The following is a 72,089-nucleotide window of genomic DNA, read 5'->3' as shown; positions in this document are numbered from 1 at the left end:
CAGGCTGATCTGAAAATGGATATTTCTCCTCTTTGAATGGTACAGTGAGCTAAACGTGGTTGTGGACCATCCTGGGTGGAAGCTAACCCATAGAGTAGGTTATTTAGCAGTGCTTGTACTCAGTAGAGGGGCTTCCACACCTTTTGCAGCATACCACAAATCATGCAACTCATTAACAAAGGACTATGCGAAATGGACTATTTTAGGTCAGGCTGCACACGACCCTAAATGGAAACAAGCCAGTTCTGCCATGAACATGTGAGAGATCAGCAAGCAATATGTCAGTTATGGAATGCGAGCGACTGGAATCATCCACACCAATGCCCCCACATGCTTCTAGCTAAAGCAGAATGCAAATAATTCTCATCAACAATGTCTACTAGTGAATAATCAAACAACTACAGACCAGCTACCTCAAATGACACCAGGGCAGGCTTCTATAACCATGCATGCTTTTAGAGAGAACTGAATTTGTAGTGTGCAGTATATGAATGGTCACTATTTTTATACATATGTAGCAACTCTAATCTGGCAAACCCTGAGAGAGTTTTTTTTTTAAATAGCAAAAGCTGAAAACTCTCTCAGTTCTGGAGGCTTCCAAATATGGCCGAAAAGACATAGCAAGATTGAATGATTTGCCCAGGATCACAGGCTTTGGAGAAGTGGTGATACTGGGATTTGGGTTCAGTCTAGGTTTAAGCGATTGATCATATATCTTCAGAGCTATAATTGATATAAATATTTGTTGACATTTGTTTTCAAGAGATTAAATAGTAATTTGTTTAAAAGCAATGCCTGCAAAAGTACAAAAATTACTTAAGCAACTAATTATGAATATATAAACTGTTACAGAAACATGTTGTGCAAAAGGAATACGATCATATGTTTATTTTCCCCATTCTGAATGGACAATTACAGTAGCATACTGCCAACATATCTGAACCTAACAAAAATCTAATTGGGTTTCAAAACTGTACCAGCAGTATATTAAACGTACTTCTGTAGCATCGGGGGCAGAAACCATACTTTCCCCCCAAAGTGAACTATTCAGCCCTCTACTGGGCTTCAGCTGAATTCTTTGCACAACTTTTCAGTATTTGGCCAAATAGTAATGTCACTATTCGGTACACCCCTAGCATGGATGGCTAGTGAGGATCTGCAGGAATGATTGGGGCTATGTTGTTGATAGAAAGGGATGGAATGGATTTGCTACAAAAGCTGTACAATGTCTGAGCTGTCTGATGTGTAATTATTAGTAATCCTGGATGGGGTCATGTTCCGAAAATCAAATAGAATAGTCTCTATTGCTAATCTGCTCTCATTACTGCTAATTTGCTGCCAATCGATCGTTATGTCAACTCTCCTCCCTGCTAATCTGTATTGCTAACCTTATCTGGTCATCATTATTGGTAATACCTACCAATGCCAATATTGCTAAATCCTTGCTTGCTAGTCAATATTGTAAATTCTGCTTGGTGAGCCATATTCCCAATACTGTCTGATAGACATTCTTCCTAATTCTGCCTGGTGTCATTTTAGTTTAGAATGCTAAGTGGTGCTTAAGTCAAGTCTGTGCATGGGCAGTAATATTACACACTGTAATCATACCATAAGAAAACATGTTCATACTGGTTCTGCCAGCATATGCCAGTATCCCCATGTACAAACATTCTCTTGTTGGTTTTGCACTTAACGCCAGTAAAGATCTCCAGCTACAGGAAGAAAATATGATTTTACTGGCTGCGCAAATGTTTGCCCAACTCAGGCACAACCATGTAAGAATACTTTCTATGTTGGCTTTGCCCTTAATGCGAATAAAACATGCAAAGCAAAAGAAAGGAACATGTTCTCGTTTTGGCTGCACAATTGCCTCCATATAGCATGTAAGAACCCACATCATACGGGCCTTGCCCTTACCTGAGCAAGAAAAGCCATAGAAAATGTCCAGACTTCCTGCCCCTAGCGCTATAAACCCCCCACCTCAAATTCTCCTGTTGTAATAACATTCATCAATTTAGCTTTGCCCAAAAATGGCAGTAAAACACGTAAGAAAACGGCCATGTTCCAATATCAATTGCCTGGGCCCCAACCTTGCACGCACACATTCATACCCATTCAACCATCAGTCACTCGCCCAGTGGTGGCTGGTGATTTTTTTTTATGCATGGGGTGTAAACATTTCCCTCAAATGTGCAAGAGTGACCAGGCGTAGTGAGGGAGCCCAAACCAACCAAGATGGTTTTCTGCAGTGTGCCACCAGAGAAACATGTTTGTAGGCTAATACCAATCCAAAATTTAATAGATACAGTCACCAACAGTGCACAGGAGCATTAATGCTTTAATTAATTTGATGATTTGTTATTAAAATGTCATGCTACAATATGAAAACATGCCCCAACTGGCTGCACAATATACGCCAGTCTAGACACATAACACTTATCAGTTTTGCTTTTACCCTTGATGCCCAGGAAAAATGCCACGTCACAGTCAGTCATAGCTCGACTGGCTGCACCAAAATACCAGTATAGCCAGATAATAACAATTATCATTTACTTTATCATAGATGCTCAGAAAAGTATGTCATGCCACAATACGAAAAGACTGGGCTGGCTGAACCCAAATGCCAGTCAAGATATATAATAACACTTATTATGCTTTCTTCAACAGAGATGCTGTAGACAAGGAGCCAAGTACCCCCAACTCAAGCATCGCGCCCATGTGGCCTATATGCTGGGAACCAGATGTGAAACACGTGCATTACCAGTAAATATACCAATTCCAAGGAGAATCCTGGAAACAAGGTTCCCTTTGTGAAAACCATACCTGCATACAGGACAATATGATGGCCATTTGAATGAGCTACCAGAAGGGGTGTGAAAAATGAGCAAAAGAGCAGATTGGTGACATCATATGAAGCAAGATTGACGCATCCAGAAGAGCTGCAGAGACAAGGGAACATAGATATTCCATAGGTGTCAAGAAAGTATCAAAGATGAGCAACATTTCGGGATAGAGATGAAGATGCTTATGCTACAGAAAAGATGAAGACATTAAGTAATTTACACGTGTAAAGATACAAGGAAAAGCAAGCAGACAAAGTATTCTTGACGCTAGCTATGTAGTGAATAGATTGAGGCATGTGCCAACATATACGTATCTATAAGAGTGGGTGAACTATGGACGATTCCACTATGCATTTTAGCAGCGCTGGACCAGAAAAAGGAAGGTGTTTTCCAGTGTGTCGCATTTGAAAAGCAATTGAATTACAGAGGTGAATCAAAGAAGGGGGAGGCTGAATCAGCCCCAAGAAGCCAAGGCCACTCTGGGCTGGAATGATCATGCAGTAGCTACACACATGTGAAAGAACAAACTCCTGTTCAGAAGATGGACACGAAAACAATGAAGACATTAGAGGCTCATTAAATAGTAGTATTTTCAATACACCAGAGCTCAAAATCATGGTCTTCAGTCACGCGGAGGGCTGGAAATGGGCGATCATGATAGACCGCACCTACACCGGGAGACAGAGCATGCTATACTCCCTCGTATTCTCCAGAGCAAAGAACATTTCCAAGGCCAAGTTCAAAGCCTTAATTGACGTGCTGACCACAAGAGGTGATGATTGATGATATGCTAATTGGTGGGAAGCTATGGTCACGACCAACCAACCAGCGCCTGAAGGCCAGCCTGCGTGTTGCTGGCATATGTGGAAAAGTACAGACGGATGTAAGGGTGCCAACCAATTATAGAGGGCCACATAGTCAAGAGCCCTATAGTTTGTGTAGCCAGTGGGACATTGTGTATTCAATGACATTCATAGTGACCTGTTTGAGGGGAGAGCTTAGTTGCCCCACCTGATACTAGAAACCCTATCATCTCTTAGACAAGTATGGAATGCATACCTAAATGTTCCTGTGGACCCATTCACTTTCTCCAATAGGTTTTTGTAGTTTGCCAAGTAGGTTGACGTCAGTAATTATGAGTTTTTACTATATAAGATGCTTTTTTATAAGATTTGCTGAGAGATCATGCTTTGCAACATCCATTGATGCCCGTTGTACTCCCTGTTTTAGACAATTGCAAATAAAACAGTTTTGATTTGCCAACTTCCTGGGTTAGTTTGATTATTGATGATTGAGTATCTTCTGCATCCCCATCCATCTCAAAGTATTGCTACCTCGTCTTAAAGGGCTGGGTGGAAAATCCGGGTTCAGTGCCCAGTAAAAAATGTCAAGCCACATTAAGAAATGGCCAGACTGGATGTATTTACAAGCCAGTTTAGCCACTAATAACACATATCATGTCTGCTTTTATCACGGAGGCCAGTTGAAAATTAGGTATTAGTGCACCCGTCTACCCATTCCATCTCGATCCGAACCATTCCCTCTCCGTCCAATACCTCATTGCCAACCCTCAAAATCAGCTCCTCGCCACAGCATTAAACACAAGCACACTCACATTTGCGCACCATTTACTCTAAACCATTCACTCACACATTCATCTGCACACCCATTCACTGTATATTCGCTCCTAAACACGCTCAGCCAGCCACCCATACATCAGACACTCATTCACACACATTACATAATATGTATACATACCTTTGCCTATAGGCACACATACATACAAACATATATCACGAACAAGCAACACCCTCGCACAAATGTGCAAACATTTGCAAAAAATACATATTTTCATACCGCGGTCTCTGGGACTCCTCTCCAGGCAGGCCTCCACTCTTGTGCTCCATGCAGACAGGAACCGGGAAGAGCATTATGTTCCTGTCATGCACAGGTCAGAGGAGCCAGAGTGCCTCCATCTCACACGAATCTGGAAACGGAAATAATTTCTTCTAAAGTCACTTTGACATTATTTTAGATTTTAATAATTTCTTTCTAATAATTTAGACGGAAATAATAATTTCACAAAGAAATGATTTATTTCAGAACTCCAAAAGCACCTCCCTAGGACATGGGGCGGTGGGCCACCCGAAAGCGAGGGACGCAAGCACCCCACTACACCAATTATTGAAATCAGTGGTACACTGACCTGCAGGGAACTTTGGAGATTTCCCAGTGGGCCGCTGCACAATGGGTCTCTATTGAGTGGGATGAAGTAAAGTATTTCTTACAATCCTTGCAGTATGTTATTCCTCACGCTTAACAATTCTGATATGTCTTTTTTCTTATGTTGTTATGTTTTACTATTTTTTTAATCTTTATATAGGGAAACACTGTGCTTTCAAATTCACCATCTATAGAATTATTTCCCACATTTCCTTGGGGGGAGAAAGTTAACCTGACTTAGAAGGAGTTGGTCTTGCTCTCTGCATTCTGTTGCAGTTTACTATGGGGTCACTTTGAAAAAGAATTTCCAGGGCCACTTGTGGATCTCAGTCCCCCTCGCCCTCCCACCCCCGGTCCCCCACCCCTGCTAGAAGGATTGCAGCAAGCTTCTTCTTTCTGCCACACTTCCAGGATAACAAATGATTCACATTCACTTAGCATAATATGTACAAGAAGTTGTTTGTAGCCATTGACTGACACCAATTAAAAGATTTGTCTTGCCTTGTCCTCATTTAACTTTTCGCTCTTTGCCTCGCTGCATAACTCACCGCCACTTGTCATGTTGCTGGGTTAAAGGTTGGCAGTAAAGTGCAGCCCCGTCTAAAGACAACCACCGCATGTCCGTGCTGGCATTTGCAACATCAAATGCCTTTGAGCTCAGCATGGGCTATTCTTAAAATACCCTCTAGCAGCAGTGAGGCCGGAGTGTGGACGCGTGCTCTGCTTTAATTTCCCTCCTTGCAAACCCATTTCAGGTCATGGTGCCACTGGAATACGTGTTTATTTTTGCAAAGTTTACTTTAGTTTTACATTTCGTGAGGCTGTTCTGACTATATCAGCAACATTCCGCTCATTTAACAAACATCCTCCATTGCATGTAAATTGACACCATTTAGACGTGACTGGCCTAAGGATACATTCCTACTAGCTAATAAGTGACTGCATATGGCATATACCTTCCAACATGGTAGCTTGCTGTTAATAATGTCTTTATAATACATGGCAGCAGACAATACCCGTAAAACAGCCTGTCAATTATTTTCTTATTACAGGCTAGTTGTGACATCAATATTGACCTGCAATAATAATTTGACATCTCGAGTGCACCACTAAACCATGATTATAGTTGGATGAAATGCCTAAATTCCTGCTGCTAGAGCCAGGACAGAGCAGAATTCCAGCTGTCACTGAGGCACTTAATTAAAGCCATAAGTACCTTTCCAGATTCCTTTATTTTAAATAGTTTTCTGTGACACTTTACAGCCACTAATCGATAAGGAGCGGATTATCATCTGGCTTTTTCTGTGCAACTTCTATGAAGGATGACATGGCCTGAGACTTGAATAGAGCCACAGTACACAGCTTGTGAGGAATTTGACCATTGGCACAGTGGGTGTGTTCTTGCCCTGGAATATTTTGCCATGCTCACACTCCGACAAAAGCTACATGATGTCATCTCCAGGAAAGGGGAGGTCCAACCTTCCCCCTGTCATGGTCAGCCTGATTAACTGACAAAGGCTCCATGGATCCGCACTTCTCTTTTGTTAGCCCCTGCAGCTGGTGGCAGCGATTATCCTACCAACATAGAGTATTCCAGGCCCACACAGGGCCTGGCTGCAGAGGATAACAAAGAAGGTAGGAAACCCAACATCCTTTCATGTGCAACTGTCTCAACCTGGAGCCAGCTCATGCCTCTCAGTATTAAGGGTAATGAACTGTCATGTCTGATCTGTTGTTTACAGTAGGCCATCCCGCTAGAGGGACCCCATTTACAAGGTACGAGAATGTGGTTTTCAGAAGCCAGAGAGTATGGTCTTGCTGCAGCTTCAAGGGAGACCTTCCACTTTAATCAGGAACAACCAAGACATCCATTAACCAGAGATACACTTTGATCCACAACACACAGGAATATGGGTGGGACTTAGTGCTTAGTGTCACAAGGGAGTGTGCCCAGAGCTCTTTCTGCTGAGAGAAGGGTTCTGCCATTTTAGTTCTGGGCCACACCTTGTTCCTGTTTTCACCCCTTTACCCTTCTTGTTGCAAATCACTCTGCTTATGACCTCATACATACAATTGGTTCATTGAGGTAGGTTTAGCCAACACCAATCACTGTGGCCAATTTGGCTTTAAAAGACGGCCAATTCCCTCTTTTGGTAGATCAGCTGAAGAGGTCACAAGAAGTGAGAAAGAAGAACTCATCCTTGGACCCTGGCTGAAGATGTAGGGCCTCATCACGAGTCTGGCGGTAACCGTTAAATGCGGCGGTAGCGCTATTACTGCCGCATTTAAGGGTCCGCCAGATCATGGCTTTGGCGGATTTCCCCCAAGCTCTGAGCTGGGGGGAAATCCACGGCCTAATTGCCGATTTTTGGCGCGATTACCGCTGGCGGGAAATCTGCCAGCGGTAATAGCGCAAATTTTCCCCATTGGGCCAAATGGGGAATGAGGAATTCCTGAATGGGCCCAATGGGGAATGGGCAATAACCCTTCCGCCAAACCCGTGATCCGGCGCTAATAGCGCCGGGGGGTTTGGCGGTAGGGCTATTAGCTACCGCCCAACTCGTGATGGGGCCCATAGTCTGCCTTGCATATCCCGATAGTGAAGGAAGGCTGGGACTACCGAAGAGGGAAGCAAGATTTCTCCCCTAAACCTCTACCAGGAAACAGAGGGGGAAAAGAACTCAAAAGACCCTCCAGCTGCTCCATAACTGGTACCCAGCTTGAATACACTGTGCCCTTCTAGGCTCTACAGCAAGCTTCCAGGATAGGAAGTGCCAAAAGGTCTCTGAACCTACAATCAAGGACAAGGCAGCTGCCTGCAACACACTCCCCGGCTTTGGGCCATCCACCTTAAAGGATGGCACAAGCCCACTGAAGAAGCTGAGAGAAGTGCCTTGACGAGCATCTACTGGCGTCCACCTTAAAGACATTTTCGCGCCAGTCAAGTTCCTTGAGCTGTAACCAACTGCAATGCTCACCGTTGTCAAGCCGCAGTCACTTAAAGACAATCGAGATGTCTCGACCCTTGCTCCAGAACTGCCAACAGCATGGAGGCAACGATTCCTATCCCCGAGCCACCATTTTGTTCGTAGCCCATTACCATTTCCATGGTGCCTTGGAGTGCCCCGGCTTTCCCAGTCCCTCCAGACAATAACAGGTGTCTGCAGCTCTGTTCGGTGGCTTCCCCCCAAGTGGGAAACCCAACTCGCCAGTTCGCTGGGTGATCTGCTCAGTATACGACGGCCTTTGTGCTCAGCTCTGCCTCTGCTCCCTGGCAGCACCTGTGGTACGTCTTCTCTCACAAGGGTTTCCAGTCCCGCACAGTCACTTTGGCAAGACTCTCAGGATCTCCATCGGCGTGTCAGCATCTCAGCTTCTCTCTCTTCAGCACAGCAACTCCTCTGTTCGCTTTTCCTTGTGCGACTGCATCCCTCATGTGCTTCTGATTTCCACCTTTTCTAGTTTTCTCTAGCACTAGCAGGATGCAGGTGAAAAGAGCTATACTCAATTGCCTGACAATGCTTGATCCTTGTAGTGTGACATGCCTGATCTTTACTACTGCATGCCTCAGACTACTCTTCATTGTCCCAGTACCAGAGTGGTGTCTATAATAGGAACTCTGCAGTACTCCTAGCTGTTCCTTCTTTTCAGTACTAAAGGGAAAACTACTGTGGAGGATGGAATGAGATTGGCAATATCCCATAAAGGCTAAGGAAGGGGAGGGTAGGCCAATATCAGGAAAGGGGGGGTACAATGTCTCACCTTTAGGCACCCTCTCTCCAATCCCCAGGGACCCTCCACTCAGGTGATCCTCCCTCGCTTGTCCACCCACAGGGTCGGGCTTGTATGAAGGTAGTTAGTTTACTGTTATTTTTAGTGACCTCTGCATTGAATCTTACAAGCATTACATTACATATTGTGTATGTGAATCTATTTGTATGTTTCAAAGATTGTCTGAATTTCAAAATGAGCATAAAATGCCATGATATGCATTTTGGAGATGTGTTTGACATAGAACCACATTACAATTTGGTATAGATAGATACACAAATCGTTCATTAGGGACATGCTATTGTGAAACATGGTTGCAGAGACTTCATGTATGTTTCCAAGTGTATGATATTTCTAAGATTTAATGTATAGGGATGTGTTCTGTCTCTAGTTTTTCTAGTAAGTACATTAAGAATTCCCATGGATCCTCCAGTGTATGTATGATGAATTTAACCATTCTTACAAAGTGGTTCGATTCATGTCTTATTCTTGTGAGACTGTAGATAGTGTCTGGGTTGTTAGTAGCATTTCAGTGAAGGGTCAGGATTTGTAAACATAGCTGTTCAGAGCAATGGAAGTAAATATTGTTCTAAGTGGTTTCAACCCAGCACTCCAACTAAGTCAATGCCTAGCGTGAGATGACCAGCTGGAACCCTTAATTATATATTTTTATGTCTAACATTCTTTTATTTGTGAACAATGTACCCTTATATCACACCCCTCTCTTTGAATGGCCCCCGGTCTCACTGAACCAGAACCAAGAAGTAGGTTGTTTTGCAAATTTAAAAGATTTATTTGAAGGATTGAACAATATATATATCACACATTTATGAATTCTGAACAATATCTGGATATCACACTATTAATATTTATACATAGATCAGCGTTGGGTGGTATTACAATAATCAACAGTCTCTTTAATTAGTAGGAGTGTGGAGGAAAAGAATAATGTAGCATAGACTAAACTTTGTGTGGGTTCAATGAAATGCAATGATATGAGATTAATGCAGCACAAAACTAAAACTTGGTATGAATTCAATCAAATGCAATGTAATCACTCTTTCCCCCTGATGCTACTCAATCCCCCCCTCATATGCAGTATGAAGAGATGGAATGAGGGAACACAGGTTTCAGGAATATACAATCAACAAATGCAGTTTCAATCCCAGTTCCTCCAACAAGCTTAGAGAGACACAGGAATGATTTTAAAACAGGTCAAATGCTTTGAATGTGGTTTTGTAATGAATAGAAAAATACAGAAAAATGATTTTAATTCGCTAAATAGGATTCAGAACTAGTGGGAGCTGCTTAGGATAGCTTCAGGTACACACTAGCAATGATGATAGGATAACTAACCGATAGGAAACCGAATTCAGAAGTTAAATGCAAGAAATAGCTGTTTTATATGGAATGAAATTGAGCCAATTTTCAGAATCGCAGCAAACTTTTCAGTGCATGAAAAATGCGATTGTGGCAGCACTATGCGGAGTTCGAAAGCTGAGGATGTTAGCTTCAATCTGACATTTAAATTTTGTTCCTAGCATGTACGGTTCAAAAGTTACAGAGGTTTTAGTAAAGGTTGATTTATTTAGAAAAGAGTCAAGATTTCAAATGAAAGATGCACTTTTTGAAGATCACAAGGATTGGCTTTACACTAAGAGGCTATGAAGATGTGAGATACCAATGGTACAGCAACCGTTCCAGAGGCGCCTCTGTCTGATCTTGGTCCGCTGCAACACTTGCCTTTCTTCAGCAAATATATATTAGCACAAAGATGATTATCACTACAATTATCACAGGATTATATGGATGAAAGAAGGATTCAGGGCAGACAAAATAGATTCTACAATGTAGTTCTGGATAGGATAAAATGGGTTGGATAGGATTATTTAAGGGTAAAAGATTGGCTATGGACAGTTCTATGCTAAATACTCACAACTATGGTTTCAGAATCGGAATAGGCCCGTCAGGATCTGGTCAAAGGTTTCGGACTGGAATCTGCTCGTCACCGGACAGGATTCAGGTGCTTGGTTCTGCACTCTGGTATCTGCACGGCCTCTGGTTCTGGATCTGACGGGTTGGTTCTGGGTTACAGCTCTGCTCTGCTGGTTTGGATCTCTGGGTTCTAGCAAGGTTCTTGACAAGAAGCAGAAAAACAGCACAGCCCGGCTGTTGAATTGGTTGTGCCCCTTGGAAGTTTGGGGTTAAAATCAGGTTGAAAGATTTTAAAGGCCAGCTGAGAAGGGTCAGCTTTGGATTTGGCCTTCTGCTTTCAGAGTTCTGGAGTCTTGATCTGGGTTCTGGAGTCTTGATCTAGGTTCTTCCTGCAGAGAGCTTTGCCAGTAAATCTGTTGATGAATGTGTGTCTCTAGGTCCTCAACAGTCCCCATTTATGTATTTCTCAAGGGGTGGGTAGGCTGATTATACTATGCCCAACCCTCTAAAAAGCCTATTGGTTAAGGCATTCCCTCTCCCCTGATTTGAGAAGGAAACAGTGTGTCATAATGTGTCATAGTGATGCAGCAATTTACAATCCAGGGAAAAACCTCCCCATTGTTCCTATACACAACATCTGTTTTTCATATAAAACACACTTCCGATATCACCAATTTGCTGATAATGCATATTTACATTACAGATTAAATAAGGCACGTATCCATCAAAGTCTCATCTTCCTAAGAGTTTCGGTTCACAAATGACCGTTTTTCGCGCTTTTTGTTGGTTACCCAGTGTCAGATCTGTACCAATTTTTCCAGATACATGCACATAACATCTGGGCATACTTCTGTGAAGTTTCATATTTTTAACTTTATCACAACTGCTACAAAGTCAACATATTCATGGTTCAGCCTCTGAATATCGCACACATTCCAGAGTGGTTTTAAAACGTGACCAACCTTTTCATTTTAACAACATTATATTTACATATTTTTACCAATTTTGTTCAGTTTTCTAATGAGTCTTTTTTCAAAAAGATATTTTCTGTGCTCTCTGAATAAACAAAACTGTTTGTCTCTGCCCCCAAGATTTTGGGCTGGGCCACATCAGTCCCAGGCTTCTTCCTGTCAGCAGTTGTTTTCTGTCACACCCGAATTACCATTTTCCTTTCAGTCAAGGGAGTCTTTTGTTTCTGGTCAGAGCAACAGGCCAAAGTCCCCTCCCATTTCCTTTCACACCTCCCTGCCAGTTCTTCAGCAGATGGCAGGGGGAAAGATTCCTTTGTTTGGGGAGAAACTGTGGAATATCTTTGAAGCTCAGTGTGGCTGGCTTTAACTTACTTTAGAAACAATGTTTAAAATAGTCTTTCACTAAAATACAATTTACATTTTTACAAATATAGCCAACAATCTCTTACTTCCAGCCTTTTTTAAAACATAAAGATTGAAATGTCACCCTACAAGGCTTTTGATGGGGAGTCTCTTCTTTTCCATACTTTGATTTTAAGTACAAATTTAAATTGACAGGTTAATTAAATGCCGGGTTCTGACACAGGAGAGAGGCGGTACTGCGCCACTTTTTTAACATGTTTTTCCAAGCAAGCATCTTTGAATGTGGATTTTCTTCTGACAAAATATGTTTCTGCTGACATTGTGCTTAGATGAGTTCTTTAAATAAAGTGATGTTTAACACCCAACAAGGATGTTGGATCTTTTGTGAGGTTTGAAAACCACGATTTTTGCACTTTCCACTGTCAAGGAAAAACTGATTTTGAAAGCAGTTTTGGGCTTTCCTTTGCAATGCAGCACTGCTTTTTCAAGTAGTTTCATTTTCCTCTGTGGGCAGCCAAATGATAGGTTTTGGCAGTGGTCTCCTGTGTTACCACTGACATAGGCAAAATGAATTGGCGGCCTATTTTTCAGGTTTTCCTTTAGGTTTTCCTAAAGATACACGTCACGGTGCGTGAGGCCGAGTTGGCCAACTGAGACTATTTGCTTTGCAATAAACCCTAGCTTTGTGAATACAACCTTGTGTCTGGCGTATTTATCGTGTGTGGTGATTTGCCTTGTTTCCACAACGCGAGGGACCCCTAGGGTCCCCTTTCACACTATGATGTGTTCCCCCTGGATAAACGGGCGGTAATTCTTCAATGCCCACACCGTTGCCAGGAGTGCCTACTCACAATCGTTGAATTTTTCCTCCACAGAGGATAAAGTATTACTCGCATAGGAGATTATTTTATTGACCTTGTCATGCTTTTGATATAATACTGCAGTCAAGCATGTGTTAGAGAACCCTGTCTCCAAGAAGAACTCCTTGTTTCTGACAGGGTAAACTGGGCAAGGCGCTTGTGAGAGGCTTCTTTTGAGTTGTCTTACTGCCTTGGCTAGTTCTGGACCCCACTCCCACTTGACCCCCCCTTCAAAAGGTGAATCAGGGGTCTTGTGATCTCTGCGTAGCCCTCAATGAACTTTCTACTGTAATTAGTCAGTCCAAGGAGGTTCCATAGTTCCCGCAGAGTTATGGGGTCTTTCAATTTCTGGAGTGCTTCCACTTTCTTTTCCTGGCGACAGAGACCCTGAGGAGTAATCTCATGCCCCAAGAAATTTACATGGGTTCTACACCACTGGGCCTTTTGAAAGGAAAGTTTTGCTCCGGCGGCCCTCAACTGTGTCAGAACATAACAGATCTCTGCGATGTGTTCCTCCACAGTTGAGCTTTTGATGAGGACATCATCGACATAAACCAGGTTAGCCCTGTCACCCAGGTCGGGCACGGCCTTATGTAGAAAAATGTTGAATTCATTGCCGGAGTTCATGTATCCAAAGGGAGTCCGGGTCCATGTGTACTGCTGCCCCCCAAAGGTAAAGGCCAGCTTGTATTGGTCCTCCCTACTGACAGGTACAGTCCAGTATCCATTGGTCAGGTGTATTTCAGTGAATACCTGTGACCCCTGGATCTGGGCCAGCCCTTGGTCAATGTAGGGAAGAGGCCATCAAGAAGTATGGACCCGTTTGTTGAGCTCCCTAAGGTCGGCGCAGAGTCTCCACTGGCCGTTTGGCTTCAATATCCCCAGCACCAGATTATTGAAGGTGCTGTGGAGTGGACGGATTAATCCACGCGACTCAAGGTTCTAAAATATTTCAGTAAGAGACTTAATGGATGGGAGAGGCAAGCGATATTGCTTCACAAACACTGGAGTCATGCCAGGGTCCGTGGGAATTGTTGTGTGGATATCGGTGCGACCACAGTCATGTGAGTCCACTGCAAAGAGATCTTGAAAATCCAAGAAAACTTGTTTCAATTGTTGCCTTTGCTCCAGAGTCTCACAGCCATCCGCTAGGTTAACTCTCTCTTCAACCATCTGCTTGAAGCCTGGAAAAACTTCTGGTTTCTCTATCTCAGCAGCCTCCTCCAGCTGGGTGGAGAAGTGCCTGGTCAAAGTGCTGATTTGGACTGGTGGCTTAAGGTGGGGAAGGCAGTCCTCGCGGACTTGGAAAATCACCTCATCCCTCCTGAAGTCACAGGTCACATCCTCCGTAACCATAAGGGCAGGAAGTGTACACCAGGAAGTTCCCCCCATGCCGGGTAAAGATCCTGTCTGGTGTTGTGTTGTCATCACTGTCACTGTCAAAACAGTCCTTGGGGATTGGTCCTAACAGTTCATTTCCTAAATCTATGGAAAAATATCAGTCATCAACCGACATTCCAATAATGGTGCCTGCGGCCATAGTGATACTCTGTTATCCACCTCTATTGGAATGGTGTCATGTTCTATATTGACTAGTGGTGTTGGGTTTACCCCCAACCCTTACTGTTGGAGAGAAGCATTTAGATGAATATAGGCATCAGGGTTTTTCAATTTCTGTCCTCTTTTCACTTTCACTTCCAGGGAGAATTGTCGGGTCCTTTCTGGGATGGTGACTTCCTCTCCAATCTGAATTTCAACTGCATAAGGCAGCATTTGAGCTGACCTAAATGCTTTCTCTGGGTCATCAAAGCCCATGAGATTATCCGCTAATCGGGACCATGCTCTGAAGTTTATTAGGTCCAAACTAATGGCAAAGCGATTGAGAATGTCACTGCCTAAGTAAAAGGCGGCAGTAACGTCTCGCACGACCCAACAATTATGGACTATGCTCTTGTTGGCTATGGAGATTTTGAGCATACACCTGCTTGGCAGGAGATGTTTGGAATTAGGCGGTTCCAGATTCATTTGATATTTGTCTATGAGTCTAAATGTGGGAATGGCTGGGTCTTTTGGGAATTGGAGGAACATGGCTTCGCTGATGAAGCGCTTACCGTTGTTCACACACACGCAGGCGAGAACAGAGTCCTTCCTTTCATTTAACTGAACAGGGATGAACAACTGCTCTCCAATTTGCTGAATATCAGCCAGGCTCTGAGCTGATTTCTCATCTTTCTGGACTATAGGAGTGGGAACGTCTGATTGTGGATTGGTAAAGAATTTCAGAGTATTTCCTTCCAGTGTGGAATGCCACCTTAAACTGGAAGGAAGGTCGATTTTCAGAAATAGGGAGGACCCCCCCATCACCAGTTTGTTGCCCTACTGTTATTACTGTCACGTCTGGTATTTGGTTGTTCTGGAATTGAAATTCTACTTGGTCAGATTTTTGCTCCACCATGTGGCAGGTGCCGTTTAAACTAACATGGTTAACACTCTGTTTTAATTTTATTGGTTGGCTAGTCTGGGTCCAGAGGACCTTGTTTGCGCAATCTATTGGGGGTGACAATCTTCGCAGGAGGTCATTCCCTAGTAAACAAGGGGTGCCCTCTGGAGTCACAACTATGACCGGGTGCTTCACCTTGTGTCGCCTAATTTTAATGTCCAAATCCGCAGTCCCTTCGACGGGAATTTCCTTCCCGTCAAAGTTCTGAAGTTGTCCAGGAAGAAGGGTGAGAGGAATTTGGTAATTATCCTCTCTTCCTGAATTCAGTTTATCAAAGGCCTTTTTGGACTGAAGGATAGCTTTGGATCCTGTGTCCACCAGTGGCAAAATAGTACCCTGCCCCTGTATTTGTACCGGGGCATAGAATCTTCCCTCCTTCTCCTCAAGGGGGCAGAGATAATGTACATTTTTGGACAACTGGTGGGTTAGTTTTTTAGTTTTGGACACTGATAGGGAGGTGATTTAGCCAGAATTCTGTGGGGAGTCTTGGGAATCTGCAAAGAAAAGGTGGCAACTAGATATGGGTGAAGATTTGGGTTCCCCTGGTTCTGGTTCTGGGATGGCCCTCCCTTTTTGGAGGCACTCACCAGGATGGGTTTGAACCAGGGGATTTTCATGTTGTTGTTTCTGGGGTGGATGATGGGCAGCGCTAGCTCAGTCCCCACATCCCCCCAGTCTGGATGTGAATCCTTTGTGTACCATTTCTCTTTGGGAGGAGTTCCCCCATCTCTGAAGGAGAAGATACTTTTCCCAGGATCCTCTGAGGATCCCTCTCCTTCAAATTGGAAGACTTGTACCTCCTCCACAAAATGGGTCTGTTTGGGTTCTTTGTTTCTCCTACCCCCCTCTGCTCCTTGGGTGGCAGACTTCCAGGGGCAGGAGATTTTGGTTCCAGTTCCTGGGTTTCCACGGGCTTTTTACAAGAGGGGAAGGAAGCTTCCTCCAAGGCTTTACGCCCCCCTGCCCTTGTGCCTCCTCCCTGGGAACTGGTGGGTTGTCGGGGTTCTTCCCTCGTCATTGCTCTGGATCACCAGGTCCAGAGTTTGGGGCATTCTGCACCGGCATGCTCATCTGAGGGTTCTGTTGAGCCCTCAGCATGCGACCCAGATCCTGTGCCACTTTTTGGACCTGGCGCTCTAGCTGTGACACCCGTTCAGGCTGATAAGGGGTTCTCATTTCTCCCCTAGACTGATGCCGGGACGGGTAGCTATCCCTTCTCTGATAATAACCCGGGTTCGGAAGATTTGGGTACCCCTCCACCCTTGGCCTCCCCTCTCCCTGATTAGGTTGTCTGGGCTCAGGAAAGTGGGGAAAGAAGGATGGATTGTTCTGGGGTTGGAAGTTTTGTGGGTACCTGGGGAAAAAGTTCTGCCCAGGATTTGGGGAATTTCTGCCCTCCTGGGGGAAGTGAGGAGGGAAGTTCCCTGGGTTAGGTGGTTGGTTGGACCCCCCCCCTTGGGCTGAAGGAGTCCACACATAACCCAGGATGGGTCTGTTCCCCTTGTAGCAGGGACTTATGTAGTCAGGGGAGTGAGGGATCCCATTTGTGGGGCTACCTCCTTGGCTCCCTGCCTTTGACTGGCCCGAGGGCCTTCTGGGCTTGGCATTGCTCTGATTTTGTGCAGGTAGGTTTTTAGGCCCCCATCTCAAAATCTAAAATGGGTTCAACCTTCACCTCTGCCACCTTAGCAGCAGCAGCGGTGTTGGTTGGTTTGGGGCTTTTAGCATTATTTTTGTTTTCTATGGGCTTTTGCACCTCATAGATTCGGGTGGCCTGTTTAATGACCCAGTCTAGTGATCTTTTCTCATGAAAATCTCTCACTAGCTGGGTCATGATGTACTTTGGTAGAGCGTGGAAAAAAATATTGACAAATTCTTTGCTGTCCGTGCACACTCTTTTGGTGGTCTCCGCAAGGCACGCTTTAATTCCTGCACACATTCTTGCAGGGCCTGATCCTCCCCACATTGCAAGTTGTAGGCTGCTTTGCGAACCTCCTGGGGATTTCTATGCACAGAAAAATGCTTCAAGATGGCTGCCCTATAGGTGGACCATCTAGAATGATTTTGGTCCTCCAGCTTTGCAAGGAAACTGGAGTATTCTGGTGAGAAGGTCCATTTCACGTATTGAATACAGCTACTGCTGTCCTTCAAATGGAAAGTTTCCATCATCTGCTCAAAGAGCTCTAAGTGCTCCCATACAGAATACTTAGCGTTCTTATGATAGGGCGTGATGACTCTCCTCATCGCCTTGATTTGCTTTAAGGGGTCCTTAAGCAAGGCCCTTTTTTGCCTTATTGACCTTCTTGGTTCGGGTAACCCTGGTCCATTCATCCTTTGACTGAGAGGCACTGCTCCCAGAGGTGCCCGTTTGGTCTTCTAGGTTCTCCCAGATTCTGCGAGCCTGGGAATGGCTGGCAGAATGTGGGGATCTAGTCTCCTGTGTCCTGGGGCGCTCAGAGGAGTCTTCTCATTCCTCCTTGCTCCCAGGATTTGATGGGTACCCCCCCACTGTCCTCGCTGGGCAGAGGTTTTTAGAATGCCCTTAGTGGGCCTACTCTCATGGGGCTCCCAACTAAATTTCACGGTACTTGGGTACCATACCCAGATGCCCGCCCATCCATTCCTGGGAGGTGCTGGTCTATGAGCCCCATACTTCGATTGGATTGAATTCTGCCATCCCCGTGGCCCTGGGCTCATATGCGCCAGTGGACATGGGGGTGGCAGAGTCCAGGGATTGGGAGAGATGAAGGCCCCTGATACTAGGGTTCCTGAGGTTATGCTCAGGTGTTTCCCTTTCCCAGCGAACCTCATCTCTATCAGCCCCTGCTCCCTGTTGCCATGCAAGAACATGAGCTTTCTGTTCTTCAATCAAGGCCTTACTAGTCTCTATCAATCTCTCTTGCATGGCTACCTGCCTATGGAGCCTGTCATTGTTCTCACAGAGAGCCTCATTTTCTCTCTGTGCTTCCTGGGTTGTTTTTGAGTACTGGGCCAGTCTTTTCTGCAGGCATGTTACCTCCTAAGTCCTGTCCATACTGGCCTGGTCCTTCCTTGCTAGAGCATCTTCCACCCTCCTGGTGTGCTCTAACAATCTATCATGCTCTTTTTGAAGTATCCAGAATATGCGATTCCAGGTATAAATGGGGTCAACTTCAATACCTGGTTGAGGGGAAAGGAAATCCTCCTAGTGAAAGAACCTGGGAACCACTTTCTAACCTGAACACCCCTCGATTGCTCCGAAGATATCATCTCATACACCTGAGCAAACCTGGTGGAACAGGTTTTCAGAGGAGGCATGCTGTCATGACCCACAGAACCCACCCCTTCTGGACTTCCTGGTCCTTATCGCGGTGGGGCTTGCATTCATTGTTTCTCCCAACATGGCCGTATCACGTGACACGCCTCACACCAGCCTTCATGGCGGACGTAGTACGTCCCATAAATATGCCACGCCCCCGCGACCCAGCGCATCTCAACGCTATCAACAGGCAGTGACTAGACGTGTACTTCGCAGCTTGCCGAACCCTTCTGTTATCCAAGTTCCTGGACCCTTATTCCCACTCCTTCCACCCTCTCCTTTCCACCCTGTTCCTGGAATCCACATATCCTTGCGACCGCTTCTTCCTTCCTGGACGTCCTGAACCTGCGAGTATCCTGGAACGCTGAACGCACGTTGGAGTCGGAAGAGACTCATGCCAGCCTGTACAAAACCCGATCCGCCCGCAAGAAGAATCTTCCCGCAGATCCCTGCAAGAAGCGATCTCAGGTGAGACGGGGGGAGATTCATGACAGATTATGGGGAGATCTGCTATGGTTTCTGTTTGTATTCAGTGACTTTTTAAAGGTTTTCTTTTTTGAAGTAAAGGGTACATATCCACAGTGGAGTGTACAGTGCACACAGTCTATAGTACTCTAGGATGGGAAAAATGTCAGTGTTGACTTTGTTTGCATCAAAGTTCACCAAGAATATACCAGTGAGTGTACAAAGACCTGAAAGTGCTACGTAACACATACCTTCTTTGATGACTGTGCTGTCAATGGGGGTCATTACGAGTACGGCGGTAGGGGGTTAACTGCACCGGTAAGGATGCTGGTGCCGTTAACCCCCTACCGCCGCATTCCGAGGTCCCCTAGCGGGTCCCACTAGGGCCAGCTGGTTTTACCAGCCGCCCTTAGCAGGACCCGTTAAGGGACCAGGGAGCTAATAACGGGCCCGCAATTTGCAAGCCCGTTATTAGCTCCTTCCCCATTCCCATTGAGCCCTATGGGGGCTCGAATGGGAATGGGGAATGGTTTTTGGAATGGGGACTTACCGGGTCTGCAAGGGTCGGAATGTCCCGGTAAATCCCCATTCCGACACCACGGACCCAGACACGGGTTTGGAGGCAGCCATGGTGCTATCATGGCTGCACCATGGCTACCTCCAAACTCGTAATTACCCCCATCTAGAAGTGCGTGGTTGAGGGTTAGACTTCGTGACTTGTGAATGGTAACAGCATTGTTCTCTGCGTACACGCATGTCTTTAAAAAGAAGGAAATGTGCTGTGCATGGGGATTTCTTTTAGTTTGGTCGTTTGTCAAAATGTGTTGTGGCAAACTTGATATTGTTTGAAAGCCAACAACTGTTCCAATTGCTTCATTGACTAAATCTTATTCTATGCCAAGGTTGCGTTTTATTATCCCTCTGCAGTTCAGGCAGAGAGTTAAAGGGGAAGTGTGCTACAAAATGTTATTGTCCCGACCATTCAGCATGTATTTTGAAGCATACTGTAATCAATCTTAAAACATTTTCCTATGCATCTTACCTCAGTTTTACTCACTTTTATACATGTGAAAAAAACGGTTTGGGCGCCGGCATTTTGTGCTAATCTTATCCGTTGATGCATCACCCTAAGTTCAAGTGCCCTTGCAGCAAGAATACAGATCACCCGCCACTCAAACTGACATTACTAGATGCTTACACCCCTTTTCACAACACCAATGCACGTCTCGTGTCAAGGTTCTCTGGGCGCAAGCTATTGATGTGTCTCCATAGAAATTCCAGGACGGCTCTTTTCTCGACAAGTATAAACAAATTGTTTCTGAGCAGAAAACATTGCAGTTGCTTTTTCATTAGTCTCACTGTATTTAGTTTCGATCGCCTGTGACTTGTTTCTGCTCTGTTCAATTATCTTCCTAGTACAACGCCCGGCAAACAGGTACTTACACTGGATTAATGGATTTAACTCAGTACTTGTTTTATGTACCAATGTCGTCACCAAACCTTATTTCATTTCTACTTTAACATGTGTGAATACAAAATGTCCTAGTTGTGCTGATTGTTCATTTATTTGCTCTATGGGTATTTGTAACATTGCAAAGTATTTTCTTCTCCTTCTTTAACAGTAGTTGCTGCATACAAACAAAAACATTTTCATTTTTCTAACTGTGGATTTTGTACTTATTCATTTTTCAGGAACTATGGCAACAATACAGCCCTACCTGTATGAGCCGGAATCTTCAGAAGAGGAACTAACTGAAAGAGAAAGAGAAAGAAGCAGAAACAATGGGGAATCGGATGAAAGTTGGGACGATAAATCACTGGAGCTTGAGCCCAGTCACATGGAAGATGTTTCAACCTGGTGTACCTGCAATCATTGTGAGGACATGCAAACTGAGGTGGAGAACTGCTGCTGCCAAGAAAACTCTGGATGCTTGGCCTACCTAGCCGAAGAAGACACACCACTGCTATGCATTACTGAGCTGCATGACTTCAGGGCAGCCTGCCTCACAAGGTCATATTGCAGATGATGATGGTGCTCATCCATGAACTTCGCGTAACAGTTTGCCCTCAGAATCCAAGAAACGAGTAAGTATACTCTAGATATGATGTAATCATGATGTAGATCTGATTTAAGTTTGATCACTGTGATGACTAATATTTCATGTTGTTCTACATTGTCGTAACTTAGATCGATCACTGACAAATGAATTTAGTCTGTAAATTGAATACATTTCTCGTACTTGTTGCAACCAGAGTGTTCGTCGCTAGATTTAATTTCCGAAAAAATCAAGTGTCTTTCACGTTCGACTTAAAAACAATATTTCCCAATGGCCCAAACCGTTCTGGCTTGAATGGGTGTTCACATTTGTAATTAGTCGATACTTCAAAGCACAAGTAAATTTTTTATGAAAGCTACTTTGTAAGGGCAAGTACACCATCGATTTTAGGATGCATTTTCAAGTAAACGAGTACACTTATCTGGTACTTTCAAGTAAAATATTTCAGTTTCTCTCTTTTACAGGTGGTGTGATGTATTTTGATCTTGGGAAATAGCACATTGCATCACTGTGCATTGTAATGGAATGGAATGTTTTCTGGTCCATATTTGAAAGCATATTTTCTTTTGGTGCTTGAAAGTTCATTCAAGGGACGAGTAATATGTTACAATTTGGGGTATAACAATCAATTCTGGAAGAAAGTGATTGCTGTGTTAATTTGACTAGGTTACATAGGTTTTCTTTCTTTCTTTAAAACAAACTTTACAGACAAAGCTGTGTAATAGTTGCTTTATTCACATTCATACATTATTATTTGTAATAATTAATTATATTTTGTATACAGATCTTAAAGACTTTTCAAGAATGCTTTCATGTATCGTTTTCCGTTGCCCTTCTGCCATCCATGTCAAAACTCTGTGCACAGGCCTGCATATATTACCAAAGGATAATGATTTAATAAGAAGATGGATTACACATTGTGGTTTTCCAGTGGACGAGATAGAAAGTAGAGCTCAGGCTGTCTTGGGATATGGGAGGGCCAATCGATTCCGCGTCTGCCCCTGCACTTTACCGACAATATGTACGAACAATGAAAGTACACAAAAACATGTTGACACAGAATTCTTCGTAAATTGCTTACAAATGCAATTCCAACTCAATTTTGGCACACGCTGGATCAGTTGAGTAATGGAAGATGAATTTGTTATGTTTGATGGTATGTAGGACAGTGGTCTGTATAAATATGTCGTCTCAGTGATCTCTCAATCAATTAAAATACTGTATTGAAAAGGTAACTTGATGTACGGTTTAGAGTTTTCTGTGTTTATTTTCATCAATTGTGTATTACCCAAGTTGCCCTCGTTACCAGAATTACCAAACTTTTAAAATGTTTCGCTTTAGACTACTTTCTTTATCCCCACTTTCGGGACACTCTAATAAATCAGTGAAATGTGGCCCTTAAAAAGTCACCTAATGTTTTTGGAAATGTGTTGGTTGACATGTCCCTCTTTACGTAGAGCTCACTTACAGAAGCACAGACACTCACCAGTAATAAAATCAATGACATGTCTAGTATCCCAAAGGTGAGCCCAATCGACATGCACAAAGCGCTATTTTAGAGCATTGGACGTGACAACATTTTTTATACTAATGTCCCTTTTCCATTGTACTCTTTACTGACAATGTACTGAAAATGAAGGAGTAAGATTCTTCATCAATGACTTTTCTGAGTCAAAAGCAACCTCACTCATCTATCAAGTAATTTTATTCTACAAGTCCTTTATTTGCGACTGAACATACATGCATGTGTTATGCTTGGAATGTAAACATATTGAAAATGATTATGTATAGTATTAGTTATTTACACAAAATGACATGTATGGGTGTCTCTCAGTATGGACCATCGTCTGCATCTCATGTTTTCAGTTTAATTTTGCTTTTAAATCCGTATTAAAACAAGCACTATGTATTAGGGGATGCTGCAACTTCCACTACAATCACTTCCTCGTTTAACAGGTTTAGAGTTTGAGGTATGCATACTTACAGTTTCCTTGCTACAATCAAAGTAAATCCTTAAAGGATATACTTTGAGACTGAAATGCATATAACCTTGCACTGTTTTAAACTTTTCTGTTTTTGGTACTAACATTACTCTTCCTCCCTAATGCAGAATAGATTCAAAAGGAAACATTACAAAGCAAACTACTTTTGAAGACAACATTATAATCACTATGTTTTGCAGGGTGATCTCAGATCAACTCCATGTGTCATCTCAGAAGGTTATCTGGTGAAATGTATATTATGACCAAATCATGTGCACAGTTTTCAAGGTTATGTTCATAACAGTGTTTTATTTGTGTTGCAAAAACAAACCTTACAGTATACGATTTGCAATCATTTTAAAGTATTTTGTGGTGAAGTGCTCTATGTGGTGAAAGATTTTATATTTCAGTTCGATATACATTTAACTTTTTTCTTGTACTGAAGATGTCGGAATTGAAGAGACACTTGCACCAGAGGTATACATAACATAATATGAAATAGAATTGAGCATCACATCGGATTGTGATGACATTTTTAAAATGTTGTTATGTTTTGAGGTCCGTCAAGTTGGCTCTGTTTGTAGATATGTGCATGTGTTTCTTTCAGTCGAAAAGAAATGTGCTTGAGTTAAACCGTATAAAACAATCTTTTTTCAGATTGGTGTTGTGGTTGGCAAAGCAAAGTTCACGGTTTCAAAGTAAATTAAGAAAAGAAGGGTAAAAACAAACCAGTTTGTTTTGGAGATGTTTATAAGCAGTAGTTTTAGTTATATTATGTTTTTAATTGGAAAATCGTATCTTCTCTATGTGTGCTATACATTGAGCATGTTTTTCTATAAATCTGTTAGAGGCCCAGGAGGAAAAGGAGTATAAAGACTCAGACAACACCTGAAACCAAAGATGTAGCTTGCCAAACAGATTTCACAATGGGGCAACTACTTTTCGAGGCACAGTGTGATTCAGTCAATATTCAGAGTTGTGATGCATGTGTCCAATGGCCAGATAATGAATGGAATCTCACCGACAAACCATATAAAGTTACCACGGACCATTGCAACTGTGTAAAAAGTTGCCCAGATGAAAGTGAAGACACTGAAGATGCATTGAAATTGCTTGCAGACCCATTGACACAATCTACACCCTCTAAAAATGTTCCACCCACCAAACATTCAATGTTACCTGTTTCTACAATTCATGCAGAAATATCACAGCCCTAGCCAATAGCGGCTGAAGCATCAATGCAATTGAAGAGTCTGCTCAAGATCTCAACTTCAGTATGCCTAGTTTGGGGGACTTGTCCACCACCGTCGAGTCACAAAACACAGTACTGCAGGATGATTGGCTATTAAAGGATCAAAAATATATTGCATTTGACAGCTGCCTGTTAGAGATTGTACGAATGATTAAATGTGTTCATAAATTAAGTGGGAGCATATGCAGGGAGCCATTGGTGAATTTCTCTCGTGTATTCCAAGGCACCAACCTGAAAATCCATGCCAGCTGTGTCCACCTCCATAACACATGCCTGCTGGAAATGTACTTTGTTCAGCAGCTTTACTGTTCAGTGGATCAACTTTCAGTAAAATTTCCAGTTTCTGTCAATTTGTGGGACTTGAATTCCTTGCTAAAACCCAGTACTACAAATATCAGAAGGAATTATTGTTCCCCGCTTTTAGTCATGCCTGGAACCTCAAACAGATGTCACTCTCTGGCAAAAGGATCAGGCTATCTGGCGATTGACAGTGTGATGGTCCAGGAATTTCCGCTAAATACTGCACTTACCACTTTCAAGACATGGAAAATAAAAACATTGGGCCTCATTACATGTTAGGAGGTAACCATGCTGCTATTAGCGGCATGGCTACTCCCTTATCGCATACCGGGTCCGGGTAGGCGTTATGGGGACTTACCGGGTCATTCTGACCCTGGAGGACCCGGTAAGTCCCCATTCCAAATACCATTCCCCATTCCCATTTGAGCCCCCATAGGACTCAATGGGAATGGGGAAGGAGCTAATAACGGTACCACAATTTGCGGTACCGTTATTAGCTCTGAAGTCCCTCAGCGGGTCCCATACTTAACGCCTGGTCAGACCAGGCGTTAAGGACAGGACCCGCTGAGGGACCTCGTAGTAGGGTGCTAAGGGATTACCAGCACCAGTGACCTTACCGGTACTGGTAATCCCTTAGTGCCTACCATGTAATGAGGCCCATTGTGAGTTCAGTCATCATGCAGGTGTCTGAATTTACATCGTCTGTGGCCATGGAGAAAAACGGTTTCATTAAATCCATCAAACTTCTGGAATCCAGGGGAATGCAAATAGACCTTATAGCCACTGACAGGAACATTGAAATTGCAAAGGCCATTTGAAAGCAGTTTCCACACATTCAGCATCAATTTGAGGTATGGCATGTTGCAAAATTAATCACTAAAATAATTACAGCTGCTGGTAAAAAATGGGTTCAGAAAAACTTTTCAAGTGGTTTCAGTCTATCAGCAACTATCTTTGGTGAAGCTCCAAAACATGTGATGGATCAGTAGAAATTCTACTTCAAAAATGGCATTCATTGATGCACCATTGTTGCAACATACACTCATGGAGAGAAAACAAATATTTCCATGAATGTGGACATGGAACTTTATTGAGGGAGCAGGACTGTAAGAAGAAGTGGTTGGTGTCATGTTCCCCCCACACATAGCACTTCAGAAGTTTGTGTATGATAAAATGCTATCAAGAGACCTGACTGAAGGGACTCGCCGAATTCTTCCATAATGGAGATTTGGAGGTGTTTCATAATATGTGCCTAAAGTACAGACCCGAAAGGTTGCATTTCGTCATAGACGGTATGAATGCCAGAACAAGACTGGCTGTACTTGCGCACAATGAGAATGTTGGGAAGGAACAACCAAAAACTGCAGGAACCTTCGGGATGTTTCGTTACCTCATGGCCTTTATATAACAAAGCAAACAATGGGTGGCCAAGCCGATGTACCAGAAAATGAATTTTGAATTTGTCAAAGATCTTGCATTGACTGTGTTGGCCATGCAAACGCATGGTATGGATCCTGATTTTGTTCCCAGGACACATACAATGCCACAGAACATTGCAAACAAGCCTGGTCCTCAAAAACTGGAACTTGTTGAAAAGTTGACTTCCAGATTTAAATGATTTATAGCTTCCTTCAAAATCTGTTCACAATAACATTTTCAATATGTTCCACAATTTTTTAACATTTTTGAATTTTTGAACATTGTACAGATACATTCTAATGGTATTACCCTTGCAATTCAAATTGCAATGCAAATCCATCGTAGGAAGTTTAGAAAAACGTTTCTCAAGTAGTGGATCATGGTGTAGGTATAGGTGTTTCCAATTGAAGGTGATGATTCTACACAAATGAGGACACTTTCTGAAGAATTCAGAGATATATGGAAGTGGAACTCCTTTATCGTTTGGAATAGGGTGAAATAGTGTCTCTCTGTCAATTGCATCTGCCTTCTCTTTGGATTGTTCCACTATCTCAGGAGGATTACCTCTCTTGATGAATTTGATTTTCTGAACTGAGTATTATTTTTCAAGTGCCACAGTGTTGGTTGTTATTCTTTTGATGCGTAAGAATTGCCTGTAGGGTAAGTTTTGCATCATTTGTCTCGGGTGGAGGCTAGCATATTGCAAAACATTATTGACATCTGTGGGTTTGTGGTACACATTGGTTTCTAATCCAGTGACAGATATTCTAAGTTCCATGTTCAAGAAATGTAAATGTGGTTCTCCTATGTCTAGGGTGAATTTGATCTGGGGGTGTATTTCATTAAGGTATTCATGAACATTAACATGCAAACATATTTATGTATTATCTTTAAAAGAAACATATTCTCGAAAACAAACACTGGAATATCCCTCTGGTAGTTTGGAGAAGATACGTAGATGATATCTTTGGTACATGGTCACGTAGTAGATCTCAACTAATCAGATTTCATGAATATCTTAATGAAATTTGTCAGAAGATATGTTTCTGGGGCTGCAATGGAATGGAGTAAAAAGGATGTCATTGTAGCCCTAAAATCTATCCATTGGCTTCAGGTGGCTAGAAGGATGATTAAATTCAAGACCCTCAGCATCAATCACAAACCATTCTGGTGCCTGAGACCACGCACTCACCTTGTATCCTTCCCTAAAAACTACCCTGATACAGAGATACACTCTGCTAATTCCAACTCCATGACTGTCAAATACTTCTCCAATCTGAGAGTGTTTGGTAGGTCTCTCTCCTTCACAGGTGTTTGTCCTCCCAACAGGATCCATGCCCCTCTCAGACTTTTGCAGCACCCACTTCAGTTCCACAAACTGGTAAAAACTCTACCTTTCTATACTTTCTCTTTCACTTCACTGGTAATCACCCCACTGCCGGTGTTACCGGTGGTCTGATCCTCATGAATCCCACAGGTTCCCTGGACCATCCTCCAAGTCAATACTAACACTATCCACCAGGCCAACACTGAACGCTACACATGCCACCCTCGCGAGCTGATCATACAATCTCCTCCTTGGCTCCCCTTAGCACTTAACCCCACTGGCCCTCCTCCAGCACTTGTACACCCATAGCCTCCTCCTTCCATCCCCTTCACCAGCACACCTCCCCTGTGCACTAGCACAGCCGATTGGCACAAGATCTATTCGGAGCAGGAATTTAACTTACAGTTTGGGAATTATTTTCCCCCAACCTGTGTTCCCATTTCGCCTTCTGGCGCTTTGAAATAGAATTGTGTTGTAGAATGCACAGTACAAATGTTCACCTTGTGCTTCGTGTGGCAACTTAACATGAGAATGAACACATGGGTGACGTATTTAGTATGAGCACACAATGTCAACCTGTCTTGTCAGATGGTAGACAGGGCTGCTTCAGGTGCGCAAGTGAGCAGGAACGGACATGCATGAATTATAGTAAGAGCTGTAAAATATATGGCAGAAGTGTAAGTAGCAAACAATTGATTTGAATGTGGAACAGGGACATAGTAATGAAGGGTGGTAGGTATACAGGAGACTAGGAGAAGGGTTATGCTTTGCTCCATGAAACAGTACTGGACGAGGGGAAAGGTACAACATCGTTGTTTGTAACTGTCTTTGGATTTCTGAACCACTTGCCTGAAGCAGCATCTTGTCCAGTGTGTTTTTTTTGTGGCATCCTTTCCCAAAATCGAAACCTACCCGTCTATGGCTTCAATCACTGAAAACAGGCTAGCATTGTTATTTCGCCTTGAGCGAAAATCAGCAACAGTTTGAAGGACACAATGGGCCTGATTCTGAGCTCATGATAGAGTGTGGCAATATAATATGTTCCCCTCCAGTTTCCACCGCCACCCTTCTGAAGTGGGTGTAAGTATTGGAGGGGAAATGTCATGCTTTCCAGCAGCAAAACTTGCTAAACTCTCTCTCGGGGGAAACGTGCTCCAGTGGCATTGCAAGCACTTCTTAAAAGACCGCAACTTTTCTAATTTGAGATACTTTTCTTAAACTTTCATTAAACTAGAAAAGTGGTGCTGTTGTCTATGAAATCTTATCTTTTTAAAGGGAACAATTGTGCAGTAGAGTTTAATGGCACCTCAGAGGTGCCGTATTTTTACTCCTTTTTTTGACGTGACAAGCCAGCGCTGCTGGAAGGAGAATCCCCACCATGTGGCTGGCCTGCATTATTGACGGTTTCTAGGGCTGCTAACAAGCCGTAACTCAGGCACATGCGAAACCTGCAGCTTTCATGTCCCTGCACCCCATTCTTTCTTTATCAGAATATGGTGTTTGTAAGGAAAGTGTTCCTCCTTCATGGTAGAACATTTTCATACATTTCCACGCACCTCAGAATCGGGCCCTAAATGTCAACTATGCTACTAAAAGGGTTGCTACTAAAGGAACTCCGAAAATATATCCTTGAGAAGTATTATTCCAATATATTCCACGAAAATTGAGAGATTTCATGTATGGTGTGATGGGGTCTATGAAAGGCTGGGATCGCTCGGACAAGGCCGCTTGCCAGCCAGATGTGCCTAACTCATCTTTCACACACACCCTCAAAGCAATTTGAATGTACTTCTATATCAATGAACGAAAGATATTTATAACAAAACTCAAGACAATACAAAATTAGGTTGCTCATTGGCCAAACATTCTTATTTAATCCAGCTCCCAATACATAAAAAAAGTGTGTTATGAATGTTTTCACAGTCACTGAGCTGGTCAAAAGGTGCTGGGAAAAGAGATTGGGCCATAGTACATGTTTGGTGGTATCCCGCTGGTAAATATGAGGGAATACCACCGAATGGAATTACTGTTACCGGCAGACCAAGTGCCGGTAAGAGTGGTTAATCCCCATTCCATCGAGTCCCATAGGACTCCATGGGGGGATTGCCGATATTAATGGCACCGGATACCGGCTGTTTTTTAGCCAGTGGGGTGATGATTTTTCTCCAGCTCTTGGCTGCAGGTAAATCAGCTCCTCCTCCGGCAAACGTGTAGCTTGCCAGTGCGGAAACGTGCCAGTAAACCGAATTAAATTAATTTTTTTTCTGCACCAGCATACTTGCAATGGGGCCTATTTTTTGATCTATCTGTTCACATTAGAAGCTACTTGGAAACATCCTCTTGCTCAAAACACAAAACATGCATTTCTTTTAAACCAAAAGCCAAACCTATTGGTTGTGTCTGTGCTTCCTTGTTTTGGGAAATGCGCAGGGTGTCATAAGACAACTGACAGAACACACTGGTTAATAAAAGAGAGTGAAGTCATTAACCTTGCCCAGTTCCTTCCCACTCATTTCTTACACACCCTGAAGATATTTTCTCCATGCAGTGATATGTAAACATGCCACACTCACTAACAAACCCACTCATTCACTGAATAACTCACGTTCTGTCACTTATTTACTCACTCTGCATGATTTATGGAATAACTCACCCACTCGCTCGTTTACTCACTGCATATTTTCAAGAACATTTTTCTTTCTAGATCAGCTCACATTGGCTTTGCCCCAACAGAATGTTTGGAGTGCACCATCGCCATAGTCGTCTAATCCTGCAGCATAGTTAACAGATTAAAAAATGAAACGTTGTTTTAAATTGGAAACACTTAACAGCTGCTTGAAAACGTGTCCGCATGGTTAATGAGAAATGGCATTAGTATTGTGTGTCCGAACTTGCCTTTTGGAAAGGGAGACTTTGGTACATTGAGCATTGGACAAGAAAAGCAACATGCCAGTCACACGCTGCATATTGTAATTGGACACGACGTTAGAGGGATTAAAATGCTTGAAAGAGCTCAATGACACCTACCATATGGGCCTGAATGGCTATGAGTTCAGAAAAGACGGGTATGAGCCACCTGTTTATGCATAGAGCAATGACTGCTGACAGCCAAAGTCTCAATGAAATATTATAACTAGAAAAGAATGACTCCAATAAAAGCAGCGTACTTTTTTATTAAAAGGGTAACCACATAGCTTTCGTGGGCGATCATGTTGATGGTGAAATGTGGCTGGTAATTACAAAGAAACACTGTGCCATTTGCTGACGTCCAGGCACCTCCCCTGTTCTCAGGGGGTGTCATTTGCTGACCTCCAGGCACCTCCGCTGTTCTCAGGGGGTGTCATTTGCTGACCTCCACGCACCTCCCCTGTTCTCAGGGGGTCTTTGACATCCTTATAGTTCGCCAAAGCCGCCAAAGTACAGTGCCGGCACATCGTGGTAATCTAAGAGATTCAGAAGCATTTTCCGAATTTACCGTCAAATTCAGTAAGCACTCAAATGCTGGCACTTCCCTCAAAGTACTGTGTGATGTATATAGGAAGGCTGGTACATCTCTGCTGTGAGTTGTGTTAGCATCTCCCTCGTAGTACTGTGCGGTGTATATAGGAGTGCTGGCACCTCACTACTGTGGGATGTGCTAGCTTTTCGGTCATAGTATCGAGCAGTGTAAATGGGAGTACTGGCACCTCCCTACTGTGAGTTGTGCCAGCATCTCCCTCATAGTACTGTGTGGGGTATATAGGAGTGCTGGCACCTCCCTAGTGTGAGTTGTGCCAGCATCTCCCTCATAGTACTGTTTGGGGTATATAGGAGTGCTGGCACCTCCCTACTGTGAGCTGTGCCAGCCTCTCCCTCATAGCATTGTGTGGTGTATATAGGAGTGCTGGCACCTCACTACTGTGAGTTGTGCTAGCATCTCCCGCATAGCATTGTGTGGTGTATATAGGAGTGCTGGCACCTCACTACTGTGGGATGTGCTAGCTTTTCGGTCATAGTATTGAGCGGTGTAAATAGGAGTACTGGCACTTCCCTACTGTGAGTTGTGCCAGCATCTCCCTCATAGTACTGTGTGGTGTATATAGGAGTGCTGGTGTATAGGAGTGCTGGCACCTCCCTACTCTGGGATGTGCTAGCATTTCCTTTATAGCATTGAGCGGTGTATATAGGAGTGCTGGCACCTCCCTACTTTGAGTTGTGCTAGCATCTCCCTTATAGAATTGTGTGGTATATATAGGATTGATGGTATATAGGAGTGCTGCACCTCCCTACTGTGAGTTGTGCTAGCATCTCCCTCATAGTATTGCATGGTGTACTTAGCACATTTGAGGAAATGAAGGTATGTCATTTAAAGCGAGTCAGTATTCCGTAGATCTGACTAATTAGTGGTGATGATTTGAAGTTATATCACATGTTTACATGTTTGCAGCAATGCCTGAGTAAAATACAATGAAATAAAATAGTTTTGGTGGTTTCCCCACAGAGTTGTGATCCATCACAAAAGCAGGAGTACGGATGTTGCAGTCTGGAAAATACAGAGAAGCCAATGTAAGATATGTTTCTAACTACCCCACATTATTAGGTGTGTAACAATGACTGTATATAGCATGGCTTGCAAAATAGGGAGTTTAAGGATATGAGGCATTAATATGAATGGTATCTTTTTCTTAGAGTCAAGACCACCATCACTATAGGCAAATGCACCTTCATGGGGATGCCAGAAAAGAGGGCTCACGGTCAGTTTTTTTAAATATATACTTCGCGCAAGACTCTTCTTTCTACTTGGCTAGAATACGGGACAAATTTGCACAGGTATAGACTTTCTGTATAATGTGCTTGAACACAAGTCGTAGGAAGACCAAGAGAAAGATGTAAACAAAATCGACAATATGGATGCTTTAAATGTTGGGCCAGTTTTACTAAATGTGCAAAAAAAGTTTGTAAAAAACTAGAACACAATAATAATAAAAATACTTTGTGCAAGCTTAGTGGACAAAAAGGTGAACACAACATAAATATTGAGTTGCTTTTGGCCTTATATTTTTGGAGAAAGAACCCTGAAAAAAACAAAACCAGATTGCTTGGCTGGGGTGAACACATAGAAGTAGAAGTTGTCTCTTTGTCCTGATGAAGGCCATTTCAAAATCATGTTAGAACAAGCACTACATCCCGCAATAAGGCTGAAACATATAGTGTCGTCAAATCTGTTTGTTAATTTTATGTTTATATTTAAATGTTTGCTGTCTCATCGACATGAGGAAGGGTTATGCATTCCGGTCATGGGCTGTATGATTTCTGTTACAGTTAGGACACAGTGTTAAACCTTGCTGGGAGGCTTAAGAAAGATGTGATAGAAAAGGAAGAACCCTTCCATGTGTCTTAATGGAATACATATGTATCATCAAGTGTATCTCACATGTATATACTAACCTCACAAAATACTGTATTGTATTTGTATCAATGTGATCTGGTTGTGTGCCTCGTTTTTATTGTGAATGTTTTGATATAATGTGAATACAATGAGATATATGTTTCGACCACTTGGTATGTAATGTGTGTCACATGAACATGTATTCCATTAGAAAATGATAGTTGGGCTATCTGTGGCGCTGTCCCCATTTCTCAAACTGTTTGTGAAGGGCCGTTATGATAGGGGCCCAACAGATGTGGGTTTGCCCTGCTTTACATCATTAAAAAGGTTATGCAATTGCATTGTTAAGTAAAAAGAATATTAAATGGCAGTTTCCAGTACAGAGATCATGGAACCACAATACCACACACACAATACCACACACAATCTCTGCAAGGTTGGCTATTCAAAGCGCGTAATAAGGATTACTTCAAGGTAATGTGGCCACTTTAACCACTGTCAAGACCTACCCTTCTGGGAACAAGTAAACTGGTTGGGATCCAAGAAGATAAGAAACTTTCCCCACTACTGAGCCACTGAGAGAGATAATAAAAACTACTCGGAGAGAAACTAGCGTGGAAGGTCCGAAAGCCCCCAGGCATACCGGGAGGCTGTAAAGAAAGAAACTGAAATGGAAACAGGGCAAATGATAAGCACACATGATACCCCAGCCCACCCTAGCTCACCTGATCATGGGTTAAACTATGAGCAACATGTCCCAAAAGATCAGTGAAAGTAGAACAGTTGCAGAGGGTTCCAAACCAAGGCAGTTTAATAAGTATATCCAGCCAAAGAGGGTTCCATTAAGTTCAAAAGCCCTGGGGTGATCCAAATAAAACCCAAACACAAAACCAAGGCCCAGTACCTATGCGGTACAAAAATAGCACAAAATGCACAATACAAAGGCAATCCAGTAGAGGAAAAGTAGGGTAAAAAAACAGACAAGCAAAACACAGTGGGCCTCATTAGGACCCTGGCGGATTTCGCGGTGCTAAATGCACCGCGAAGCACGGCGGAAAGCCGTCGATAGCGCCATGGGGGTTGGCGGATTTACCGCCCCATTCCGACCTTGGCGGAGCGGTAAATCCCCAATCCCCATTCTGCCCTTCCCCATTCCCATTCTTGTCCCATAGGGTATAATGGGAGTGGGGAAGGAGTTAATTACGCCACCGTAAAATACGGTGGCGTAATTAACAACGAGGTCCCGTAGCGCCATGGTTTTCTCCGCCTGGTAAAACCAGGCGGAAAACGGCGCCATGGCGCTAAGGGAACTCGTAGTACGGCGGACGGGTCCGCCGCGATTAGCGCTGGCGGAAACCCACTCCGCCAGGGTCCTAATGAGGCCCAGTGTCAAGTACAAAATCACAATCCAAAGACAATCAAGTAGAGGGAAAGCAAAGGTCGAAAACCAGAAGAGCAGAACACAGAGTCAGAAACAAATTCAATGCAAAGACAATCCAGTAGAGGGAAAGCAAAGGTCGAAAACCAGAAGAGCAGAACACAGGGTCATGTACAAAATCACAATACATTGACAATCCTGTAGAGGGAAAGCAAAGGTCGAAAACCAGAAGAGAAGTACACAGAGTTACAATCAAAATCAACCCAAAGACAATCCAATAGTGGGAAAGCAGGGGTCGAAAACCAGAAGAGCAGAACACAGAGTTACAAACAAAATCAATCTAAAGACAATCCAATAGAGGGAAAGCAGGGGTCGAAAACCAGAAGAGCAGAACACAGAGTCACGTACAAAATCGAAGACAAGAGTCACTTACTGCATGGAAATAGCTGAGACCTGAGTGTTTTGCCAGCTTATGAATCGTCCTTTGCCTCCGGGATGTTATGCATCAGCATCACTTGACCATGCATTGGTTTGCATGCTGGGAAGCGTATGTCGAGCGGTGGTGCATTGGATTCTGGGGAGTATAGTCCCTTTTATCTGCGTGTCTGTCCGAGACATCAAGGAAAGTGCCATGAGCTGCAGGAGATCCTGACACCTCTTTGTGGGACAACTGTGCCCTATATTCTAGAAACCATGTTTCTGTTTTAGTTAGTTGCATTTTCTTTATAACCTGAAATGCCTAATAGTGCGTTGTAAATGTTTTTCATACCTGCACCTTGGTTTCCCTCCATCCCTACTCCCTGCTCCCCACCTGTGTATGTCCTCTTCTCAGTGCAAGTGAAATGAATGCTGTATAGCCTCGTTCATCGGGTTGACACACACAAAGTAACCTTTCTTGACTCACCAACCCCTTTTTTTAAAAATAACTTGGCTCTCAGAAAATGAAAAAATGAAAAATAATGTCAGAAAAAGCAATTGACGTTCTTTTTCTCAACCAAACGAATTGAGGCTAAACTCACCACAGCTGCATTCTTGATGCTGAGAAACAGAAGAAATGTTTTTCAAGCTTATGAAAGGCAAAGATTTGATTTTTGCCCATAATAAACATGCAACATTGCTCATCTAACCTTGCTGGATTACACTTACCAGCATCGACGGGTCTATGGGCCTGATCACGACCTCAGCGGTAACGCTAACGCTATTAGCGCGGGGGCTATTAGCGTGACCGCCATAGCCCCCGGCGCTAATAGCGCGGGATCACGAGTTGGGCGGACTTGGAAGTCCCCATTCCCCATTGAGCCCATTCGGGAATGCCCCATTCCCCATTGGGCTCAATGGGGAAAATTCACACTCTTACCGCCGGCGGATTTCCCGCCGGCGGTAATAGCGCGAATTTTCGGCGGATTTCCCCCCAGTCAAGAGCTGGGGCGAAATCCGCCAAAGCCCTGATTCGGCAGACCCTTAAATCCGGCAGTAATAGCGCTACCGCCAAATTTAAGGGTTACCGTCGAGGTCGTGATCAGGCCCTATGTCTTGGGATGAACTGCTCCTGATTTCCCTTTTACAACCTTTGTGGGATTCTTCCCTTTTTCAAAAAACTGCCCCGAGGAAGGCATACCTTTTGAAATCACGGCCCTACAGGTGGTCCCGCCGAAACGTACAGAGGTCACCACCAAAGAACAAGTAAATGTTTCTTTGAAACTTGAAATATAGTATCTTCAGACCTCAAAGCCAACCTCTAACTGTTGTCTTATAAGTTGGCAAACCTGTCTTTGGAAAAAACCTTTTGGAAAAACTTTCTGAAAGAAACTCCTTGAAGGCAAACTTGTTTTTGGAAAAACTTTTTGAAAGAACTTTTTTGAAAAAAACTGGCAAACCTATTTTTTGGAAAAACTCTTGTAAAGAAACTTTTTGATAAAACTTTTACATTTCCTCTTTTTGGACATTTCAGGCAAAACCAACCTAGCAGAAAAAAACTGACTATGTAATGGAGACTTTGGATATCCAGATAAACTTGATTTAGTAATTGAGATACTGGATACCCAATAGGCATCATAAGTCTAAAAATTGTTGGTTACTCTATTTGTTTTATGTTGGCTATATATGTAATGTTTCCTGTTCATTACAGGCAGCTTCAGCAAAACCACTCTTTTTCCGAACAAGAATAATATTGTTGTGGTTCTTATCTTTTATTGTTTCACATACACTGTTCTGTTTTCTATCTTTATAAACAACGTGTTGTCTTCAAAGCATTTATACTATAAGCCTAAGAATAAGCTTTTCTCTGTTTAACTTTTTTACTGAAAATAAAAATGTTTTAAATTATTCCCTCCCCTTTTTCTTGTATTTCGGTTGACTGTTTACTTTAACTACAAAGGTAGGAACAGAACAGGAGATATCTAACGATACTCAAAAATTAAATTGAAATGATTTCATGTTTTTGGGCAAAATAATGTGTTTAGCATTTTTTGGAAACTTTACGTATGCACTTTATTGGACCCCTACCAAAAACTGCATCACTAGGGGCAAAGCCCCATTTTTTGTTACCTCTTCTCAGTGGTGAGCATCACACCACCTTTAATCTTTCCTGCTTCTCATGGATCTTCACATGAAGAACCACCTGCAGTCTAAGCAACATTCTGAAACCAACATTATGATCCTGCCTCAAAAGCAGACGGGTGGGGCTGGAGGATCATTATTGGCATGTAGCTGTATGTGCCACGTGCAAGGGGTTTGAGGTCTGTTGGAGATACTGGCATAGGCTTCTGAGAGAAATGTTCAGGGGGTTTGGACCCTGTGCTAGTCGGCTGATCAATATTCAACAAATTCTGTTCTTTGCCCAATGGGCATTGCTGCCCTAACAGGAAAAGGTTCCTGCAGTCTCCACTAGGCAAAACACGTGAGTAAGGTAGAGTGAAGTTTAAGATGCAATCATGGTTCCACACCATATAGCAACATTAGTGGCAGTCACTTCCACTGTCAGAAATGCCATAATTCTCCCCCTGTTAAATGATCTGGTAGATGTGTCGGAACTGCATGAGAATATATGCATTTATATATTTTAGAATCTTGTTTGTGTAAGGACGGTTTCCAAGACACAAATGATACTGTCATTACAGAACATAAAATGGAGGATACATCAATGCAGAGCCACGTTAGGTAAAGCGATCATGTCAGATGTATACCTTAGAGCAGATTTGTTATATCAAAGGTCACCAAATTCAGGGAAATTTGAGGCTGCGGTCAGTGGCCCAAAGTGCATCATAAAACCATACACATAACAAAAAGATCTGTGTTCAATCACTCTGCCTTTAAGATTCTCAGGGACCCCAGGGGGAGATGATGAACATTTATACGTTGCTCGATATGTTGTGGAGCCCCCTGGTGACAGGAGTGGCTCATCAGAACAGTGAAAGGTTTCCTTTCCCCTAAATAACATGTTCCAATATTACCAGTCTACATCCTGTGTATTTGTATTCAATGCAAAAGTGGTGAGATGAGTAGACCATGATGTGTACTGAAGAAAAAATTGTACAATGTATGGACAGAAAAAGAGAAACATATTGAATATTAACATTGATCTCAATAAGGTAAATAAAGGTAGCTGTAGTTATCAGGCATAAAAAAGGGTTTTTATTCTTGACTCCTTGCAGAAGCTACAACAGGCAAGGAGGTAAGAAGGAAGGGAAGGCGCTCCCACCAGAAGCATCTTCACTTCAGCAAATAACCATCTAAACACTATTTGAGGAACATACACACCACTTGCATACCATGCATCCATTATTCACTCAACATCCCACAGTCATTAATGAAGGGAAGACATCACACACTAATCTCCTTTCAAACAAAAAACAGTCACAATCTCTGTACAAGAGTCGGAAATAGTCATTTAAGAAGGTAGTGGCACAGCACAGCCGTTCAACAATCACCCACAGAGGAATGGGTGGCATGCCTCTCTAAAAATGGTCCACTCGAGGGGGCCGTGGCCAAGTGCGGCACGGAATGGCGGCTTAAATCGAAGCTCCCGCTCCCGTGTTAAATGTTTCGAGTTCGGAGGGACTCAGACTTTAATGAATACATCATATGCCTTGAATTCCTGATCCTCCGGAATATGGGGGAACGTTTTTCCAGCACCAGCTCAAAATTTTGAGGCATGACGAGACGAGGCCTAAAGCACTGGTGCCCAGCAGTTAGAGATGCTGCATTTCCTGTCACCGACATCAAATCGGGCTATGACGCACCGTGCTGCTCTTTGCCGGGGAAACAGAATTTCTCCACAACACAGACTCTACAGGAATAACATCTTTTTCTACGACAATTAAGCACTTGAGGTACTTTTAAAATTATGAGCAGGGATATTATCAGCTTCGTATGCGGAAATGTCTCCCCAAGATTGGCACCAGACATTTTAAAACAATAAATAAGTGACATTTGCCCGCTTAAGATTCCTATCAATTTTATCCAGGAATTGTTATGGCACAACTGATTATTTGGATTAATGAATATTCAATGAATAAATGAATATTCTATAAGAAAACTCTCCCAGTGTTTTCATATAGAGGAGGTGGCTAACTGGTCTTCTGGGATGAATGTTGCGCAGTGTGCCTTTCTGTGTCATGCACGTCCTCTGTTGAGTTAATGGTGGTCCTCTGCAATTTACTTGACCCCAACAATCTTGTATTATAAGCTGTAGTGACCTGAGCACTTAAATATAACTGCAGACGAAAAAACGTTGGCATTTCTGGTGCAGTTTAAAGTTCCCCTTGCTGCCCTGAACTACATCCCAAGATGTCCTCACACAAAAGTCAAGCAAAAGGCTCTGCTGATAAAGAAACAGCAACAGCCAAACAGCAATGGCCACCTTAAAAAGGCTCAAAAGTGACTCCACTCCTCCTGCTCAAATAATTTTGGAGTCAAATATGGAAACTATTTTACTTGAAATTAGAGCACTCAAAACCTTTATGGAGACCGCTAACACTAAACTCCAACAATTAGCTCAAAGATGGGTAAGCTTTGAGAACAGCATTGATGAAGTAGAAACAAGAGTGAGTGTACATGAAGATGTGGCTACTAGAGATTCTCACATAGAACAATCCATAATTACCCTTCAGAAACTAAAGGAAGACTTGGAGAGTGCTCACTTTCTTTAAAAAAAACCTTCAAATCATTTTGAATCTGCAGCCGCCCATTGCCCTTAATATTGAAAGGGCACATAGGATTGGACCTAAAAGGCCAAAAATGCACCAAAACAATAATTGTCTTGCTCCTTGAATACACTCAACTCCCATTGATTCTGCTGCATGCTAAAAGGATGGATCATACAATCTGGAATGGTCACAGGATCTTTATTTCACAAGATATGTCCAAAATCACAGCCCAGGGGAGAAAATACCTACTCTCATATCGCCCCGCGCTCAAGCAGCTGAATGCCAGATATGGTTTGATCCACCCATGCACTTTCAAGGTCACCATTAATGGCAGGAGATCTTCTTTCAAGGACTCAGCTGATTTAAAGAACTAAATAAGACTGCAAAAGATGGAAGCGATGGATACAGGAAACGCCAGTCACACATCATCCTCCTTCCTTCTTCACCAGTTTCTGCCTCATTACTTACTTAGAGAAGAATTTCTTGGAATAATTATCCCTCTGGAACTGTCAAATCAAGGAGCTTCTGGAGCTGACTTTTTCTCTGGTTTTTGTATGCTGTTTCGCCCTCTGTGGGATGCGCCTACAGCCCCTTATGCCATTTGGCATTGCAACTCTGATCTTTGAGCCTTTTATTTTAGCTCTATCTCATTTTCTCATATTTACTGGGTGGGAATATTTCGATCACCATCAAGCTACAAGTTCCTACTCGATGACACCCTACTGTCAGATTTTGCAATGTTGGTCCTTCAATTTATTTTATTTTGGAGGGTGGGGGTTGTATACCCAATTATATCACTTCATAGACATTTATGTAACCCTACGTTTGTTCTAGAATATATAAATCTCTGGATAAGTGGACGGCACTTTGACTATGAATGAGTTTTTCATGTTTACCATGTGTTAAAATTACTATTATTACTCTATTCTAGATTATGGCCCTGAGATGTATGACATGGAATGTTAAAGGTTTTAACAGCCCAATTACAAGACAAAGGGTATAAGCTCACACCAATAGATTTAAAACAAGTATTGCTTGCTTGCGAGAAACACAACTGTCATTAAAGGAATCCATGAAATTGAAGAGAATTTGGGTAGGCGATGTATTAGCTAATCATAACATAATGGAGTGGCTATCCTAATCAAAAAGGATACTAGCTATTAGATCCTACATAAGGACACAAATACTAGTGCTATATGGGTTTTAGCTAAATTATCAATTAACTCTGAAATGTTCTCAATTCTCAATCTGCATGGGCCCACTAATCATGATCCCGAGTTTTGGAGGGAAATGAAACAAATGCTTTTACAATCAGACCTTCCCAATTTGATAATATGTGAAGATTTTAATAATGTAATTGACCCCTTTCTTGATAGAAGATTCCCATGTCAATTCAAACATAGCAAATCACACAGCAAATTTACAAAATGTTTAGCAGAGATTAGAGTTGTTAACACATGGAGGCTTTCACATCCTACTTATCTGGACTAAACCTTCCACTCCTTGCCACATAACTCGATATCAAGCATTGATTACATTTGTGTCACCAAATCCTTTGCATGTGCAGTAATTGACTACACTAGTGAATGCTCACTAATATCAGATCATTCTCCTGTAGTCAGTAAGATAGAATTGCTATGTGTTACAAATCACATAAGCAGATGGAGATTTAACAACTCACTACTTCAGGACAGCAACTTTCAAAAATCTTTTCTCAAATTTCACCACTTCTTCTTTCATATTAAGAAATATGACGACACCTCTCCGGCCAATAACTGGGATGCCTATAAGGCCGTCCTAAGGGGACATATCATCTCATTTGTAGCCAAAAGGAAGAAAGAGGCCAGAACATATTTAGATGTCCTATATAGAGAAAAGATAATATGCTATAGCAAGTGATGCTTTGCTTAAACAAATCCTAAATCTTGATTTCTCTATTTACAAAAAATACACGGAACAAGCTTGTGGTGTGGCACTGAAATTTAAATCCAAAATATATCAATCAGCCAATAAAGCTGGTAAAGCTTTGGCTTTGTATCTTAAGATCCAAAAGTAAAGATCCAGGATATCTGCTATTAAAAATGACTCTGGCAAAATAGTACTCTCTCATGCAGATTTACAGGGTGTTTTCACTAAGTTCTATGAAAATGTATATGCGTTTGATCATACTAATTCTAATATTAATTTCAATACATGTTTTGATCACTTGATCATTTGAAACACAACCACCCTGTTAATATTGGCCCTATTCATATCAATGAAATCCCTAAGGCCATAAAAGATCCTTAAAAAGGCAAATCCCCAGGGCGCGATGGATTTTCTATGGACTTTTTTGCACATTTCTCTTCTACCCTTTCACCCAAGCTAGAATCACTTTATACATTTTTCTCTAAAGCATACATGTCACTGGGCTCCTTTACGGACGTCCTTCTGATCCTATTTCCCAAACACAATACAGATAGTGAATTACCCAAGAACTATAGACCAATTTCATTATTTAACTCTGATTGAAAGATCATTGCAAAGATGTTGCCCAATAGAATAGAATCCTTTATGTATAAATTAATTAATCCCGATCAAGTAGGATTTGTCAAAGGCAGGATTATTTTCAGCAAATTCCAGACTGTTTATGAACCTTTTGCATTACAACCATAAGAAGAATCGCCCCAAAAAACACTATATGGCAATTGCACTAGATGCCGAAAAAGCTTTTTTGAATGGGATTTTTTATTTCAGGCCTTAAAATGGCATTGGGGGTGGTTATATTGAGTTAGTTAAACTTTTATACTCCCACCCAAAAATCTCAATTTTTATTAATAAACTATTTTCTCATAGATTTTCCCTCCATAAGGTTACTAGACAAGGACGTCCCCTTTCACCTATATTATATGCATTGGCCCTGGAACCGCTATTAGAATTAATATGAACCAATAGACATATTGCTGGTATTAGATGTGGGGGATCTGAATTTAAGTTAGCTGCTTATGCGGATGACATATTGATCTTCCTTGATAATCCGACCACAACACTTCGTCACTTACTAGATTGGATCAATGTTTTTTCTCAATTCTCAGCATACAGGTTGAACAAGGATAAGTCATAAATGCTTCTGCATAATGCCTACTGTGCTAAAGATGATTTAGTCCATGATTCTCTCTATTGATTATCTTGATATTGTGATAGCCTCTTCACTTCCTCAAATGATTAAAATTAACCTACAAAAACTACAATCAAAGCTAAATTAATGTGTAACCACATGGTCCCCCTTATACCTATCCTGTTACGAAAGATTAGAGGCCATGAAAATGATGTTCACACCTGTGATTTTATACTACTTTCAAATGCTTCACATTTCTGCGCCAGCCTCCTTTTTTAAATCCATTGAGAAAATACTTATACATTTGGTATGGGAATCTAAGAAAAAGAAAAGAATTGCTGCTAGCAAACTAAGATATCCATTTGTCAATGGTTGTGTCAATTTCCCACATTTTAAAAACTCCCATAGAGCCTACATTCTCAAACAAGCCAGAAATTGGTTCTGCGTCAATGAAGTCATAAACCCACCTACTTGGTTAATTGGTGAAAAATGTATTTTTTCACCATTTGATATCAAAGATGCAATCAATCTTTTCAATGTATCCAAATTGAACCTTTCTAAAATGATCTGTCTCACTATTTGTTACTTGAAGGACTTTCTGTTTCATCAAATCCACAAGCCGGCTAAGGCCCTCTCTCCCTTTATTTGGTGCAATAAGTTTAACCATAAATGATAGACCAGCAATTACTTGTAGACCCTGCTAGAATGCATATCATAGAATCCCCTGATGCAATCAATGCATACAACCCCTACAAGGTTGTAGGATCGGAAAGAACTTCCAATAATTTATGGTCATCTGAATTGCAATGGGAAGAAGACTGTGGAGTTCACTTTGGGGATGAATTGTGGTGCATGATTTAGTCCAACACTAAAATTATATCCACATTGGCAAACCTAACCCAGACCGTTCACTTCTTCATGCATAGAGCATTAATCACCCCCAGGAAATTATTTGTATCTAAATTGGCAGATAATAATGTATGCTGGTCTTGTCGTTTAACCTCTGGGTCCTTTAGACATATGTTGTTTGACTGTCCTTGGTGAATATGTTTTGGAACCAAGTTTGGAATTTTCTTCGACTGATCTTTAAAATCTCTTTTCCCTTAAATTTAACTAATATCCTACTTGGTAGCCTAGCTCTCAAAGAGGCCAAGATTAGGTCATCCTTTGTCATCCTTGACCTGGTAATACTTCTGGCAATACGCCTAATTACATCAAACTGGAATGATTTCAATAAAATCTCCAAAAAAGGTTGGCGTGATGTCCACAGACTGGAGAAGTGTATCTCTAACTCACCCTCTCTCTCCTCCAGACATGATAGAAGATGGCATCTTTTTGTTGATTATTTAAACAATGCAAATGTTTAAGCGTACCTGTTTTGCTAATTCTATGTACAGTTGTATGGCTCTTTCACTTTATCCTAACATCTGAGATGAAACTTCTTCCCTTTTTTTTGTCCTCCATGTTTTTCATCCTCCATATCATCCCTCTTCACCTCTCACTCAATCTGAGTATTTTAGGCATATATAAATGAATTCATGATAATTCTGTTCTTAGTTATTACGTTACAAAATATCTTCAAAGTTTAATTAATTTCCTGCTATATTTGTTCTTAGTTATTACATTATGGAATGTATTTTAATGATCTGAAATGTTATGTCATACAATTGATAGTTAATATATACTTAGATTGCATTTGTTTAGTCTTGTCCTAAATAAAATAAAAACCTTTAAACTTTAAAAAAAAAGGTGGACTCTATGACTGACGGTGAAAGACAAAACATCAGGAACAAGGGAGAAATGCAGTCCAACCAGCATAGAGGTAAGGTGTACACATCCCTTGAAACATGACCCACTGTGTAAGTGAACGAAAAGGAGATTGGAAAGACAAACATGACAAAGAAACAACCATCAAATCACTCACAGAGGTAAGAGTAAGATCCCCCAAAATGAGCCCTTAAAACAAACCGCTCTGCATGACTGATGCAACATAACAAACAGCACATGCTTCATTGAATCTAGGAGAGAGAGAGTGTGGCAGATACAAATTCTCAACAATGTTTACTGGATGTCTACGAAGTTGTGTGCAAGAAAAATGAGTGACTCGGATGCATGTTGGGGGTGTGGTCATGAGTATGGCTCCTTTCAGCACATGATACGGGAATGTTGTAAATTGGGATCATTCTGATGCGAAGTTAATGAGACAATGAACAGGGTTTTGAGAACTGATCTGGATTTGTTTTGGGGGAAGAAGGGCTCATTGCAACATGTTTTTTTTTTAGGGCCTCTATCTCTGCAAAAAAGATAATATTGCAGGATTGGAAGGGTATCACCTTTCCTTCATGGTCGACTTGGGTTGAAGACCTTCGCACAATGTCACTGCTTGAGTGAGTCATTTTGCGTAAGCAGAAAAAGGGTAATTTGCATGAGGAAATCCAGGGTAGATTTCTGCATCGACATAAATTGATATCATATATTTTCCTGGCCTGTCTGTCTGTTGTAATTGTAATGTAAATGCTTTAATAAAAATGTGAATACAAGAAACAACACATGCAACAGAAAGACCACACACTCCAGAATACAACAAAAGAACACAAAGTGGACAGATCCATTCCTTCATATAGAGACTTCTTTTCATAGCATACGCATATTCGTGGTCATCTTTCGTATAGATGAGGCTCATACAAAATATTTTGGTGAGTAGCAAGGACAAAGACAGTTTATTGCTCTGCAACAAAATAAAAAACAATGTTTTACACCATATCTCTTACTAGCTTCTAGCAGCAGCCTAACCTCTTCCCCATTGAGACCATGCCTTGTATAGACTATCAAGAAAGCAACAAAATGAAGTTGAAACCTTAGATAACACAATGAATAGTGGCTTTGCCAGCCACTAGGCAAAAGCCTCAGTGTGCTTCGGAGAATCAATCTGCTAAGTGATTCTTGTATACTCATGTTAGTCCCCTAGAACATTCCAGAAAGTCCATTCCATGGTGGCACCCATCACCCAGCCACCTTCTTCCTCACATGCGTGCATCTTTTCCACTCACACCTACAAAACCATGACCCTTCATTTTCCAAAGGTTGCCATCATGGTGCACCCTCCAGCATCCAGGTTTCAAACTACAATGCCATCAATTCTAATGCCAACCAGCTAATGCCATGCAGGCGTACTCACTGAAGGAACACTAGTTCTAATATTGAGGTCTCCTAAACTTTTTCATAAGCTGCATAGTAATAGGTTTCTCGTTAATGATAAACATAAATAATCTCTATATTATAAAGTCAAAGCTCAAGCAAAGGTTAAAAAAGAGAACACTCAAATATTGCGATTGATTTCCATCTGGTTAGGGTGTAGAAACCCTGTCTTTTTGATTTTTACTACATAATAAGATGATGCAGGGATTTTATCTCAGAAAGGGCAGCCTCCTGATCAGACCCCATGTCAGAAATTTCCATGCCAAATACATAGTGGACACATGTGCCGTGCTATATCAGTATCCTGATATGCAGCTCCTGTTCTTCAGTGGCACAGAGCAGGTTCAAAGGTCACCTGTGGCCTGGTTGACAGTTGCTGTGATATCAAAGTCACTACAGACAGAGGCTGCATTTAAACGGGCACCTCTGATCCAAAACCATAACGATGGTGAGGCAATCCTTCTGTTGGCAGGGTAATGTCTAAGAATATGCCTTAACTGGTTTATGGCATGACAACTGATACTACTCTATTATTAAAGCCATATCAAATTGGGTTAATGCTCAAGCCAACCCTCTGAGCTCAGGCCAGCTTCAAACTCCCAGATAGCACAGGGAACTATGACTTAACTAGGTCACCAAGTGGGTGGCGGTAAGAAACTGCTTCTTGAGTCTAAAGTCATGGCAGCAATGGACTTGGACTTTCCCACCACCCAGATACAAATCAGAGCCTCCTTGGGCCTTACTTGTACTTCAAAAGGGGTATGAGTCCATTGTACTCCCCCTGAATATTTCTACAGCTAGAAAAAGACCAAAGAAGGTCACCTCGAGTTCTGCCTGCCAAACGTCCTTCCTGAGAAGAAGGATACTTTTTGCAAGGCCACAGATCCCAGATTATGGTCTGGAATTCATCATTCAGACACATGTGAATCCTGGATTGGAGCAGTGTTAGTGCAGCTAAACCTTGAGGAGGTTGAACAATCATGTGCCTGTCTTAGTAGGCACTTGGAAAAGTGAGAGCCCAACTGGGCCATCATGGAAAGGGAGACATTTGCAGGGATTCGACAGTGCACAATTTGAAACACTACATTTGTGGGTCTCACTTTATGTTCCAGACCAGCCACAGATTCCTTAGGTGGTTTATGGCTATGCAAGGAAAGAATCTCAACATTCAACACAAACCTTGGTCACAGCACTCCAATGCATATGGCCTCAGAAGATACTATCGACTTGATGATGAGCCTGACCCCTAAAATGGTGGGTCTCAAACCTTCTGGGTGGGGGAACATGTGAGGGATTGACATCTGGTGAGGGTTTAGAAGTCCTGGCTTTTTTAAAATGTGTATTACATGATAAAATGACAGGGTAATCCATCTCAGGAAGTGTGTACTACTAAACAGGGCCCTCCTTTTAGAAAGCTCCATGCCAAAAGCATTGTGAACACTTGTGACAAGCTGCTTCATTCTCTTGATTTGCAGCTGCAGCTCTTCAGTGGCACAGAGCAGGTTCAAAGGTCATATGTTACCTGTTTCACCGCTGCTGTGACACCAAAGTCACCGAAGGAAGAGGTTGCATTTAAACCTGCACCTCTTATCAAAAACTATAATACTTTTGAGACTATTGATCTGGTGGCAGGGTACTACATGGTTTATGGTACGGTGACTAAAAGTGCGCAAAACTATTAAAGCCACCTTAAACTGATATCATACTCATGTCAGGCCATCTATGGAAAGGATATGTGGACTCTGGCCAGACTGTTTGCCCTGGCTTCTGCATGCAAATCAACAGACAGGAAAGCTGCTTCTTTTGAGTCTCTGGTCAGTTGGGTAACACCTCTCTCCAGCCCACAAAACTCCCAGCAGTAGAGATCCTGGTAAGCAAGTTTCAAAGAGGCACACCCAAAACAAAATGGTCAGCCTCACACCAGGGTGTTGCATATCGAAGGAACTTTGAAGATGAAGGCTCGGGAAAGAGCCTGAGATAGAATAGTCTGACAGAGATGGACTAGAGGAAGATTTTCTCCATACTGATTTTTTGTGGGCTTCCCTTTGCTTCCTGTCTCCTCCCCTTCCTGCAGAGCACTTTCAGTATGGCACTGGAAGGCAAGCGTCACTTGTCATAACTGCATGGATTGGACCGCTTTATTTATTTATTTGTCCATTTGTAATGCATCAGAGCCCGCAGGCATCAGGGCGCAAAATAAGAGCAGAAAAGGAGTAGAAGCACAGGAGCATGATCATGGCTTTGCCCGGAGGTTTATTCAAACAGGACCGTTTTCAGCCATTTCCTGAAACTCCAATGATTATGTTCTGCATGTAATTCTTTCGGGAGTTTATTCCAGGCTTGTGCCGCCTGAATTGGAATGATCTACCATTCCTTCTGACACAATTACTACTGGGAATAGCCATACATATTCCTTTGCTTGACCTAGTTGCTCTCCCGGGTATATGATCTTTAAGGTATCCTGGAGCCTGTCCATAGAAATATTTCTGAACAATGGTGAGAGCTTTAAAGCGAGTCCTGGCTTCCACTGAGAGCCAATGCAGATTTCTTCTATGGACAGAAATGGGTTCATGCCTGGGCATGCTTTTCACAATGCGTACAGCATCGTTTTGCAGCGCCTGCAAGCACCCAAAGCCTCCCTTACTGGCACCAATATGAAGCGCATTACAATAATCAATACTCGGCATGATAAGTGCTGGGACGAGAATGGTGTAGTTGGCTTGGGAGACATAGGGTTTGACTAGTTGCAAAAATGTGAGATGGTTTGGGATTTTATTGATTACGTTCTGAATGTGGGCATCCAAGTTCAGTGATGCTTCAAAGATGACCTCCAGAGTCTTCACTTCTGCAACTGTGGAGATGAAATGGTTGTCGATAGTGAAGCCAGTGTACAGATCCCCAAGTTTCCTTCGAGCCTGGCAGGAGTCAAAGAGCAACAACACAGTCTTCACTGTGTTCAAGCACATCCCTTTACTCGCCATCCGATTCTGGATTGAATTGTAAATCAGGGAGACCCTGTCTGTGTCTTTCTCGTACACTCCACTCAGCTCTATGACAAGTTGAGTGTCATCAGCATAATTTGTGAAATACACTTCCAACTTATCCAATAGGTCGCACAGTGTGGGTATATAGATGTCGAATAAAGACAGTGAAAGGCAGGCACCCTGAAGCACACCATATTTCAACAGTTTGGGGGGAGAACAAACAATACCCCATACAATTCTAGACATCCTGTTTTCTAGAAAACCAGGCAACAGCTTCACCCGAACAGCCACCTACATTCTTCAACCTAGTCAGGAGCTTCTCATGGTCCACCAGGTCAAAGCCCGCTTATAGGTCCAGTAGCATCAGCAGCCCTGCCGTACATATGTCCATAAGTTGAAGCACTTCTGTCTGCAGATCCACCAGAGCACTTTCTGTTCCATAAGATACCCCGAAGCCGGATTGCATTGGGTGTAAGGCCTCAGAGCCTACAGATATTCCTGTAATTGCGCCGTCGCCAATTCATCAATGATTTTCAATAGAAAGGGCGCATTGGAAATGGGTCTGAAATTCAAGTAGTCCTTATAGTCCAGACGCGTTTTTTTTTATCAAGGGATTCACTGCAACATTTTTCAGGGAGTCAGGAATCTGACTATCCCTAAATGTTGCGTTACTAAAACAGACCAGGAAAGGATTAAAAGCTTGCTATTTTCAAAGATGATTTTGGATCCTTAAAGCATGCATGATTTTATGAAATCCCTCTGGCATTTTACCTTTAAAGGAAGGGGTCTCTTATTCCTTCTTTGATTTCTTTTGGGCTTTCAAGACAAGAAGAATTCATTGGACTATGGTGGGAGAGTTACCCTTTCCAAAGTCCTCCAGTTGTGAGGTGATGACAGGTGTTCCAAGGCAGCAGCAAGCTATGTCCCCTAACCATCGCCAGGGAATATTGTGAGTGACTGCTGTTGGATCAAGAGTGGTGCTCTCTGCCAACTGCACCAGTACTAAGGCTCCTCATGGGAAGTGAAAGACTCCTGCAGGTGCCAACTATCTTTACTGAAGTGGGAGTGAAGAGAAAAAGGACCCATCTTGTCCTACAGAGCCTTGATTGGGACTCACAGTACCAGAGAAGCCAAAGCAGCTAGATTTCTATGTTCCACCACTTTGAACTGTCTCTGATCCTGAGTTAACTTTGTTTGAATGCCCTTGAACCATTCAGGACCTGGTTTGCTGGCTTTGGCACTTGCTCTAAACCTCAGATCTCTGTGTTTCTGCATTGAACCAGTTTGCTGCCGCATCACGCCAGCATAGCATGCCAACTGCTCTGGCTCAAACAAAAAGCTCAAAGTTGTGGTGGAAGTCTTCGAACTGCTGCATCTTCAAACAGTAGCTCAAACTGACGGGATCTTAAAAACAAACCGACACAGACTTAGACTCGTACCGCTGGAAGCATTGCTTTCACTGATGACTCTGCCCAATGGTACCTTTCGCATCAAATCGGCTCGACCATCAAACCTAAGCTAGTTGATTCTTCAAACTGCACTGTTATGATGTCACCTCATACCACACAGAGCTTCACAAGAAACCAGACTCAATGCCGATTTTCCGCCTGGAGTACTGCGACTAGCTGCATTCGAACCTGGTTCGACCTACGTGCACAGTGTCGAGAAGCCTAGTTCGATGCTGTCAAACCACCAAGAAGAGACTATGGTAATTTTGTGAGGTCCCTTGCCCATGGTCCACTTTTGTGTCCCTAGAGACTGATAAGCCACCTTTTTGGACCTTTTTCTGAAAAAACAAAGGGGGTAATTCAAAGATTTCAGCGCAGAGGCAGTGCACCCGAGCAGCGCAGAGAGGGATCATGCGCCAGCGTGCGCCAGCCGTGTGCGCTAAACAGCATTCTGGCACACCGCGTATTCAAGGAATTCCCAAGGCAAAAAGAGCCCTGGCGAGAGAACATCCCGCAGCGCCAGTTACGCCCCCAAGAACACCCCTCGTGCAAGGAAAAGCCATCAAAATCCCCAATCCAGTGCAAAGGGCTGCGCTAACCCTGGACCAGCTTACAGGGCCGCTACATAGCAAACGCCGAGCCGGGAACGTGTATTCCTGGGGTGGGCTGGAATTATCAAATGCCGTAGGGCCTGTGCGAGCGGGTTACATGTATTACTGGGGTTCGCTGGGAGTTTCACATGTGATTGGCCCTGTGCAAGCAGTGTACGTGTATTTGGGTGGTACGCGGGGAGGTTCACACGCGGTAGGCCCTGTGCGAGCGGGGTACATGTATTTCGGGGGTGCGCAGGAATTTTCACATGCGGTAGGCCCTGTGTGAGCAGGGTACGTGTATTTGGGTGGTACGCAAGGAGTTTCACACACGGTAGGCCCTGTGCGAGCGGGGTACATGTATTTCGGGGGTGCGTGGGAAGTTTCACACGTGGTAGGCCCTGTGCGAGCGGGGTATGTGGATTTCGGGGGTGCGCAGGAAGTATCACATGCGATTGGCCCTGTGCGAGTGGGGTACGTGTATTACCGGGGTGCGAGGGGAGTTTCACACGCGATTGGCCCTGTGCGAGCAGGGTACGTGTATTTGGGTGGTACGCAGGGAGTTTCACACGCGGTAGGCCCTGTGCGAGCGGGGTACATGTATTTCGGGGGTGCGCAGGAATTTTCACATGCGGTGGGCCCTGTATGGTACGTGTATTTGGGTGGTACGCAGGGAGTTTCACACACGGTAGGCCCTGTGCGAGCGGGGTACATGTATTTCGGGGGTGCGTGGGAAGTTTCACATGTGGTAGGCCCTGTGCGAGTGGGGTACGTGGATTTCGGGGGTGCGCAGGAAGTTTCACATGCGATTGGCCCTGTGTGAGTGGGGTACGTGTATTACCGGGGTGCGAGGGGAGTTTCACACGCGATTGGCCCTGTGCGAGCAGGGTACGTGTATTTGGGTGGTACGCAGGGAGTTTCACACGCGGTAGGCCCTCTGTGAGCGGGGTACATGTATTTCGGGGGTGCGCAGTAATTTTCACACGCGGTAGGCCATGTGCGAGCAGGGTACGTGTATTTCGGTGGTACACGGGGAGTTTCACATGCGGTAGCCCCTGTGCGAATGGGGCACGTGTATTTCGGGGGGGCGTGGGAAGTTTCACATGCGGTAGGCCCTGTGCGAGCAGGGTACATGGATTTTAGCGGTGCGCGGGAAGTTTCACACGCGATTGGCCCTGCGCGAGCGGGGTACTTGTATTACTGGGGTTTGCGGAGAGTTTCACACGCGATTGGCCCTGAGCGAGCAGGGTACGTGTATTTGGGTGGTATGCGGGGAGTTTCACACGCGGTAGGCCCCTATGCGAGCAGGGTATGTGTATTTTGGGGGTGCGCGGGAAGTTTCACACGCGGTAGGCCCTGTGTGAGCGGGGTATGTGAATTTCGGGGGTGCGCCAGAAGTTTCACACGCGATTGGCCCTGTGCGAGCGGGGTACGTGTATTACTGGGGTTCGCGGGGAGTTTCGCACGCAATTGGCCCTTTGCGAGCAGGGTACGTGTATTTGGGTGGTACGTGGGGAGTTTCACACGCAATAGGCCCTGTGCGAGCGGGGTACGTGTATTTCGGGGGTGCGCGGGAAGTTTCACACACGATTGGCCCTGTGCGAGCGGGGTATGTGTATTACTGGGGTTTGCGGGAGTTTCACACGCGATTGGGCCTGTGCGAGCAGGGTGCGTGTATTTGGGTGGTACGCGGGGAGTTTCACATGCAGTAGGCCCTGTGCGAGCGGGGTACGTGTATTTCAGGGGTGCGCAGGAAGTTTCACATGCAATTTCGCAGTCAGAGCAGGGTACGTGTATCCAGTGGGGTGCGCGGGGAGTCCCATATGTGAATTGGCAGTGTGGGTCCACCCAGGTGTGCCCTCAACCCCTCCACAGGCCCCCAGGCAGCCAACACCACAGGGGACTACCCTGCACCCTGGTCATGTCCCGCAGGCAGCCCATCCACCATGGGCATGCCCCCCAGCCATGCCACATGTCACCTTGCACTACTGATCACCAACTCATGTCCCCCTGCACCCCCACCCACCCAGCATTGAGGGGCACCTGCGAGCAGGCCCCCATGCATGTCCCACTCATGTCCCCCTGCACCCCCATCCACCCAGCATTGAGGGGCACCTGCCAGCAGGCCCCCACTCATGTCCAACTCATGTCCCCCTGCACCCCCACCCCCCAGCATTGAGGGGCACCTGCCAGCAGGCCCCCACTCATGTCCCCCTGTACCCCCACCCCCAAGCAGTGAAGGGCACCTGTCAGCAGGCCCCCACTGATGTCCCCTTGCACCCCACCCCCCAGCATTGAGGGGTACCTGCCAGCAGGCCCCCACTCATGTCCCACTCATGTCCCCCTGCACTCCCACCCCCCAGCAGTGATGGGCACCTGCCAGCAGGCCCCCACTCATGTCCCACTCATGTCCCCCTGCACCCCCACCCCCTTAGCATTGAGGGGCACCTGCCAGCAGACCCCCACTCATGTCCCCCTGCACCCCCAGCCGCCAGCATTGAAGGGCACCTGCCAGCAGGCCCCCACTCATGTCCCCCCTGCACCCCCAACCCAACCGCCCAGCATTGAGGGGCACCTGCCAGCAGGCCCCCACTCATGTCCCCCTGCACCCCCACCCACCAGCATTGAGGTGCACCTGCCATTAGGCCCCCACTCATGTCCCCCTGCACCCCCACCCCCCGCAGTGAGGGGCACCTGCCAGCAGGCCCCCACTCATGTCCCACTCATGTCCCCCTGCACCCCACCCCCCAGCAGTGAGGGGCACCTGCCAGCAGGCCCCCACTCATGTCCCCCTGCACCCCCAACCCCCAGCATTGAGGGGCACCTGCCAGCAGGCCCCCACTCATGTCCCCCTGCACCCCCACCTCCCAGCATTGAGGTGCACCTGCCAGCAGGCCCCCACTCATGTCCCCCTGCACCCCCACCCCCCCGCAGTGAGGGGCACCTGCCAGCAGGCCCCCACTCATGTCCACCCTACATGACATAAAGATGCTCAATCATGGCCCACTTCTACACCAAAATACCACAGCATGCCACCCCAGTCTTGAGATGAAATGATTTCCCAATCCACCCCACACTGGCATGCCTATCTCGAGACACAAACCAAAAGCCAACTATGTACATCAACACATGTCCGTCACACACACACACTGGTTGGCATTGATTGCGTAAACCCACATTTTCACATGCATCAACCCAATGAGCCAATCACACACATGGAAGTAAAATATCAAAATGTATTATGGACGAAAATAAAGCAATGAAATGAAAGCATAAAAAAATAGCAAACATGAAATGAAAAGCATGTCCAAAAGATGAGTAAATGAAAAGTATAACCAATCCAAAGAAATCCAAAAGAAAATAGTCCAAACTCTCCCTCCACCAAAGCAAATCCAAAGGAAACGTAAAAAGAAAAATCCATTAATCCATGGTGAAATCCAAAGAAAAAGTACAAATGAATCCATTGTCCAACTATTATGTACAATCCATTGTCAAAAAGAAAAATCCATCAATCCATGTTCAAATCCAAATGAAAAGTTCAAATAAATCCATTGTCCAACTATGTACAATCCATTGTCAAGGGTCCATGAGCCCAACAAAAGAAATGAAACCTTTTTTTACAAACTACCTAAGAAAAAAACTATATACAAATGTGTGGGGCATAGTCCAATCACCCCAAATCAAAGGAACATGAAAATAAAACCTATCAATAAAAACTATTTACAATGGCATCGGGCTGGTCCGACGGCTCACTTTTTGATGTCCCGCGCCAGGGCATCATCGAACTCCCACTCAATGTCCTGGAGGCGGTCCTCTTCCATGGCCCTGGGGGTTCACAAACGACGATGACATGTTGACCTCCAACTCCCTGTGAATTGCCTGGAGGCACTCGGCCTGGCTCAGTGCCCTCCACATGGAGTTCTCCGCCCTGACCATTGTGAGCCGTGCCTCACCCGCTGCCGATCCGCATCTATGGCATGGCCCAACCGCTGCCACACGGAAGACACTTGTAATCCTGGTTCCTCCTTCCCTCTGGCCGATGCCTGCCCCTTCGATGTCGATGGCCCTGAGCCATCATTGCTCCCACCTTGTTGCTGCTGCTGCTGTGCCTTTGCCTGTGCCCCTGCTCTTGCTGCCTGCACGTTCTCCTCTGGCTGGGGTGCAGTTGTCGTGGTGGACACCCCTGCTGGACGTCCGACTCCTGACTGTGGCAGGGATGTGTCCCCTACCAGCCTGGCAGCTGGGTCAGAGGCAGCTCCACAGGGTACCCAGGTGATACATGGTGGGAAGATGGCATGGAGGACGACTGGCGCATAGGGTGTTCAGGTGAGGAGGGTGTCCGAACAAGGTCCAGCAGACGGAGGAATCCAGCCCTGGTGACCAGTCCCAGTAGGTCAACGCAGTCAACGAGGCATTCGAGATAACGTGCAGTGTCTTCACGAAAACACTGCAAGTCACCTCGCATGCCCCGTTGACGCAACGCCATCCCACTCAGGACAGGCTCAACTGGTCCCAGATAGCCACGTCCGCAGGGAGAGGAAGGCCAGTTGTTGTAAGCGGATCCCCTCCCTGAAAACGTGTCTGGTTGTAGGCATCCCTGCTGGTGCGGGATGATGCAGTCACAGGATCGAGGACAGGGTTACACACAGGCACCTCCGCGGTGGCCTGTGCTGCCTCCTGTCCCTGCCCCTGCACCACTAGCACCAGTGGAATCCCCACCTCCAGACCCCGTGTGTGTCCCTTCCACGGCCTCCTCCTCCACCAAACTCCCCACCAACCTGGATGACTCTGTGCCATCTTCCTCCGTCGGACCCTGTGGGGTCTCAGCTGCCCCTTCTGCTGCCAAGGAGTCCACCTCCAACCTCCGCCTCTTGGACCTAACCTCGGCAGCTGTGGCCTGGGACACGGCACCAGACTCCTTACTCCCCGACAAGATGGCAACCTGGGAGGGGAGCCGGGCCTTGCGTCTCCGGCTGGTGATGCAATCCCTGCCGCTCTGCTCCACAGCACCCTCTCCGCCCTCTTCATCAGTTGACGCTGCAGACAGGGAGAGATAGAACACAGGCATCAGGGCACTGGACAATGGACTGATACACACATGACAGTTGTACATGAGGGTCAGTGTCAAACTTCAGACATGGCATCACACTCCCCAACACACATGTCATTTCAACTCACACACATGAGCAATTCAACAGCATTATTCCACCAGGCAGCACCATCCATACACAAACAACAGCACGAGCAGCTGAAGGTGAGCCTGATGTCACATGAAACACGGGAAGTGCACACCACATGCACACAGGCCACCACACTTACATGCATGTGTACATCTCCACCAACTGTCACATTGATGAGATCGCCATCCATGTCACATCTGCCATTCAGCCTTCTACATGTCAGTGTCACATGCATCCATGTTGCAGCACAGTTGCACACTTGTCAAATACACACACATGCACATGTACACAGTGCAGATGCATGCAGCTGGAACCACCATCCATGTGTGACACCACAACCATGCCAACGTACATACACAGTAATTCAAACATGTGTGCTCCCACACCTGCATTTGGCCTGCATGCTTACCAACACATACACCATCCATGTGTCTCACATATGAGAGGACTCACATGTGTCAGCCTCACGCCCCTGTACATACACATCCATACATGGCCCTAGAAATGCACATGTGCAACCTGCACACTACTGGCACACCACAACACGCACAGCGTCCAATCAGTATGCATGTACACTTACCGCTTGACTCCTGACGGGTCTGCCTCTCAAGGACCTGGACGTGGAGTGCTGGGCATGTGCATTCCGGGACCCTCATTTGGTGGTCTGACAGGTGGGCCCAGCGCCCCTTGGCATTTGCTGCCTTCAAGAGGTGCTGGGCCTTGTCGAGGGTCCTGGACCTGAAGTCCTCCCAGCGCTTCCGGACATGTTTGATGTCACGGACTGCCACTCCCTCCCCATTGATGGCAGTCACGATGTCCATTCAGATCCTGGTCCATCCTTCATTGTCGGCGCGCAAACTTCCAAAGAGGGCATCATACTGCCCCAGGACTTGCTCCACCAGGACACCAACTTCCCTGGTACTGAAGCTGGTGGCCCTCTGCCTCTCTGGCTGGGGGTTGCCAGTGGTGTCAGATGGTGTTGTCCCTGACATGGCAACCCCAGAGGCAGGTGTGGGAGGGCAACTGGGTCCTGTGGCTGGGCTGTGGAGCGATGGTATCCCAGTCGGGAGTCTTCAGTTCCAGCAGGGGTGGTCACAGCAACTGCACCCCTGGCTGACGTGCAGGCAGCAAATAGCAGGGCACATGGGCACCAGGCAGTCAGGCAGCAGCAGATGGCAGGTGGGAGCGTGCTCAGGGCTCTGGGGGGCAGGAAAATGGCCTTTTGGGCAGGAGCGTGGTCTTCCGTGTGTATTCGCCTGGCCAGCTTGATACGGAGTGATTTGGCACGTGAAAAAATTGCATGTCAGCGTTTAATTAGAGGAAAGGCCCTTAGCGCGTAAGCGCGTCAGTGACGTTAGGCGCGTAGGCGTTGCCCACAACACTGGTGCATAGTGAATCAGCACGTGAGAAAACTGCACGTCACTGTGCTATTGGAGGAAAGGGCCTTAGCGCGTAAGTGCGAAAGTGACGTTTCACGTGTGGGCTGGCTTAAAAGGTACGAGTATCACGCTATTTCCTTGTACGTTTTTATTGTGGGGAGCGAACGGGGGTATCTTGTACTTCGTGTCGGTTCACACGCGATTCCTTCACAAAGTTTCCAGTTCGTACTCCCTGTTTCCTCAGACTGTGTTCTTTTCTTCTTTTGGCGGGGGTGTTGCCTAAGCGCACACGCGCGTCTTTTTCACATTCTTTTACAAGGCAGACGGTGAGTCGCGCACCTATTTTCCAACTGTGGTTGCCCCCGTGTGTTGCGTACCCCTTCAGAGGTCATTGTAGGCTGCGTGTAACATGCGTATGCTTATTTTTGTGTTTCTGGGTGCCACAGCGTAGTGCGTGTTTATTTTTCCATGCACGTGGTCTACCAGGGGTTGCGTGCACATGTGCTTTTGTTTTTGGGGTGCCTGTGCGTTGCGTGACCTGTCATCTTCCCCTAGGGGTCACACACATCCATCTAGTACCCTACCCCTTTCACCCCAACTGCCCAGGACAATTGTTTACTGCAAATCCCATACGCACAACAACATCAGTGCCATGGTTGGGAGGCGACCAAGCAGTAAGGGAGGCAAAGGTGGCCGACCTCCAAAAGGTGGGCGTGGTGTGCACGGTAGGGGACGTGGCCAGGATTTGCAGGGTTGCCCTAGACCCCTGTGTGTGGAGGACCAATCAGGGACACCCATGCCCCCCCCATGGTTGTGGGAAACATAGCTGACACCATCCTAGCTCAGCCCTTGTTGGACCGGCCCATTTTGGCACATGAACCAGCACAGGATGACTCCCAGGCTGACTTCCAGGTCAGCAAGTCTAAGCCACATGTGGCGGTGCAAGTTGCTGTCACCAGGCCACGTGGATCTGGGGAAGCAATGTCATCTGCTGCCTCAAGTAGGCAGGGTGGGAGGCTGCAGGGGAAGCTGCAGCTCTATCCACCCCAGCTCTGAGTCTCCCAGCTGGGACAGTGTCGGTCCAGGTCCATCATACCGACGTTGGCCCTGCCAACGTCACCCTGCAGCCAATGCCTGCACCAAGACATATGGTCATTGTGCATTCAAACACTTCTAGTACCCAGTCCACCTGCGCTTCTGCCCCTACTGACCAGAGCGGCGTAAGCCACTCATGATCCGCACCATCTTTGAAAAAGAAGAAGAAGGGTGCTCTGGCACTACAGGCTGGGACCCCAGACACGGCTACACACTCCGGCACGTCAAGGAAGCCTAGCTTTAATGACGCCGAACTTGATGCACTTGTGGCCTATGTGTCGGCACATAGCCGCGAAATGGTGGTGACTGCAGGGTGCTAGACCACACCTGGTCAACGTAGGACAAACTGGCAGACCATCGCGGACCAGATTAGTGCCGTTGGATTTGTGAGGCGTACAGCTGATGATTGCTACAAGCGGTGGAATGACCTGAAACACACAGCAAAGAACAAGCTGGCCTCAAATCATGCCTCTACTCTGGTGACTGGCGGGGGGTCTCCACCAGAGGACAACCAACTCACTGAACATGAGTCTATTGCTGGAACCTTCGTCACAGAGGAACAGATCCAAGGCGTGGGAGACCTACCAGATTACAAAGCATTGTCCGGTGCATGCCCATGCATGTGTGTGTAATCCATGTGTATGTTGTTTGGGTGACAGGTTCTGATTGCGTGCCAGGTGCGGGTGTGTACTCCTGAGTGGTATGAGTCACCCATGTGCTTCCTCCAAAACATTCACCGGCCTTGGATTTGGGTATGACAGTATCCCTTATGCCCACAGTAGCCAATTCGCGCCACATTACTTCAGTTGCCCTTGAACTGCCATTTTGCTACAACATTGTACTGAATTTTTCAGTGTTCATTCAGGCTGATTGTTTAAATTCTCCCATTTTTGCAACGCATTTTTCTTCCCTAATGCCACATATGTGACATGCTTCTGTCATTGATTACACCCCACATTGGCCCACATTTGTTGTCTTGTTATGTGAATGATTAGACCATTCAGGCTGATTGAGTATTGGCCTGCTCACATTAATGTTTGGGTCCTGTTTGAATGTGGAACATGGTAGTTGTTTCCTGTGATGTTGAAGTGACCAACCATTGATGTGTACATCTGCCTGCAATCACTGTATCATTGTACACTGGATGTGTTGCAGTGTGTGGCACATGCATATTTTGTCACACTATTTAGCATTTCTCATCTCATCATGTCCATCTCACATGGATAGGTGACAGTACTCATTCACTGACATATGGCTGTACTTGTCAAATGTACCATGGCTAGGCTACATGCCATCTGTGTGCTAGCATGTGTCTTGTATGTGTATTGGACATGCCACTCACAGGCTAATGTGTGATGCCAGTGCTACCCAGCATGCAGCAAATGTGTTGCTTTTCCATCTTGGTGTCCTCAGTGTCTGCTTTTTGCCTCCCCTTCCAACTCATAGACAGTGCATGCATGCCAGGGTTATTGTCATGTGGGACATGTGTAAATCATGTACTGGATCTCTGGCTTGTAAGGCCTATGTGTGTGCTATGGTGCTCATGCCTGTTTCCATTTGTTGTCTTTCAAGTTTTTGCAGGTGATGACGCACTTGATGCTGTAGAGGTGGAGGAGATGGTGCAGACCCAGGAGGAATCTCAGGCACGACCGGGCACCAGTGGAGGACGTGGTGTGGTGGTGGGTGAAAACCCAATCTTATTGCAGACCATACTGTCCAGGGGTGTCTCTGGTTGCACCTCCCCAGACCTCTATGATTCAGGTGCTGAATCGGATGATGAGACTAATGTGCTTTCGCAGTTGAGTGTTTATGGCAGGGATTCTGTTCTGTCCAACCCACCTGCACCAGGGGTAGAACCCTCTATGGGGATGTCAGTGTTGGTAACTCCGCCTTTGGCGGTTACGAATGCAGGGTCACACTCCACAACATCTGATCCTGTTCCTCGGTCAGTAGATCAGAGGGGGAATGCAGTCCTGCAGCCTCAGGCAGTGTCGGCACAGCAAGGTGCAGATCGCCTTGCCCCAAACAGGTGTGGTGCCTGCCGACGCGGTGGCCGTGCGCCACCAGGCAATACTGTATGGGAAAACTCCATGTACGGTATTGCAGCACAACAGGGAGAATCAGTTGAAATGATGGCTCAGGCAATGGAGAGGGTGGCCACTTCCATTCTCCCCCCCTGAAAGGCAGATGGGGCAACAACAGCAGGCAGGAAGGTAAGTAAGTGGGCACCACTTGTTTAAATTCACTTTCAAACAGATCAAAAAAGGTTGAGGTTATAAATCATCTTTCAAAAAATTCACAGGAGCTGGCTACGATGAGTCTGGAGACACCCTGACTCGTGGAACACAAAAATATACAGAAGACCAGGTAACAAACCTGGCCACACAGCCGCTCTCTGTATAAGCCCTACCAAGGGCAGTGCAATTTGCAAAATTAGAGTCAACTAGTAAATGTTCACTGTATTTACAAAATGTAACTCATCCAAATAAATCTCTTAGTCGGATCCAAAAGTAATATGCGTTTATCAAAAAGAAAATTCCAAGTTGGTCACTAATAAAATCTTAGAGAGGCCGTGGCTAACTCATCCCATAATTGTTATAGACATAAAGTGCCAATGCATTTCGGAGCATACAGCTCCTTCATCAGGGCATGTCTAATTTACACAAACTGTGGAACATTTATACCAAAAGCATCAAGTTTTGAAAAACATAAACAAAATCGTGATTGCGTTACAAAATATAACCATGCGTGAAAACAATATAAAAATAACATACCAATTTTCGATGAGTTGCAAGGTAAATGGAAAAGGTGAATTAAGCCACACAGTAGGGAAAAGAAAAGATGCCAAAATAAATAATGTGTAAATGAAATAACACAGTTAATTTGAACATGATCAGAAAACCAAGGAAAGTTACCTCAAGGGATCGAGGTAGCCCGTGGAAAAAATGTGCGGGGAGTTGACTACAACTTCACGCAAGATCAAAGGTCTGGAAACCAGACCAAATCAATTCTTCAATCTGTAGGTGCAACAACATGTGTTTTAGTGGGTTGTCTCAGAATCTGTCATAGACACTAGTTGTAGAGGTCTGCAGGCTTACCTGTACTCGTAAAGCTACGAGTGTACTGAGGCTGGAATTGCGGTCAAGCAGGGGACGCCATTGTCTGTGGCCTGTTTCCATTTGGGAAGTGCACTTTGTGACACTTGTGTCATGTGTTGTGCATTCCTTTGTTTGCTTTCACATTGCATGTTACGCCATGATGTGTTGAGTAGCGGAGATGGGGAGGGGTTGGGTGACATGGCTCTGTTTTCATGTTCTATTTTGCAAGGGAGTAGTCATTCATGCAGCATAAATGTGTGTCTCTTTTGTGACACAGCATTGGTTGTCTTTGGATAGGTAGGGATGCACACAATGTAACACTTCCAGGTGACCAATCTCAGGCTGGTATGGTTGTGACAGTTGACTGTCCCTTATGTCATCATCATTGATTGTCAGCTGGTATGTACCATGGCTGTGTGCACTCCACAGGGGTGTGATTTTAGGTGAAGTAATTAGCCACCAGCTGTGTACGGGCTGCCTCACCACGTGCCCTTTCCCCTCTCATGCGCAGCGGCCGTGCATGTGGTTGGGGATGTGGGGGCACCACCATGTCCACCGGCAGGCCCCGGCGGGTTGCAACGTTGTGCAGGACACATGCTGCCACTATGATCCTGCACACTACTGGGGGCGCGTATAGCAGCTGCCCGCCAGAGCAGTCAAGGGAGCGAAAGCACTCCGAACGTCCGCTCCACTATGCCCCGGGTTGCAATATGGGCTGTGTTGTATCTTACCTCAGGTGGTGTGGTGGGGTTACGAATTGGCATCATCAGGTGGGTGCTCAGAGGGTAGGCACTGTCCCCTGGGGAGGTGATGATGGGTTTCATTAGTGGGGTTGTGACATTACTCAGTATCTGACATGCATGCATGTGCAGAGGCATTTATACTCACCAAGCAGCCATGTATCGCCATGCCGCCCAGCTTCTAGGTCCCGGTTTAGGGTTGAAATTCTGTAAATGAAACTGTCATGGGTGGACCCTGGATAGTTGTATTATACTGAGGTGATGATTCCCTTGGCATCACATCCTACCTGCACGTTGATGGAATGCCAGTTCTTGCGGTTTCTATAGATGTGCTCAGTTGCCCGGGGAGGACGTAGAGCCACATGGGTGCAATCAATGGCACCTAGCAATTTGGGGAAGTGTGCCACCCCATAAAATTCCTGGACGGCAGCCTGCCTTTCTGCAGGTGTTCTCGGCAGGTATATGTGCCTGCGGACTGATGGGCATGCAGTCATGATGGTCAACACCTGGTGTAGGCAGCGTGACTGCGTGGCCTGTGACACCCCCCTACCCCACTATGGCACTTGTCCGCTGAAATGAACCAGTGTCCAAAAAAGTGCAGTACATTGAGCTCCATTTCCAAGGGGCTCAGTGCTTGGGACCACAGGGTGGGTGATGTGAGGTCATCCTCCCCCTCACTCACCAAGTCGAGTATTATGTGAGGTGAAAACCTGTACCTCCCATACACCTGGTCTGCAGTGAGAATTCTGTTGTCACCCCCACTTTGACTGTGTGGCAGGGGTGTGCAGACTTTGGTGAGTATGACTCATGTACAGATTTGCAGATTTTTGCGCACACAGGGATTAGCGCATCCATTTTTGGATGTTTCTTTCACCATTTGTAAATTGAGGTTGTGGGGCTCATTTGTATGGGTTAAAATATCCCACAATGTGTAAACGCCTACTTTCATACCTATTTTCTTTTCTCTTTATGTGCCTTCTGCATGCCTGGCTTCAGCTCTTCCAAAGCTTGGTACTTCCACCATTTTCTATTCAAAATTTATTTTTGAATTTTCAACAGCAACAGAAAACTACAAAAATTTGCAACATGGTGTCTGATTCCCCTGCAACCCTTCTCCCCCGCCTTCTATAATCCCCGGGTAGTGATTTTTTGCAGCACAGTTATAGTATGTCTTGTAATTAGCATTAAAGAAAAGAAAAAGACAAAACCCAAGAAAAGAAAAGAGCAGAAATGTCCAGCCGCTTATCAGTTCGAAAGTTGTTAGCAGATAGTGGATGTAGGGTCCCCAGGCAACTGGAGGACGCGCATGGAGGGGTAGAGTTCTGATGAAAGCTGTCTTGATGTTGTGGCAGTACGCGACGTCTTGGAGCTACAGTTGTGTTGTGGGTGGGAGACCTTTTCCCCAGGTTATAGCCACTCACCTACCTGCTACCACCAGCAGTATCCCAGCCAGTCTCCTTACAGTAGGTTGTAAGTCTTTAATGCACTGCAGCAGTGCTACAACTGGACTCTGCTCCAGTTGTTCTCCAGCGATTAGTGAAACTGTGTCCAGGACTTCCATCCAGAACTGACCAACTGTCGGGCACTCCCAGGCGAGGTGGAGAAAGCCTGCTGGGACACTACCACGCCTCTCACATGTCTCTGATATGGACGGGCGTTGTCTGTGGAGCCTGGCTGAAGTATGGTACACTTGGTGGACAAAGTTAAAATGAATCAATTTGTACCTGGATTTGAGAGAAACCATCTGAGTCTGCCATAGAATGTACGCCCAATCCTCTGCAATAGGGCTCCAGAGTGCCACCTCCCACCTCTCCTTTGGGGTTGCCAGCCCACCCGCTGTGTTTGTTAGTAGTCCTTTATACATTTTAGATATCAACCTGCCCTCGGCTTGTGTCTGGATCACCCCGTGTAGGAGTTGCCATGTTGGGGGTTGCGTTGGAAATGATGGGAAGAAGGATTTAAGTGTATGCCAAATTCGGAAATATATGAACACGTTGAGGGGTGTGTCACTCTGTCTATGAACAAATAGCCTAATGTTGCTATCTTTAGTTTGTCTGTCCACTGCAGATATACCCTCTCAGCCGTGATCGATATCCCCAGAATAAATGTGGCTGGGAGGAGGGGTGAGTATCGACTGGAGACATTACTTTTTCATGCAATACTCCATCATATCTCATACATGATCAGGGCTACATTTATGTAGTTGGCGGCACCTGGAGTTCACCGATGATCACTGCCCGTAGGAGGTTGGGGGGTCGTCAGGGCTCGCTTAATTTGGACATGTGGACGGATAAAGTGGGTGGCATACCAGTGTCCCAGGAATTGTGCCTGTGCGTCCCAGTGGTAACATTCCAGGTCTGGTAGCGCCAGTCTGCCTTTTGCTGTCGGTTGAGTGAGGATTGTGTGGGCCACTCTAGCTGGTTTACCTGTCCATATTAGGTCTAGGAACAGGCCGTGTAGACGTCAGAAGAAACCTCCTGACAGCAGTAGTGGTATGTGGATGAACAAGTATAAAAGGTTGGGCAATATAACCATTTTCACTATGGATACTCGGCCCAACAGCATGAGTGGGAGGTGTCGCCACCTTGCTATTTTGTCACGGAGTGTTTCTATAGTTTTCCCGTAGTTATCTCGGAAAAGTTCTTTCTAGATAGCATTACTCCCAGGTACCTGACGCCGCTGGAGGGCTCCCATGAAAATTCTAAATTATTGCTAAACTCTTCAGTTTCTGCTGTTAGGGGAAACACCAGTGATTTATTATGGTACATTTTTAGCCCCGAAAAAGAAAAAACCTGAGGACTACTTCATCACCGGACCCAGATTTGTTGCTGGTTCACTGATGAAAAGAGCCAAATCATCACCGGACCCAGGATAAGCCCACTTCAAATTTGTCTATCCCTTAGGACCATGGCAAGTGGTTCCATCGCTAGAGCGAACAGCAGGGCTGACAGGGGACAGCCCTGTCTGGTCCCCTTTTTCAGGTCGAAGTGTGTCAACTGCATTTTCCTTAGTACAATTCTAGCTAAGGGATTCCTGTAGAGAAGTGAAACTAGTTGCAGGAAGTATGCCCCAAGACCCAATTTCTTCAGAACTGCAAAAAAGGTATGGCCATTTGACTGAGTCAAAGGCTTTTTCTGTATCTAAGAGAACCGCTACTGCCTGAGTCGAGGGGTCTACGGCTTCCATGATGCCGACGAGGCGTTGGATACCGAAAGATGTATTTCGCCCAGATATGATATCCTGCTTGGTCACCTAGTACCAACCCTGGCATCGGTGGAAGTAGTCGTTTAGCTAGGATCTTGGTGAAAATGTTATTATCAATGTTTATTAATGAAACTGGCCTATATGAGGCGCCCCCTTCGGGCGGTTTCCCAGGCTTGTGAAGTAAAATAACATTAGCTTCATGTAATGTAGTGGGCAGACTTCCTCTCTCCAGTGCCTGCTCGTACACCAAGAGAAGTATTGGTAGTAGGGTTGGGGCGAGTGCTTTGTATAATTCACTGGTTAGTCCATCAGGGCCTGGTGATTTAGACCCCGGGAGTTCTTTGATTGCTGCTATTATTTCCTCGAGAGTGATTGATTTATTGAGGGATTCTCTCATGTCAAACTCTACTCAGTACAGCTCTGTTTCCTATAAGTAATCTTGTAGGACTTTGGGTCCCTCAGTGATTTGGAGCTATCGAGTTCCTGGTAAAAGGTACAGAATACTTCAACAATGTCTTCCTTGGTGTGAACTAGTTCCCATGGGGATCTTCTCATATGCATTCTATGCATGGGGGACATCTGGCAGTGCCTAATAACCTTGCTAGGAGAGCTCCTGGCTTCTGGCCTTCACCATACTGACGGACTTGGTTGCCTCGTGCCAAGAACCAGACTTCACGATCAGAATTTGCTCTGAATTTATCTAGTTCCTCACAGAGCTGCGCCAGCGGTTGGGGCTCTCGTTTTTTGGTGTTTGCCTTCCGAATTTCTTTGAGTCCGGTCTCGCCTTCTGTGAGCTCCCGTCTAATAATGTTCAGGATCCCGTTTTCTTTGGGCATACAGATCCCGCGGACATAGCATTTCAGGATCTCCCATAGGATCCTGCTCGAAGAGACCGACTCTCGGTTAATTGTGAGGAAGGTCTGAATCTCAGCCTGTAGCTCCTGGGCAAACACTGGGTCCTGGAGTGCTCCTGCCTTAAATCTCCAGGCATATCCCCCCTACCGCCCTTTTCAGGTATACACTCCAGGGTGACTGGGGAGTGATCAGAGAGTGTTCTCAGAAGAATGTGATTATCGCCCCAGTTCAATCTCCCCTCCTGGGACACCAATATATAGTCCAGCCTAGAGCTGGTACCGTGGACCCAGTAGTGATACGTGAAGTCCCAGGTCTTTATATGACTGAGTCTCCATGCATCAATCAAGTTGTAGGCTGTACACATTTCTGGTATCTGAAGACTCGCTTTGGTGATTCCGCTCGGGGTCATGTGAAATCTGTCCCATGTGGGATCCAGGGTAGTGTTCAGGTCTCCCCCCCCAGATGATCGTGAATGTGCTAAACTCTGCTAGGTGCATCATCACCCAGTCGAATGCATTGGTGCTATCTTTATTGGGTCCGTATGAGTTTACCAGGATGACCAGTTCACCTTCAAGCACCCCGTGTACCAGCAATGCCCTCCCTGTATCGTCCCTGGGCACTGATAGGAGTCGGAACTCAGACGGCAAGACAAATAATTAGTCAAGAAGCCAGCCAATGGAGAGATGCAACTTTGGAAAGTAGGAAGATGTTGGAATTCATGAACAAGGCTGAAGCTGATCCAGATTTAAGAATTAGGTGGGCAATAGGTTTACATCAGGATTCTGAATAATGACAATTTGTATTCCGTAACTAGAATTCCTCCCTAGACTTTGGGAAAGTATACAGTGGAACCATCTGGCAGGGGACCATCAAAGCCTCTGTAACTCATGGGTGATTTACAGCATCTGAAAGTGTCATGGTAATAACAGCAGTGTCTCAGAAACGGGATACATAACGGGTCTTGAGTCATGGTCTTCCGTCCATAAAAGTGGCTCTGACTCTGTCGCCACATAGTCCAGTGTGAATATCTAGACAAGTGATCAAAGTGCTGCACCCCAATCTTCACATCCCCACAGCCAAAGTACATTGCCCTTGGGTTTACCCGGTTGGCAGAAACACCACATAACAATTACGTGTGTATACAAAGGGAAAGAAACCTGAATGCCTTTGATTAATGCGTTAATAACTTTACCCCAAAAAGAGAGAGGAGACAAAAGATGGAAATGGACTTGCAAAAAGGAAGAGGCATGGCAACCCGCTGAAGTATGCAATCCAGTCCTGTTTTTGGGATATCCATAACAAAGGTCTATGAGATACACTATTATGAGCCACAGAGAAGATCATTTGAATAGGTCTGTGTTCATTCTAAAAAAAGGACCGGATTTTCTTTTTGGTGGTTTGATGAGCCCAGTCTCAGTTGCAGGGTTTTGAAGCCTCTTTGCTTTAGGGTCCAAGCTTGACCTCTCTGCAGAGGACTGTGAAATCATCAGGCACGCCTTCCACTTGGAACCCTTTCCACGGCCTAGGATGACCTCTCCATCTTCTCCCGCAGCACCGAATTATAGCTTCTAGAGCCTCAACAACAGCCCCGGAAAAAACATTCATTTGTAGGGGACAACCAGTGAAATGCACCCCTATCTGTGCCAACCCGCACATCACCATCATAGGAGGAAGCATTGAAATGATGTGTTTCTTTTTGTGATGGCGTGTGAAAGGACCTGGAAACATTTCGTTGCTAATATGATTTCAGTAAGATTACATTAGTAAGCTTTTAGACTAAGATACTCTACAAATTCTATGTAAGAGAAAATACAACTCTATTGGAATAAGGGTTGAAATCTATGAATAAGTGGTGCTATGCCGACACACATGTTTACAGCAGACGGAAGTCGCATTTTACTTTTTGGCGCCCACTTCACATTGACGCAAGGCTCAGCGCAGCCAGAAAAATGAGCTCACAGGCCGGGATTAACTTTGTCATGCTTGACAAACTACTCCCCAAATGATTTAACTCAAACAGCCCACATAAAGTCATAATATCAAAACCTTTTTCAGTGGTCTGGATTGCAGCATACTTTGGTGCTTTTCCCATTTTAATTTGTAAGCAGCAAGCATCCTGAAAACTGGCACAGGCCGCGCGTGTGTATGGACGAGCAAATAACTCTCTCGTACTCTTCATCATGTCCGTACTTTGCAAACATTTTGAACTTGTATCACTAGCACCCATTCATAAGGGATTCTTTCTCTTCTGTTCCCTTTTGGATGTGGAGAGTGCTGGTCTGCTTTGCATTATTGGATCAATGTGTATCTTATGTGTGTTTCAGTACCTCTGTGATGCATATACTATTACTCTACAGGATGAGTTGTGGCTAAACTGCCCACTCAGCCCTCACACTACTACAAACCAACAGCGATCCCCATAATAAAGGTGAAACAAACATAGTCAAGAGATACACCTCCTATGCCTTTTTTGGTAATGTAGGTAGAGGGCAGGTTATACTCTTAAGAGGGGTGAATGGGATAACAGTAGCAACCCAAACTGCAGTATTAGAAGACTCCTAAATAAAAGGAATGTCCAATAAAGGTTCTACACAAATATATATACTTAATTAAACACTCGAATATACAAATCATTGGCGCTCATTACAAGTCCGGCGCTGGACCATGGTGCTATTAGCACCATGGTCCATGCCGGACTCCGGCATGGTGGATGGCGGAATTACCGCCCCATTCCAAGGTGAGTGGGGCGGTAATTCCCCATTCACCATTTGCCCTTCCCTATTCCCATTTTTGCCCCATAGGGCATAATGGGAATGGGGAAAGGTGCTAAGTACGGTGCCGCAAATTGCGGCACCGTACTTATCACCAAGGTCACTTTGCGGCATGGGTTTTAACGCCTGCAAAAAGCAGGCGTTAAAACCCGGGACCTCTTAATCAGGCGGTAAGGGTTAACGGCACCGACGGCGCCATTAAACCCTTAACGCCTGACTTGTAATGAGGGCAATTGACTCTAAAAATGGTACCAAAAATCCACCCCTGTGCAAACAACACAGAAAATGAAGAACATGAAGATGAAAGCACTCTGGGTAATGTAGCAATGATTAAACGCAAGAAATTGCAAAAATGTCACTTTAAAAATGTTCAGGCCGATTCATGGAATTAATGTGAGCCGTCCGAAAGCGTGCGAATCGCAGCGCAAGTGTGAAAATCGCAGTGCAAGCGTGCGAAAGCCGCGCACATCGATTCATGGAAGTCCGTACACGTGTAAATAATGGGATGTGTCATCAAACAGCGTGCGCTACGTGCACAGCGAAAGCGCACATAGCGCGGCACACTCAACAAAAGTTGCCAATGGGTGCTGTTACAGTTAACATGAAGCAAGGCCACAGAATTGAGCTAAAAACCAAATATGCCTTTTAAAATGCAGCTTTTTCAACCTTTACAGTGCTGTTTGGCACTAGATCCATTAATTTTCCAGTGAACCATTGAAATTAAAAGTCTACTGAAATCACAGATCCTCCAGGTGGCTCAGAGAAACCGGGCCTCACTGACCGACAGCAGCTAAGAGAAAACTCCAAACAAAGACTGGATACATATATGCAAATACAGGCAAGAAAATTCCATTGAGAAACTATGCAACCTGTGATTCTAAAAATGTCATATATGCACTACGTTGCCCGTGCGGGAAATACTAAGTAGGCAAAACAACGAGGAAGGCAAAAGAAAGATGGACGGAACATAAATCCAACATCAGAACAAAAAACATCAAATCACCCGTCTACAGACACTTTAGAGATCATAATCACAATATTGCACAAATGAGGGTAGTAGTTCTGGAAGTTCTACACCCCCTACCCAGAGGTAGGGATATTGAAAAAAGACTTTCACAAAGAGAACTGTACTGGATCCATCGACTCGACTCATTAAACCCATTAGGTATTAATGAGGACTACTATTTAGGGCCTTTCCTATAAACATCTATATTGAAAAAAACCCTGATCCACACCGCTACATCCAAAACTATTAAAATTGAGCCATTGCAGAATCTAATAACATCACATTGTGAATCCTGAAATGGGACAGCGTTTGAAATTCTTTGTGACTAGATTCACAGATGTACCTTAACCAAAATATCCTTTGATGACCGTGTATAAATCTGTTTTACCATGTCTTACTATTTACAGATAGGAAACACTCACTTGTCTCTTGGTCTAAATATATACAATAACATCTGTATAAATTCTAATTTATACCTATCTTTGAGTCATAGTTACACTCCATAGAATGTGAATCCTCTAGGGGAACAGCAGTGTTTTTGAATCTCATCAAAACCTCTCAATTTTGTGATCTTGTAACTTGTTAATACTGTTGTTTATTTTATACCAACATATTGTAAACATATAAACATATTCCGGCACTCCGTTACCTTGTTGTCATGGACTGTCACTTGAATCCCCACTAAAAAGATTTTTTGACTGACTATGTAGTTACCGTGACACTTACAATCGTGCATCACCCTGCACACAAAATATTCAATCTTTATTGGCAAAATGCAATTAACCAATAAATATGACAATTCATGACTCCCGATTCATTGCCGACATAGTAATCGCTTCTTTTGTTTACTCAATTACTATATAGTAAACATTGTCGCACTACGAGTGCGCGTTACCCGAGAGGACTACTTTTTTAGGAGCACGTATTTGCGTGCCTACGTCATTGCTATGACGGTATAAATAGTAAACACACACTGCAGGCCAACAAGCTCCAGCGCGACGGCGTCAGCTACCGCGACTGTTACAGCGTCCCGCGATTCTTCGTTTTTAAGTAAATCCTCATGAGCACAGGCTCATACAGCCACTACTCTGTGCTTTATAAGCACCTTACTAAAACGATACTTACTTATCTTTGCAGTTACGAGGCGTCCGCTCAGTGACACTTTGAATTTTCACGTTGATCTTCCTGTTCCCAATCTACCTCCACCTCCTGATTGATGGTTTTTACATATCCCTAACAGGTTAGCCCTTTTTCTCTATAAACCCGTCTTTTTACAGATAAGACTTGCTAAACTTAGTAACATAGACAGATCGAATATGCCCAAGCAATTATAAGTGTCTTATTGTCCAAACAAACAAATGTTAAGCAATTCTCTGCAATTCTTCACCATAGTAAAAGCATTATCACTATTCACTTTTGCGAAAACTTTGACTTATTATATACTTCTCTCAAGCCATTATGTGCTTTCCTTTCCATAGGCAACTACGTGCATTTGTTATAGCAGTCCTTTTTTTGATGTTGAGGGACAAGACAACCAGTGGAACTTTTAAATCTACACACAAGCTTAGCAAGCTAACTCTTTTTAGATTTACACTCTCTAAATTGTAGGATTACTTATAAAATAATTTCACAACAGTATGCATAAAATTGCAATTTACTAAAAAAATGTATTTCCTTACAAAATGGTTGAGATAAGATATACTATGATGAGGATATTTTGTCATTGTTTACATTGAAACTTCAAGCTCTGAATGTTGAATTAATTGTTGATTGCCAATTTTTACTTATTCTAAAAAATATTTTTTCCATAGAAATGATGAAAATTCTCAAATGATGTACCCCTGATGAAGAGAGAAATCTCTAAACGCGTTGGGTGATCGCATTATGAATTAAAACCAAATTCTTGTGTGAAAATCTTGTTACTGTACTTATTTACATTATGTTTTGATTGAAAATTGTTGTTCAATCTGACCTATAACAAATTA

Source organism: Ambystoma mexicanum, chromosome 6q (genome assembly GCF_040938575.1).
Source record: "Ambystoma mexicanum isolate Mex_15411 chromosome 6q, UKY_AmexF1_1, whole genome shotgun sequence".
Classification (NCBI taxonomy): domain Eukaryota; kingdom Metazoa; phylum Chordata; class Amphibia; order Caudata; family Ambystomatidae; genus Ambystoma; species Ambystoma mexicanum.
This window is presented reverse-complemented; position numbering follows the sequence as displayed.